The sequence below is a fragment of the Dipodomys spectabilis genome, unplaced genomic scaffold, assembly GCF_019054845.1.
Source record: "Dipodomys spectabilis isolate Male_0828 unplaced genomic scaffold, ASM1905484v1 ptg000328l, whole genome shotgun sequence".
NCBI classification, from domain to species: domain Eukaryota; kingdom Metazoa; phylum Chordata; class Mammalia; order Rodentia; family Heteromyidae; genus Dipodomys; species Dipodomys spectabilis.
In genome coordinates this window covers 1,375,956-1,448,044 of record NW_024871005.1, presented here as the reverse complement: position 1 = coordinate 1,448,044, position 72,089 = coordinate 1,375,956, and the positions used below count along the sequence as shown (strand labels likewise).

The 72,089-nt window shown below is 38.8% G+C and overlaps 1 protein-coding gene and 1 pseudogene across 1 annotated transcript; one reads left to right on the top strand and one right to left on the bottom strand.

Annotated features, from left to right (window-relative positions):
* The first annotated feature begins 17,994 nt into the window (after nt 1–17,994).
* LOC122128309 (checkpoint protein HUS1-like) lies at nt 17,995–38,225 on the top strand. Its single transcript, XM_042702546.1, has 8 exons — nt 17,995–18,046; nt 19,367–19,494; nt 27,672–27,848; nt 28,702–28,809; nt 30,292–30,366; nt 31,944–32,043; nt 37,284–37,397; nt 38,143–38,225. The coding sequence occupies exons 1-8, from the start codon at nt 17,995–17,997 to the stop codon at nt 38,223–38,225; spliced, it is 837 nt and encodes a 278-aa protein (XP_042558480.1).
* Nucleotides 38,226–41,605: 3,380 nt separating this feature from the next.
* On the bottom strand, nt 41,606–45,007 carry LOC122128307 (annotated as a pseudogene).
* Nucleotides 45,008–72,089: the final 27,082 nt, after the last annotated feature.

Below are 72,089 nucleotides of genomic sequence, written 5' to 3'. Positions count from 1 at the left end.
CAAATATTTGGCAATGAGCATATTTGAGAATGTAAGAATTATCAAAAATAGGTAGACAAAGGTAGATATTTTACAAAATGATACACAAATGGCAATAATAATAAATGGGTAACACGGCATTCAACATTATCAGTCATGTTGGAACTTCAAATTCAAATCATGCACCTATTAGAATGGAGGTGAGGGAAAATCTTTATAACACCAAGGCGTAGTGTACATAGAACAACTGGACTTATGGTATTATAGGCAGGAAAGCACACATGGCACAAGCCCTTTGGAGATAATTTTCTAGTTGTTTGTGAAGTTAGGCATACACTACCACAGAACCTTGGAAACTCACTTTCATGATATTTTCCCCAGTGAAATGAAAACCAGGTTAAAAAAAAACACTTTAAAATGTTTTAAGTGGATGTGTTTGGTTATTCCTTTTTTATTAGAAAGCTGCAATAATAAAGGAAATTGACAAAATGAATATAAAATAAAGGTTTTCTATTGTAAGTAGTACTTTAAGAATAAAGCTTTGCAAATGATTCTGTGGCAACTGACTTTTATATTTCTTAGGGTAGATATCCCATGGTGGCATGACTTCATTGTATGGAAATAATTCTGTATTTGATGAACTTACATACTGGTTTTCCAAAGTGGTTGTAATAGTTCAAATATTTACCAAGAGTTAAGAATGTTTCAATTTTCATGAGGGCCTAGGGATAATTTGTTATTACTTGTGCTGTTGGAAAACAGCCTATTTATTGTCACCAGTGTAACCTCAATGCTTGTTTGTGTTGATGGAGGACATTCTGAATAAAGGGAGATGCAATCCCCATTCCCTTTTGATCTGCCTTTTATTTTATAACTAGTAATATTTTTCCTTCATATACATATTGTCAATTCATATTTATTTTTTATTGTGAAAATACTACACAGAGGAGTTACAATTACATGGACAAGATAATGATTACATTTCTTTTTTTATTTTTATTTTATTTTTTTGTGAACATACTGTACAGAGGGGTTACAATTACATGGGCAGGATAATGCATACATTTCTTATCAAGCATTGCAGCTTCCTCCTTTGTTTACCCTTCACACCCCTCCCAGCCTCCCCCCCTACCTTCCCACCCAATCCTCCACCCCCACCCCCGCACCAACTTGTAAAGCTCATTTTCGACATGACCTTGTACTTCTCATTGTTGCAACAGGTCCACCTGTATCCTTAAACGACTTGTTTTTCCCCATCTCCTCCACAAGTTATACTGACATCAAATATACTGAAAGCAGGGGATTTACTGTGGGGGAGGGACATACAAAGCAACAAAGAGATAATCTTATAAATGCGTTAGAAACAAATGCATGAAATAAAAAAGCATTAAAATACATATCTAAGGGTTCATTTTCCTAACATCACATTATCTGACCTTTTCCGCTTGACTCATACATATACTAGATATTGCAAATAAGGGAAACCATGGGACCTATGTTTCTTTGCGCCTGGCTTACTTCACTTAATATAATTTTTTCCAAGCCTTTCCATTTCCTAACAAATGGGGCAATGTCATTCTTTCTGATGGAGGCATAGAATTCCATTGTGTATATATACCACATTTTCTTGATCCATTCATCTACTGAGGGGCATCTGGGTTGGTTCTATATCTTAGCTATGGTAAATAATGCTGCAATAAACATAGTTGTGCTGGTAGCTTTAGTGTGGTCTTGTTTGTAAACATTTGGGTAAATGCCCAAAAGTGGGATTGCTGGGTCATAGGGGAGCTCTATGTGAAGTCTTTTCAGGAACCTCCATACTGCTTTCCAAAGTGGTTGAACAAATTTACATTCCCACCAACAATGAAGTAAGTTTCCCTTCTCTCCACATCCCCTCCAGCATCTGTTGTTATTAGAGTTCTTGATTATAGCCATTCTAACTGGAGTGAGGTGGTATCTCAATATTGTTTTGATTTGCATTTCTTTTATGGCTAGGGAGGTTGAGCATTTCTTCATGTGTCTATTGGCCATCCTTCTTTCTTCTTCAGAGAAGTTTCTCTTTAAGTCTTTCGCCCACTTATTTATTGGGCAGTTGTTTCTTTGAGGATTTGTTGTTGGGGGATTTAATTTTTTGAGTTCCAAGTATATATTAGATATGAGACCCTTGTCTGTTGTATGGCTAGTGAAGATCTTCTCCCAATCCGTGGGCTTTCTATTTCTTGCTAGCTATGCCCTTTGACATGCAGAAGCTCTGCAACTTCATGCAATCCCATTTGTCCAACCTTTCTTTGATTTGTTGTGATTCCAGGTCTCTATTCAGAAAATTTCGGCCTGAGCCAAGGAGACCTAGGGTTTCTCCTATTCCATCCTGTAATGTTTTCAGAGTGTCTGCTTTGACTTCGAGGTCTTTGATCCATTTGGAGTTGGTTCTGGTGCAGGGTGATGATTACATTTCTTATCAAGCATTGTTGCCTTCTCCTTTGTTTCTCTTTCCTATCCCTTCCCATCTCCCCCCTCCCCCCCCCCCCCGTTTTCCTCCCACCACCAAAGTTGTAAAGTTCATTTTTCAACATAATGACTTGTACATCTTGTTGTACATCTCATTAAACAATTTGTTTTTTTCTTTCTCCTCCACAAATTATATCAACATCAAATACTGTGAAAGCAGGGGTTATATTGTGGGGGAGGGACATACAAAGCAACAAAAAAGATCTTATAAAAATGTTAGAAACAATCCCATGAAAGAAAAAACATTTGAATACTTATCTTGGGGTTCATTTCGCCTAACATCAACTTATCTGACCTTTTCTGCTTGTCTGAGACATATACTAGTTATTGCAAATAAGGGAAACCATGGGGCCTGTGTTTCTTTGGGCCTAGCTTACTTCACTTCATATAATTTTTTCCAAGTCATTCCATTTCCTAACAAATGGGGCAATGTCATTCTTTCTGATAGAGGCATAGAATTCCATTGTGTATATATACCACATTTTCTTGATCCATTCATCTACTGAGGGGCATCTGGGTTGGTTCCATATCTTAGCTATGGTAAATAATGCTGCAATAAAAATATTTCTGTTCTTTTGCCTGCTTATTGATTAGGTTTTGATTCCATAGTTTTTTTAATGCTATTTGTATATCCTGCTTACTAATCCCTTGTCAGATGGATTATTGGCAGAGATTTTCCCTCTTTGCTAGGCTGACAACTTAGTTTCTGTTCCCTTCCTGCTCAAAAGTTTTTAGTGTGGTTTAATCCCACTTATTGTCTCTGGGTCTTATTTGTTAAGCTATTGGAATTCTACTAAGAAGTTTTTGCTTGTGCTTATAAATCTGAATATTTTCCCATTTTTTCCTGTAGTAATTTTGAAGTTTCATAGCTTCCATAAAGATTTTTAATCCTCTGAGAATTGTTATAGGTCCAAGAGAAGACAGAAAAATCTCACTTTTCTCTCCCTAATATTTGGGGAAACACACAAATCACTGAGTTATTCTCGCCAGTGGTGGAGAACTGCGGCCTCCTGTGTACCACTTGCAGGATGCAGTTCTTTCAACCCCACCAGCAACTTGTCACTCCGTAGGATAGCTGAGAGTGGATGTGGAATTAGGTGAGCTGAGAAACCTGTGCATGGACCACGAATATGCACCTATTAGCAAAGTCAATAATAGCACCTGGATGGTGATTACTCTGCCAGCCAAGGCGTTGGTTCTGGTTTTGTTTTGATCCTCAGGCACTGGGACTTGCTAAATTCAGGGAGGATGGGGGTCTCCAAACTTCAAACCCTTTTCTGCCTGACCTTTTGGTGGTATTTGAATTTTCATTTTGCCTATTTCTAAGGCCCTCCATCTCCACACCCACTTCTCTCGTAGCCTTATAATTGTGCTTTAAATCCTGGGGTTATGGTTCAGTCCCTTGTCTTGCCTAACTGCAGGTAGCAGGAAAGAAGCTAACATAGACTGAGTAGGTGAGGGAGGAGAGGAACACATTTATGCCTGCTCTTCCAATTAGAATTTAAGCCCTCCTGTAATAACTCTTGGGGCCAGATAGGCAGATGATTGGTTTCTATTTTCTTATTGGTATTAGTTTTCATATCACAGTAGAGTCGATGTACTTCTATTTTAGAACGAGGAATACAAGCCTCACAATGGTAATAGTTGTTGCCAGCTATCTACACTGTAGCTGATAGTTTATTTACTCCCCAAAAGACCAATCCACTAGTGCTTCTCAGAGTGCCAACAATTGGTGATGTAAGGGGGCATGTGTGGACATAAAGTAGACACTGAACACAAAATGAACAATACACTGCTTTATAAAACAAAACTTAATTGACATAGTCTGTGTATCATACATGTTTTAAGATTTATAATTTACTGTAATTTGATATATTTACTGTGATTCAAAGCTATCATCCCTGTCTCATTTTAAATGTTTATATTCCTCCTCAGTGAAACCACATATCCATGAGCAGTTATTGCCCATATTTATCTTCTTCCCTGAGAACACTTGAGTTTTGGCTATATACATTTACATATTCTGGATATTATATATCAGAAGCATCGCCTGATTCACACCCCATGCTCACCTTTTACTGTCTTACTTATCTAATACAATTAACTTTAATTCATCTGGGTGGTTGTGGAAGAGGCAGGTTTGGACAAGTAAGAAGAATGGTAGTATGGGTGACTGATCAAAATGTACCATGAATTGATGTGTTACAATCTCATCATACAACTAGTTGAACTTCAAAAAGTAACAAAAACAACCAAAACAAGACTGTTATGTACCACAATCAACTAACAGGATGAGAAAACATAAATCCTGCCCTTTTCATTTTCCAAATGGTTTTCATCATTTACTTTCCAAGGAAATTTCTTAGATTCTCATTTCCAGTTTTCAATGTTTGTTACTCTGGCTTCACTCTCTCTCTTTATAAAGCTTACAAAAGACCTAAATAAGTTCCTTTTGTTGCTGAATTCCATTTTGTATCTCTCTCTCTTTATAAAGCTTACAAATGACCTATATAAGTTCCTTTTGTTGCTGAATTCCATTTTGTATAAGTTTTTGTAATGTTACTTATCATTTGTAGACACAGCTAACAATTCCTTTGTTCTGTTCTGTCAGTCCATAATACCCACAAATGTTGCCATGTCTCCAGGGGAAACCACTTCCTGGTCAGTGTGCAGATCTAATCACAGCTCACATCCTATCATCTGTCAAAGAAACCAAAGATAGCCATTGAAAATTTCTACCAAATTTCCTTCTACTCCATCTTAATAAAGCCATTCAACCCTTCCTACAATTGTGTCCATTGTTTCTGGCCCCCTTAGCTCTGGTAAAGTGAATAAAAATTTGCTTTCTTTCTTGCCATTCTAATACTTAGTGAATTCTTTCACATTCTGGAGAGTGGCTGAGCCTTCCACAACTAATACTCATTGCTTTGTGTCTGAGAATGCATACTTGTATCTAGTTGCTTGTCTTACTCATCTTAGATTCCTTTTTCAAACTGTTTCTATATATATTTTTGCCTGTGCACTTAATGTAATACACACTTTCTTGTCTGAAGATGATTCCTAAGCACCAAACTAATATAAACCATTTGCTACCATGTATTTTGCTATTTTCAAAAGCACCTGAAAGTTATGTCTTGTTTCAATATACTACTCTGATCCTCAAATATGTGCAGGTCACTGTGTTTAGGACTTCAGTTGAGTTATCACAAGAGAAAAGAAACATTCCAAGGGAATCAAGAAATTGCTTGTGAGAATGGCAAAATCAGACTGGATGATCAGGGGTAAGGCCTCAGCAGGTGAGTTGCTCTAGATATCAAGTCTTTATAAGGCAAAGCCAGGTGGAAAAGCAGCATTATTTGCAGCCAGTCCAGAAGGAAAAGGGAGACAGCTGAAGTATAAACATTTTCTCAGTGGCACACCTCCTGAGGTTTGGACATGGCCCAGAAAGAGGGTTATAGTAAGTGGGCCAAGTGACATAAAGTGGCTATAGAGAGTATGGTCAGAAGTGGCAGTGGTTGGTGGGCAGAGCCTGACATGGCTTAGTGTTCTTAGGGATAGACCTGGAGGTTTGGTCTGGTTAAGGAGGGCAAAGCCTGGTGGCTTAGCCTAGCTACAGTTGTAGGGATCTGGTTGTTGGGGACAGGGCCTGGAGGTTCCATATGGCTTTGCACGAAATAGTCTACATGTAGGCCTTGGTTATTGAGTAGACCCTTTTTGGCTGGGCAGAATAGCGCTTTTTTGTGTGTCTGCCTGTACCAGATAATGCCAATCTTGGATGCTGGACTATGTAGAGAAGCACAGGTTCATTGGGCCTACAAAGGGAGAACAGTACCTATCAGTGTACAGTGTAGCTTAGCAGGTTATTTTTCTAGTGCAGAAGTATAGTGCAGTAAAAAAGTAGGAAGAGTTGTGCATGCATAACAGCAAAGAACTAAGACTTTTGTTGTAGCCCAGGTTTTGCCATGAAGGACCTGCAACTTTGCAGGACATTGTTGAAAAACAAGTTAAGCACGGATTCACTGATATGCATTTTATGAACTTTCAGGGTCTTGTGGCTTCAGAAATCAGCACCTTGTAAAAAGCAATGTTATCTTAGATCACCCCCTTTATTTTTTCTTCTTTGTTATTGTCAAGGTGATGTACAGAGAGGTTTCAGTTACATAAGTAAGATGAGTACATTTCTTGTCAACTTTATTACCCCTTCCCTCAATTTTCTCCTCCTTTCCCTCCCCCAACTCCCAAGTTGTACAGATCATTTCTAAAATATTGTCTTGTGTATATCGCTGTTGCATTGAAGACACCAAGGCTGCTGAGATTAACGTCTTGCCTTGTATCTCAGCTATAATGGTAGGTTCCAGATAAAGATGTGCTGCTTCAGAAAAGTCAACCTTGCATAGCTGCCCATCTGTCAAAATAAATTCTTGTCTGTGTGTTACTGTCACAGTGTTGAGTGTGTATCTTGGCCTAGCCTGTGAGACTAGAGCTGGAATTGGATATATTACAATGCAGGGATAACTTGAAATTATTTATTTACCTTAGTAAGTTTTAGGATTTTTCAGTTGATTACCTACCTTTAATGCAAAAATGTCATCAGGAATATTATTACTAAATGTGTTTTATATATTAGCTATAATGTATGTGATAGAATGGCAAAGAAATTTTATGTATGATTGAAGTATAAGACCAAGATGTTTCTTTTTTACTAATAAGATACACGTGTTGAATCTATGTGATCAGGACATAGTTTGGTGACCTGGCCTGGGAGATCAGACCTAGAGCTGGATGTACTACAGTGCAGAATGGGCCTTGGACCAGTGGCCTACTTGCAGTGATCTTTATTTGCCCAGGTAGTATGGCTGTGGGTATTTGTACCTGCCATGTGGTACAAACTTAAAGATCAAGACCAGACCCAATGTACTCCTACTGAGTTCTAGGTTTGCATAGTGGCCAGTGTGGATGGCCTATGGATATCAGACCTCAGAGATCATGGGATAACCAGGAGTCATGTTGTGCAGAAAGGGGCCTAGTAGAACATTGCACAGAGTTGTAGCTTGTGAGAACAAGTACCTGTTGTTACAAGGTGAAAGTCAAGAGGGATAGTGGCCATATGGAAAAGAGACCTTAGGGTACCTGACTGTGATTATACTTAACAAAATCATGGTGCCTCCTAGCATGATAGCTCAGGGAAAATGATGACCAAGGCATATGTGAAAGAGGCGCAGGTGTCCCAGGAAAGAGAGGATGATGCTACCTTGGAGGATTCCCAGCAAGGTCACTGTAGAGCCACTTCCTACGAAGGTTGCTGTTGGTCTCTTGGTCTAAGCTTGGTATAATACTGTGGAATCAGTGCCCACAAGAACTGCCACACTAACAGCTGGCCCCTACCTCACGCTTCACATGTAGAACTATGTGAAGACTGTGGCTGCTTTGAGCACAATTAGAATGTAACTCCTCTCGCACATAGGCCAGGGAGGACAAAAATGTATCTTTGATGCTTAACAATGTGCTTTTCATCCAAAGTGAGTGATTCAACAGGGATTAAGGCAGACTCCTTCAGTTCTCCAAGTACCTTACTTCTCCAGGGTGACAAGGTGGCAATAATGACGGATTGGAATGGCCAAATCCCCACCTCTGATTGGTAAACTGGATATGATTTGATATTACCCATCTTTCTTTGCTCAAATTGTGCTTGTGTCCTCCTTCATATGATGTGTGCACACTCAGACTCCTGCCTTCCTCTTTTCTCTGGTGGTTACTAGAAGAGTCTCGTGGAGGATAATTATGGAAAATTCTTGGAATGTCAATGGTGGTGTCTAGTGTGCTCCACTCATCTAGTTTCTGTCCTCTGAGGACATAGAATTTCCCTAGCATTAACCCTGCTACTATCATATTTCCTCAGAAGAGTTTTAGGATAAGAGCATCTATATGAACAGCCTCAGGCAATACAAACTAGCTTTGTCAATGCACTATGGTGTTTTTGAGACTTAGACACTCAAGCCTTGCAACCTGGACACCAAAAGGGGCAAGGGCTTTGGAAAGGGGTAGGGATTGGGGATTTCTGGATCGCCCAGGCATGGTATATGCATGGAAGAAGGATAATTGAGGCTGACAGAGAATATGAGAGCTTTTAATTCAGGTGAGTTGAGGGCTTTTGGTGAGATCCAGGGAAAATATTGGCAGACCCATCATGCTTGTAAGATTAGTTTCATTAACTGAAGGACACTTCAAAAAACATGGCATGCACAATTGGTGGAGGGCTCAGATTGCAGAAGCTGTCAGGGAAATCAGCCTACGTTAGCTCCTTGCAAGTAGCATTCAGCCAAGTAAGCCTACTCACTCACTGAACCACAGTCAAGAACAGTCAGGAAACAGCCAGAGAACAGGCAATGGAGATAGAGAAGCTCAGATACAGACAAATTAACAATTCAAAACACCCAACAGGAGCTCAGTTGAGAATCCTACCTTCTTGGCCAAACCAAGTGCCAATACCTGAGTATCAAAAGAGAAAGACCAACAAAGCTGTGGCTGGCAGTGCTCAGCATCTCTGGGATGTCTGGTAGCCTCTACACATCAGATTCTGCTAGATTTTCATGCTTCATAGGTCAGTACTGAATCTAGATCACTTGAAGAGATAAATGACATCTCTCCACATGTGCAAAAGACATTCATCGAAAGCTTAATAATCAGTGGGGTTCAGAGATCCATGTTCAGACTGCATATTTATGATCAATATAGTATTGCAAAATTATAGATAAAGGAACAAATTTTGTTGACATGAATTTGAAAGTGATATATGGTACTGTGTTTCACAAACAGATGAATGTTGCAATGTGGAATAAAATTTACCTTCATTACAATAAAAATGATTGCAGATTGCTGACAGAGAAAAGTGAGTCTCCTCCAACAAACCAGAGGTACCTGGCTTTAGTGGGAAATCCATTTTAAGTGAAGACAAAGTATAAGCAAACAAACTATAAGCAGATAAAGTGTAAACATAGTAGAAGTACAGGCAAAGTATAAGCAGACAGAATCTAGTACAGATTGAGAAATATTGAATGTAAAATAGCTAAAAATGGAAAAGTGAAAAGTAAATAAAACTTTCCTCCAATGTATCCAGCCTATGCAGTAGTGACCCCTGAGGTTAGCAGTCAGTAACTTCTGTCTTGTATCATCTGCAGGGTTTTTGGTCCTGGGGAGACTTAAGTATCTACCTACTCATTAGATCAAACGAAACTGAAAGACTGGGTTTGGAGTTTCAAAGGTTTCAAAGTTTGATAGTTGGAAATATCCAGAGACAATGCAATGGCACAGAAAATAACAGCCATTTTCTGAGGGAGTCAAATTCTCAGTAAACAAAAGGACTCCATGTGGGCCATGCAAAAAGCACCTTTAGAGATTTCTTTATCCTGGGAGCACTGCCAGGACCTACAATGCATCCTGATGGATATATTTAGTGAGACACAGTGCTCCCTCTCCTACTACAGGCATTGCAATTCATTCAAGCCATATCACAGAGTGCAACCTGAGATTGGAAATACAGACCACTTGTAAGAGAGAAGCTAGTGGAAAACACACTATAACCTCACAAAAGACAGAATACTGACCATTTGGGGACACTTTTTTTCTTTATATATTTTTTTCTTTATATATTACTCTGTGTGTGGGGGGGTGCCTATGTGGGTGTTAATGTTTTGGCTTGGTTGCTTTTTAAGTTATTTTCATTTTATTTGGGGGTTGAAGGTTACTTTTTTTAATTATGTTTATTGGTCTGAGTTAATTGCTTGATTTTTGCCATTTTCCCTTTTCTGTCCTCTTCTCTTTCTTCTGCTTTTTCCTCAGAGTACTTTCTAGTAGCCTATTAGATCTCACCCATACTTTAGAAACCTCATCTTTTCTAATTGTGTCTAGTCCCTACATCACAACTCCTCTGATAACTTATAACTATACATGCACTAAGCTTATTCCATTCTGTTTCACCATTTCCTTACTCTATATCTCTTCCCTTATTCCCCCTACACAGAAGACCTTAGTTCTAACACCTATGTTAATATTCAAAAACCCTAGCTCCAGAACATATAACAATACTGGATGTGTAGAAGCCACCAATGGTATCCTACTCTATGTTATGAATTCACTCTATCTTGATTTGGAGAAGGTATGAAAGCTGAGATACATCACTGACACAAGTGGTGAAAAATAGCTTACTAAACCACTTAACACCTGGTCCACTGGGGAGCACAGAGAAGAGCTCATCAGAAAGACTTCAGGCATCTAAAAGCTGATACCAAAATGGGCATTTATATGAAAAAATCCCAACATAGAAATGCAAGAAATATGATGATCAGAGAGACAGTATCACCCAAAAGAGCAAAGGAACAGAATGATAGTAAAGTACAGGAAAGCTTACACACTGAATTCAACTATTGAATAAAATGTTTAGTGATATAAAACAAGACTTCTACAAGGAAATTTGTGAACACAATGAAGATGCTGAGTTAAATAAAGGAATTCAAAGGGAAAATTAATTAAAAGCTAATAGAAACCAACATGAATGCAAAGGAATTCAATGAAAATACAGCTAAAAGAGATCCAAGAAGATAAAGATAAACAAATTAATTACTTAAAGAAGTTAGTGCAGACTTGACTGAAAGTCTTAACAAAGCTGAAAATTCTGAAAAATTAATGATCAAACTGAAAACAAAATGATAAAAACAAAGTAGAAAACTTCACCAGCCTAATAGATGATGATACCAAAGGCAGAGTTTCTGGGCTTTGATGCAGAGCAAATATAATAGAGAAAGAAGAAGTAAACATGCAAAATATTACAAGAATTACAGGGCTGGGAAGGTAGCTCAGTGGTAGAGCGCTTGTTTTGCATGCCTGAGGCCCTGGGTTCGATTCCTCAGCACCACATAAGCAAAAAAAGAAAAAAGCCGGAAGTGGCGCTATGCTATGGCTCAAGTGGTAGAGTGCTAGCCTTGAGCTGAAGAGCTGAGGGACAGTGCCCAGGCCCAGAGTTCAGGCCCCACGACTGGACCCAAAAAAAAAAAAGAATTACAAAAAAGGGTTGTGAGAATTTCAGACTCAAAATACAATTTTTTGTCTCATGCTTTTGAGGAAGGAGAAGAGCTGATAGCTAATGGCATATAAAATAATATTTAATAGTGTAATAGCTGAAAACATCCTAAATCTCAAAGAAGATAACCTCATAAAGCTACCAGAAGCTTTTAGAACAGTAAAAAAGCAGATAAGAAAAGCACCCCTCTTAGTAAAAAGAAATTCAATGAAAAAAGGAAGAATTAATGAATAGAGTCATCACTACACATGTACAACTAGGCAACTTAAGGGATGAGTGTGGTTGGGAAAAATGGATAGGGGAATGATGGAAAGGGTGATACTGATCAAGATGTATTGTATTTATGATTTGACATGTTGAATTGAAACACCATTGCATAACTACTTAAAATAATATTTTAAAAAAGAAATTTACAGCTAAACTAGGTTATATGCTTTAATGTTTTGAAGCAATCTAAGAGGATGTAAGATTCTTTCTTTCTTTAAAATTATATTTAATTAATTGCACAAAGGTGGTACCAGTTAACAAAGCAGTTTGTGAACACAGTGCATCTTGATTGGTGTCATCTCCTTCAACATTCTTACCCTCTTCGGCCCACACCTCCCTTAATTTCCTGGTATTTATGGTGAATTCTTAATTGATTCTCCCCCATTTCCACCTTCATTCCTCTACCACTCTACTTGACCCCACCCCCTGTCTTGCAAGTATCCATTTCCTGCCACAGATTTTGTTGGGCATTGACCTAGTCTTTCTAGGCACATTCTATCTACTACAAATGAGGCAACCCATACAACTTTTGTCTCTCTGGGTCTAACTTACTTTATTTCATATAATTGTTTCCAAGTCTTTCCATTTCCTTCTGGATGTTACAATATTATTCTTTTCTTTTGTCAGTTGTGGGGCTTGAACTCAGGCCTGGGTGCTGTCCCTGTGCTCTTTTGCTCAAGGCTAGTGCTCTACCACTTTGAGCCACAGCTCCACTTTTGGTTTTTGAGTGTATAATTGGAGATAAGAATGTCATGGAGACTTTTCTACCTGGGCTGGCTTCAAACTGCAGTCTTCAGATCTCAGCCTCCTGAGTAGCTAGGATTACAGACACAAGCCATCAGCACCTGGCTCAATATCATTGAGGGGCATCTGGGCTAATTCCATATCTTGACTATGGTGACTAGAGCTGTGATGAGCATTGTTGTGCTAGTGGTTTTACTGTAATCTTTATTCATCCATTCTTGTTCTCTCCATTGAATTTCTTTTTACTAAGAGATAGAAGGTTCTTTTTCTACTGCTGGAAAACTTCATTTTCACCACTGGCTATACCAGCCACAATAATTCTTTGCTGTCTGTTAAACATACAAAGCATATCACTACATTGAATGTTTCTTTCTGATGATGACCTCTTCCAAGATTACAGATATTTTCCCAGATAGAGGCATGACTGACACCTCACTTCATTTAGATCTTTCAGTGTTAGGAACACCAGCAAACATATACTTTTCAAAATGACGTCCTTTGCTTCTTTATCCCTTTATCTGGCTTTATTTATATTCACAGTAGTTTTCATTATCTAACATACATACTTCTGACACACACATGTTTGTGTGCATATGTTATCAATTTGAGTTGCAATCCTGCTCCAACAGAATAAAAACAAAGTTTATAGGTTGTGTTGTTATTCTTGCTTTGTCCACCTTTTTCCAGTTATATAAACAGTGCTTTGTAAAACCAACAAAACAAAACAAAGAAAGGAAACTGTGAAAAAAAATGGAAACTCTGTGATACATTAATCACAAAAATATATTTAAAAATACTTAAGGTTGAAAATACAGATAACTTACAAGAGAAGCCTAGAAGAATAATAGCAGATATCACAACAACAACAAAAAACACAAAAACAACGTGGGTCTTGAATGATGTATTTCAAGAACTAAATGTAAAAAACAGCGAAGCCAGAATACAAAGGAAAAGGAAAGTCATTCCAAGATAAATAAAAACTAAAACAATTTATGTGCAATAAACTAGAACCACAGATGATGATACTCAGACATTATTCACTCACAAGATTGAAAGAACATGGGGCTGGGAAGGTGGCTCAGTGGTAGAGTGCTTGCCTTGCATGCATGAGGCCCTGGGTTCTATTCCTCAGCACCCCATAAGCAAAAAGAAAAAAGCTGGAAGTGGCGCTGTGGCTCAAGTGGAGTGCTAGCCTTGAGCTGAAGAGCTGAGAGACAGTGCCCAAGCCCAGAGTTCAGGCCCCACGACGGGACCAAAAAAAAAAAAAGATTGAAAGAACATGAAACAAGCAGAGAAAACAGATCCTGCCAGATGAGCAGATAAACATGAGGAAGAGAAAGAGAAAACTCAAATTGGGATAAAGATGACAAAACCTACTGCATAATTCTCAATTTTAATACTCAATACTAGTAGATTCAATTCTCTAATTCAAAGACATAGAATGGCAAGTTTTACCAAAAGACAAAGCTCAACTATTTATTGTCTACAGCGACATATCCAACTGAGAAAGCAAATACATCCTTAAAGTAAAAGACTGCAAAAAAAAAATGTTCAAGTAAACAGACCTTGCAAACAGGATGGAGAGTCAATAATCATATTCAATAAAGTAGATTTCAAAGAAAAATTTAAGAGAATAGATAAAAATAGGCCACTTTATATTAATAATGGTAACCATCAAGAAAACATAACAATCTTAATATACACCAAATAGTGGAGCACCAAACTATGTAGAAAAAACACTACTAGACTTAAAAACACACAGAGACTTACACAATAAGAATTGGATGTTTCAACACTCCACTTTTACCAATGGATAAATCATAGGTAAAAACTCAGAAAGAAACCTCAGATATAAATTACACTATTGACCAATAGGACTAACAGAAATCTATAGAATTTTTCATCCAGCAGCTGAACAAGCATCCTATGGAATATTCTCCAAAACAGATCATAGTGCAGGCCAAAAGTAAGTCTCAATAAATATAGAAAAATTGAAATAAGCTCTGCATCTTGTTGAATCAGAATAGATTATTAAAAAGACTAATATTATATGTTAAGTGAACTAATTAAAGCCCGAGCAACAAAAAGTTCATGTTTGATATCAGAGGTGGAAGGTAGATGTAATTTAAAACATATATAACATATACAGGGTAAATGCACATATACAAAAACATATTGACTGAATTATGCTATGTATAGGGGAGGATTGCAATTTTATGTGATTCCTTCAAAGAACAAACTCACAGTTTCACAAAATGATGCTGAAACATATGTTAACAAGAAGGGGGAAACAAGGAGCGAGAAAAATTGAAATAGGAAGAATGAGTAAATACAATCATAATATTCAATGTACACATGTAAAAATGGAACCAGGTAACTTGGGCTGATGGGACATGTTGGGAGAGATAGGGGAAACTGATGGATGGTTGACACTGACCAAGATACATTGTACTTATAAACTGACATGTTGAAATGAAACCCCTTCATATAACTACTTAAATATAAAAAATTATGTAAACATAATAAGGATTTTAAAAATTCAATATGACCCAGCAATCCCACTTTTGGGCATTTACCCAAATGATCACAAACAAGTCCATATTAAAGCTACCAGCACAACTATGTTTATTGTAGCATTATTTACCATAGCTAAGATATGGAACCAACCAAGATGCGCCTCAGTAGATGAATGGATCAAGAAAATGTGGTATATATACACAATGGAATTCTATGCCTCCATCAGAAAGAATGACATTGCCCCATTTGTTAGGAAATGGAAAAACTTGAAAAACATTATATTAAGTGAAGTAAGCCAGGCCCAAAGAAACATAGGTCCCATGGTTTCCCTTATTTGCAATAACCAGTATATCTCTGAGACAAGCAGAAAAGGTCAGATAAGTTGTTAGGTTAAATGAATCCCAAGATAAGTATTCAAATTTTTTTTCTTTCTTGCGATTATTTCTAACATATTTATAAGATGATTTCTTTGTTGCTTTGTATGTCCCTCCCCCACAGTATAACCCCCTGCTTGGTATAATTTGTGGAGGGTAAGGACAAAAACAAACCGTTTAAATAGGGATACAGGTGGACCCATTGAAACAATGATATGTACAAGTCATTATGTTGAAAAATGAACTTTACAACTTTGGCGGGGCGGGGTGGGGGGGATGGAGGTGATGGTGGGTAGATGGGAACGGATGGGAAGGAGAAACAAAGAAGGAGGCAACAATGCTTGATAAGAAATGTACTCATTACCTTGCCCATGTAATTGTAACCCCTCTGTATGGTTTTTTCACAATAAAAAAATTTTAAAAATTCAAAATCAAGTCACCTAATTTTTTTTAATTTGCCTTTATTTTGGAATCAAAGCAAAACTCTAAATTTTCTATTTTGCAGTGTACCAACAATCTTCATGATTGTATTATTACTATCTTCATTCTATGCTTCAAATTAAAGACAACATTCTAGGCTTTCATTTGATCTTTTTCTTTCTTTTATTTTATTTTATTCATTTATTTTTAATTGTGAAAATACTGTACAGAGGGTTTACACATACATGGGCAAGATAATGAGTAATTTCTTATCAAACATTGTAGCCTCCTCCTTTGTTTCCCCTTCCCATCCCTTCCCATCCTCCCCCCGCATCTCCCACCCAATCCTCCCCCCCACCAAAGTTGTAAAGTTCGTTTTTCCACATAACGACTTGTACATCTCATTGTTGCAATAGGTCCTTATTTAAACGACTTGTTTGTTCCCTTCCCCTCCACAAATTATACCAACCTCAAATACAGTGAAAGCAGGGGTTATACCATGGGGGAGGGACATACAAAGCAACAAAGAAATAATCTTATAAATGTGTTAGAAACAATCACCTGGAAGAAAAAAAAACATCTGAATACATATCTTAGGGTTCATTTCCCTAACATCAACTTATCTGACCTTTTCTGCTTGACTCAGATATATACTATTTATTGCAAATAAGGGAAACCATGGGACCTAAGTTTCTTTGGGCCTGGCTTACTTCACTTAATATAATAGAAGACTTTGAAACTAATTCTTGGGTGAGGATTTAAGCCCATGGTAGAGAACTTACCTACTAGGCAGACAGCCTGAGATTTTGTTAACCAACACTACAAACACACAAGAACAAATAAAAGAAAAAAGTAAGAAAGAAGAAAGAAAAGAAGAAAGAAAAATTGTCAAAATATACAGTCCTGTGTGTGTGTGTGTGAGCACGCGTGCGTGTGCACCAGTATTGTAGCATATGGAGTGAACTCAGGGCCCAGTGCTGTGCTTTAGCTTTTTCATTAAAGGCTGGGTGCTCTATACTAATTGAGCCACAGGGCCATTTCTAGCTTTCCAGTAGTTAATAGGAGATGAAATCCTCAAAGATTTCTTGATAGGATTTGCCACAGAATCATGATCCTCAGATTCTCAGATTCCTAGTGGGATTCTAGTGAGCCACAGACACTTGGCTAGAAATGCACAGTCTTTGAAGAACAAAATTGGATACGGCACTTCAACTGATTTCATTTTTTTCTTTATAAATTCTTTGTCTACTATATTTTTATGGGGGGGGGGGGGGAAATGTGCCAGTCGTAGAGTTTGAATTCAGGGCCTAAGTTTTATCCCTGGGATTTTCTGCTCAAGGCTAGTAATCTGGCGCATGTGCCAGTTACACCTTTTTTGGATAGAGCTAAGAAGCTCATGTAGGTTCCTGCCCTTTCTAACTATGATCTTCAGATCATAGCTTCCTGAGTAGCTCAGATTACAACCAAGGGTGCTCAGCACATTATTTATGCTAGTAAGAATTGTATTAGGTTTTTTAAAGCTCATATTGAATGATAGTTGCAGAATTATCATTTCATGCCAGTGTTTTGTATCATACTGCTTTGAACAACCAGTCAGTAATATGTTCCAAATATACCAATACCCACAATTTTTTAAACTAAACAATATGGTACACTATCTGGCTATCAATCTGGCTAGAGGGCATTTCAAAGTGCTCTACTTTAGATATATTTAAGAGATATTTGGATAATTTTTTATAAAGATCCATTGTATTTGGATGTTTTTGAGACTGTGAAATAGTTTGTAAAGCTGTTTCAGAATGTGACTTTCCAAAAACATTTCCCTAGCCCTGCCTGTGGAGTTGAAGACAAGCGTGTTTTTCAGTGCTCGAATACTGCAAAAACATAACAAACAAAACATACATAAACTGTGCGGAACAGGGGCGGAGCAGATTGGGAATAAGGACCCATTATCCCCTGGCTTAACTAGCACATGCGCTGCCTGACAACACATCTGGGCGGAAGTTGTCCTCTGTGAGTGGGAATGTTTCCGGGTGGGACGCTGAGGAACCGACACTCGGTCACCTGGGATTGAAGCCACAGCATAGTGGAGCTTGGGCAGGCGTGGCCATGAGGTTCCGGGCTGAGATTGTGGACCAGGATTCTCTGGATCACTTCTTGGGTGAACTGGGAAGGCTGTGGGAACCAGGGGGACCGGAAAGAGGCAGAAGCTGGGGTGGGGAGGATCGAAGGGAGGGCAAGAGCAGCACTTGGCGTGGGTGAGGCCTGGTAGGGCACTGGGGGCCTCAAGGCTCCATGGCCTATGGGATGTTTCTGGAACTTCATTCCTAGAGAAGAGCTGAAGGATGCAGTGAGTGGGTGGGGGCAGGTTTAGGGCTGGGCGAGGCCTGGACCTGCATTGCGGAGATGAAGCATATACCTGTGGAAATTTCTGGAAGTCTGTTTCTGGGGAAGATGTGAAGGAGGCCAAGGGTGGGCGGGAGCAACTCTGGGGCTGGGTGAGACCTGGTTCTGTATTGCGGAGATGAAGGCCACTGCCTGTGGAAGCTTCTGGAACTCGACTTCTGGGGAGGATGTGAAGGAGGCCAGGGGTGGACGGGGGCAACTCGAGGGGTGGGTGAGACCTGGCCCTGCGTTGCAGAGATGAAGGCCTCTGCCTGTCGAAGTTTCTGAGGCTTGGTTGCCATCACGTGATCTCTTTCTCACTACATCAGTGGACATGTTTATCTCTCCTAGCCTTCTGTTTGCAGTTAGTGTGGCAAACCTATCTTTCAGTGCTGTGCCGTACATCTAGCAATCCATAATGGGCATGAATTGTATAGTGTCAAAGTAATGGTTATTCCCCACACCTGATTTTCTATGAGTGAGTGATAGCAGGAGCTCCAAGCCTCAAAAGTTTGTCTTGAAAATGGAATTACAGGCAAGAGGGTTGGGTAAGACCTGCTCCTGCAATGTGGGGATGAAGGCTGCTGCTCATTGAAGTTTCTGGAACTCGATTCCTGGGGAGGTTGTGAAGGGAGCCAAGGGTGAGCTGGGCAACTTGGGGGTGGGTGAGTTCTGCATTGCAGAGATGAAGGCCATTGCATATTGAAGTTTCTGGGACTTGATTACGATTCCATGATTTATACTCTCACCACACCAGCAGACATCTTTACCTCTCTTAGACATCCCTTTGCAGTCAGTGATGAACCTATCTTTCAGTGCTGTGCAATGACTTTATCCAGCAATCTGTAATGGTCATGAATTGTATAGTTTCAATGTAATGGTTATTTCGTGCACCTAATTTTCTTTTTAGTGAGTGATAGCAGCAGCTGAGAGCCTCCAAAGTTTGCTTCGACAAAAGAATTATGGCAACATGAAGAAAGTAGTTAACATAATCCTAAATTGCATCTTGCTGCACTTTAAGTTTTGCCCAGGTATCAATACCTGTACAATAGGGAAGGGGTGAGAAAATAATTTGTTCTTTTACTCATTGTTATAGGAGTCATTAACATGTTAGCGGACCTCACCAAAATCTGCATCCTCCACATCTGCCCAGATAAACTGAGTTTCATTCTTTTTGGAAACCCAGAAAGTGGAACAGTGAGCTTGTGGTGTGAGAGCAGAAAGGTGAGTAGGAACCCCAAACACTCTACACACTGCCTTTCTTTTTATATGTATATATTTTTAATTGTAAAAATACTGTACAGAGGAGTTACAGTTACTTGAGTAAGGTAATGAGTACATTTCTTATCAAGCATTGTTACCCCTCCTGTGTTTTTTCCCTACTATCCCTTCCCTCTCCACCTAACTGACTCCTCCCTCCACCACCAGACATTGTAAAGTTTGTTTTCAACGTAGTGTCTTGTACATCTCATTGTTAGAATGGGTCAACCTGTATCCGAATTTCAGTATTTTTTAATTTCCCTTCCTCTTCCCAAATTAGAAAAAAATGTATATAGAAGTTGCAGCCACCAGGGAAGGTGGCTCAGTGGTAGAGCGCTTGCCTTGCATGCATGAGGCCATGCGTTCGATTCCTCAGCACCACATAAACAAAAAGAAAAAAGCCAGAAGTGGCGCTGTGGCTCATGTGGTAGAGCTCTAGCCTTGAGCTGAAGAGCTGAGGGACAGTGCCCAGGCCCAGAGTTCAGGCTCCACGACTGGACCAAAAAAAAAAAAAAAAGTTGCAGGGCACCAGAATCAAATACATTGAAAACAGGGGTTATACCATGGGGGAAGAACATACAAAAGAAACAAAAATAAAAACATGATACATTATAAATACATTTAAAAATAGGAAGTAAGAGAAAACCAATTGTGTCCCTATCTTGAGGTTCGTTTTGCTTAACATCATTATATATGGTCATATGTACATAGCTTTTAACCTTTTCTGCTTGTCCTAGACATATACTGGTTATTGCAAATAAGGGAAACCAAGGGAACTATGTTTATTTGGGCCTGGTTTACTTCACTTGTATAATTTTTCCAAGTCTTTCCATTTCCTAACAAATGGGGCAATGTCATTCTTTCTGACGGAGGCATATATATGTCACATTTTCCTTATCCATTCATCTACTGAGGGGCATCTGGGTTGATTCCATACCTTAGCTATGGTAAATAATGCTTCAATAAACATAGTTGTTCTGGTAAGTTTACTATAGCCTTGTTCTTGGTGATTTGGGTAAATGCCCAAAAGTGGGATTGCTGGGTCACAGGGGAGCTCTATGTTGAGTCTTCTGAGGAACCTCCATTCTCCTTTCCAAAGTGGTTGAACAAGTTTACACTCCCACCAACAATGTAGTAGGGTTCCCTTCTGTCCATATCCCCTCCAGTATCTGTTGTTATTAGAGTCCTTGATTATAGCCATTCTAACTGGGGTGAGGTGGAATCTCAATGTTGTTTTGATTTGCATTTCTTTTATGGCTAGAGAAGTTGAGCATTTCTTCATGTGTCTATTGTCCATTCTTATTTCCTCTTCAGAGAAGTTTCTCTTTAAGTCTTTAGCCCACTTATGTATTAGACTGTTGTTTCTTTGAAAATTTGTTGTTGAGGAATTTAATTCTTTCAGTTCTAAGTATATTTCAGATATAAGACCCTTGTCTGTTGTATGGCTAGTGAAGATCTTCTCCCAGTCCGTGGGCTTTCTACTGATCTTGTTAGCTATGTCCTTTGCCTTCCAGAAGCTCTGCAGTTTCATGCAATCCCATTTGTCCAACCTTTCTTTGATTTGTTGTGTTTCTGGGTCTTTATTAAGAAAAATTCGGCCTGTGCCAAGGAGCCCTAGAGTTTCTGCTGTTCCTTCCTATAATATTTTCCGGGTGTCTGCTTTGACCAATTTGGAGTTGATTCTGGTGCAGGGTGATATATAAGCATTTAGCTTTAGTTTTATATAGGTGTTTAACCAACTACCATTCTATTTTTTTAGCTCACTTATTAAAATTTAAGTGGCTATAGGTCTGTAGGTTCATTTCTGGGTCTTTATTTCTATTCCATTGGTCCTCAAGTCTGTTCTTGTGCCAGTACCAAGCTGTTTTGATTACTATTCTTTGTAGTAGAGTTTGAAATTTGGTATTGATATCCTCCAGCACTGTTCTTTCTGCTAAGGATTGATCTTGCTATTTGGGGTCTTTTATTGTTCTATATGAGTTTTTGGGTTGCTTCTTCTATTTCATTGATGAATAAGGGTGGAATGTTGGTAAGTATCACATTGAATTTATAGAGAGCCTTTGGCGATATTGCCATTTTCATGATGTTAATCTTCTCAATCCAAGAGCAGGGAAGGTTTTTCCACTTCTTTAGTTCTGCTTTAATTTCCTTTTTCTAATTTTTAAAGTTTTCATCGTACAAGTCCTTCTCTTCTTTAGTTAACTCCTAGGTATTTTTTGTGAGACTATTACAAAAGAAGTTGCTTTCCTGATTTCAGCCACACTCTTCTTGTTATTAGCATACAGAAAAACCGGTGATTTTTGAGGGTTAATTTTGTATCCCACTAATTTGCCAAAGTTTCAATTCCACTCATGTAACTTGGGAGTAGAGTCCATGGGTTTCTTTAAACAAAGATCATGTCATCTGCAAAGAGGGAGAGTTTTACATCATCTTTCCCTATTTGTATTCCCCTTATGTTCGCATCTTGTCTTATTGCTCTAGCTAGGCATTCTAATACTAAATTGAAGAGAAGTAGAGAGTGGACATCCTTGTCTCATTCCTGAGTTTAGAGGAAATGGCTTTAGCTTTTCGCCATTAAGTATAATGCTGGCTGTAGGTTTGTCTTACAAAGCCTTTATTATATTGAAGAATGTTCCACGGATTCCTAATCTCTCCAGAGCTTTCATCATAAAGGGATGTTAGATCTTTACAAATGCTTTTTTCTGTATCTATTGAGATAATCATGTGGTTCTTATCCCTGCTCTTGTTGATGTGATAAATTATATTAATTGATTTGCATATATTGAACCAGTTTTGCATCCCTGAAGTGATCCTGTTTGATCGTGGTGTATGATTGTTTTGATGAGTTGTTGAAGCCAATTGGCCAAAATTTTGTTGAGAAGTTTTGCATCCATGTTCATCAAAGAAATGGGTCTATAATTCTCTTTCTTTGATGAGTTTCTGCCTGGTATTGGGATGAGGATTACAATAGATTCATAGAAATAGTTTGTTAGTGAACTTTCACTTTCAGTTTCATTGAAAAGTTGGAGAAGTATTGGAGTGAGCTCTGCTTTGAAGGCCTTGTAGAATTCAGCTGTAAATCCATCTGGTCCTGGGCTTTTCTTGGGTGGGAGGTCTCTTATTGCTGTTTCTGTTTTGATGCTTGATATGGGTCTGTTAAGTTGGTTTAAATCATCTTGATTTAGTTTGTGCATGTCAATATTTGTTAGAAATTCGTGCATTTCTTCCAGATTCTCAAACTTATTAGTATAAAGGTTTGAGAAGTATCCCCTTATAATGTTCTGAATCTTGGTTGTTTCTGTGGTGTTGCCATTCTCATCTCTGAGATTGTTTCTTTGGGTGTGTTCTCTTCTTTTTCTGGTAAGATTTGCTAAGGGTCTGTCAATTTTGTTAATTTTTCGAAGGTCCAGCTCTTTGTTTTGTTGATTCTATGTTTTTCAGACTCTAATTCATTTGATTCTGATTTAATTTTAATTATTTCTTTCCATCTACTGGATTGGGGTTTAGCTTGATGCTCTTTTTCATGGAGCTTCAGGTGCCTTGTTAAATTGTTGGTTTCAGATGTCTCCAATTTGTTGATGTAGGAACTCAGAGCTGTAAACTTGCCTCTGAGTACTGCCTTTGCCGTGTCCCAGAGAAGCTGGTGATTTGTGTGTTTATTTTTGTTAAATATCATGAACATTTGAATTTCCTTTCTAATGTCTTCCATGACCCACTGGCAGTTCAATAGTGTGTTGTTCAGCTTCCATGTGTTACAGGATTTTCTGTGGTGGTTTTGGTTTGAGTTCTAATTTTATTCCCTTGTGGTTTATTTATTTATTTTTATTTATTTATTCCATTGAGAGAATGCAAGGCATAATTTCAATATTCCTGAATTTAGACAAATTTGCTTTGTGATCTAAAATGTGGTCTATTTTGGAGAATGTTCTGTGTGTTGCTGAGAAGAACATGTATTCTGATGCTGCTGGGTGCAATATTCGGTAGATGTCTGTACAGTCTAGTTGATCTATCAAATTGTTTAGATTCGAGGCTTCTCTGTTGAGTTTTTGCTGGGTTGATGTATCCAGTGGGGATAGTGGTGTGATAAAATCCCCAATAATTAATGTCTTTGGATCTATGTAAGATATTAGGGAAATAAGTGTTTCTTTGATTAATTTTGGTGCTCCATTATTTGGTGAATAGATATTTAGAATTTTAATGTCCTCCTGAAGGACAGATCCTTAATTAGTATGTAGTGAGATTCTTTATCTCTTCTCGCTAATTTTTATTTGAAGTCTATTTTATCTGATATTAAGATTGCAATTCCTGCCTGTTTGTGGGGGCCGTTTGCTTGGTAGACTTCATTCCAGCCTTTCAGTTTCAGAATATGTTTGTTTCTCTCTCTCTCTCTTTTTTATTGTGAAAATACCATACAGAGGAGTTACAATTACATGGGAAAGATAATGAGTACATTTCTTATCACGCATTGTTGCCTCCTCCTTTGTTTCCTCTTCCTATCCCTTCTCATCTACCCCACCCATCCCCCTATACGCACCCCCCCCCCACTAAAGTTGTAAAGTTTGTTTTTCGACATAATGCCTTGTACATCTCATTGTTGCAGTGGGTCCACCTGTATCCCTATTTAAACGATTTTTTTTCCCTTCCCCTCCACAAGTTATACCAACATTAAATACAGTAAAAGCAGGGGTTCTATCGTGGGGGAGGGACATACAAACCAACAAAGAAATCATCATGTTAGAAACAATCACATGAAAGAAAAAACATTTGAATACTTATCTTGGGGTTAATTTCACCTAACATCAACTTATCTGTTTGTTTTGTGGGCAAGTTGTGTCACTTGAAGGCAGCAGATAGAAAGATCTTGTTTCTTGATTCTGTCTCTTAATTGGAGAGTTAAGTCCATTAATATTGAGAGTTAGGATTGAGAGGTTTTTGGTAGTTCCTTCCATGTTATCCACTTTCTTGGGGGCTGTGCCAATTGGGTTCTTCTTTTGATTCTAGGATTCTCTGCTTTAGTGCTGTTTCTTCACCTTTATCTTGCTCAGGTTGGTTTTCTATGTGTAAGACATCTTTAAGTATCTTTTGTAGGGCTGGTTTGGTAGAGATATATTGTTTCAGTTTTTCTTTGCCGTGGAAGGTTTTTATTTGTCCTTCTGTTATGAAGGACATTTTAGCTGGGTACAGTATTCTTGGTTGATAGTTGTTTGTGTTTAAGACCTGGCATATATAATTCTAGGCTCTTCTTGTTTCATTGTCTCTGCTGAGAAATATGAAGTTATTCTGATTAGTTTGCCTTTATAGGTGATGTATCTTTTCTTCCTGACAACTTTAAGGATCCTTTCCTTGTTCTCATTTGATCCTGTGTGGATTAGAATGTGATGGTGTGATGTCCTGTTCTAGTCTGGCCTATTTGAGGTTCTAAAGGCTTCTTGTATCTGAATGGGCATCTCTTTTTGCAATTTTATGAAGTTCTCTACTAGGATCCTGTTAAATAAATTTCCTAGACCTTTAATTGTTTTCTCTAGGCCCTTATCTATACCCATTAGCCTTAAATTAGGCTTTCTGATGTTGATTTCTATCTGTTGGATGGATCTATCATATTTCTCAGCTTTGTCTTGAATACTTGTCTGTTCTTTCTCTATAATGTCTAGGCTGTCTTCAATCTTAGAGATTCGATCTTCTGCATGATATAATCTAATGTTAAGACTTGCTACTTTTTTTTATTTCCTTTCCTTCTATTTGTCAGATCTGATGGCCTCAAGTTCTTTGTTTGAGCTTTGTTTTAGATCTTGTATGGACTTCTTTATCTACTTAATTTGGTTTTCAGTGTTCATTCTCCAATCCCTTAGTTGATTGGTTATAGTTTCAATGGACTCCTTTTCCTTCTGTTGGACTTAATTCAGCATAGCCTTTGTGGCCTCCATGGATTCCTCCAGCTTTCTGTTTGTGGATTCCATGAATGTCTCTATTAATCTTTGTCTATTCTTATTCTGCTCAAGCAATTCCTGTATTAATCTTTGATTAGAGTACTCATGCTCAGGAAATTCCTGTATTAATCTTTGTTTAATCTCATCACACTCACACATTTTCCTATAATGCTCACACAAGATGTTTGCAGGCTTTCAGTCTTTTCATTCAGCATGTTTACTAATAGCATTTGTAGAGCATTTTGGGAACTCTCCTCTGGATTATACATTAACTGCTCTGTTGCCTGATTATCATGAGTGGGCATTAAGATAACTGGACTTGCCATTTTTCTTGTGTTTCTCCGGCTTGTTCTACCCATTAGGGTATGAAAGCAAAACCAATTCTGGGCTAGAACACTATTTTAAGGCAAGCATTAACCAGAACCCTAGAGTTGCAAAGATTGTTTGACACAGTTTAAATGAGTATAGATACAATCTAGTTCAACAGACACAATCTAGTTCAACAACAATGGATCAATGGGCTAGGAAAGTCAAAGGAGTCAGCAGATCAGAAATTAATAGGTTTAAGGAGACTTGTGAGGAGAAAATAAGATTAGAAAAATGTGGGAAGGGAAAAGGAGAGAGGGAATTTAACCTAGACCCAAATTCAGAGAGGGAAAGGATAGAAGGAAAGGAAGAGAGATATATAGAGGAAAAGTTAAAAATTAAAAAATAATAAATGAAACACTTAAAATTAGATAAGTATAAAGAAATAATACTCCAATTAAAGGAGTTAAGGCAGAGAGTTTTTGAATTGAGCAGTCTATATCTGAATTAAGTGTGCGCGCAATGAAGGATAAGGTCTAATAATTGAAGACGGATATATATCTGGGGATGAACAGAACAGCAATTAAGTAAAGCAAAAATAAAAACAACAACAAAAAGACCAAAAAGGAAAATGTAAAAAGAGAATTAAAAAAACTAAAATAAAAATGATGAAAAAAATAGAAAACAATTTTAAATTTTTAAAAAAAATTATGTAGAGAAAAGAGTTCTTAGATTTTGAGGGGAAGGGGAGACTCTTGTGTCTCCCCTGTGTCCATAACCAGTCTCTTGGTGGAGTCTTTGGTTTGCTTGTGTTGTTTAGTTATCCTGTGGCTTTATTTGTTTCTTAAATTAGTTTGTTTGAGCAAGCAGTAAGTAGCTCTGCCTTACCAGGGACTTTATGACCCTCTTCTCAGGCTAGTTCTGTTGAGGGTATATCTGCTTTGAGTATCACAAAAGAGGGAGATGGATGTTTCCTCTAGCTTGGAGTTGCTGTGATGGGGCTAGGTTGTGGGTAGGGTTGAGGCCTGTCAGCAATCAGTAGCTTTTCCCTGAGGGTCTACCTCCTTAGACACTCACATAGCCCATCCTGGAGCTATTCTTGGGCTTTATGTTTACTGAGTTTCAATTGTTTTTCTTTTACTCCTCCTGATGCTAGGTCTGCTGCCTATGCTGCAGTTGGGAGGGGCAGCCTCTGACTCTGTTTATCCAGTGAAGAAAGTCACTCTTCTGTGGGTGGAGATCCCTTTGCCTTGGAAGGGCAAATTTCCCCTGGCTGAGCCTGGCAGGTCAGGTTCAGATTTTTGTGACATGTTGAATGGCTCCTATTGTCTTCTTCCAAGGCTGGAGTTAAGTGCTAATTTCTCTTGCCCTGGTCTTTGTCAGTATCAAAGATGGAGTTCTTCTCTGTGGTTGGGGGAGTAGCTACCTTTCCACCACTGCTTCCTGAGAAGGAGTGAATATATCTTGTGGATACTCACGCCTTTCCCTTGGGTTCCGGGATGTCCACGTCTGTGACTGTCTGTGGTCAGCAGGATGAAGATTTTGCTCTTGTCAGTTCTTGCTGGTGATGAGTAGAATCTGCTTGCACACAGCCTCTGGTGTCTTTGTCCATGGCTCTCTCTGTTGATATGGTAGTCACAACAGGAGCCTCTGCCACTGCCACAGACACCAGCGAGTGCTCAAATCTGTCTCCTTAACCAGACTGCCTGAATTTTCCCTCTCTGGACAAACTCTCTATACTATGATGGCATACTTGGTGTGACTCTTGAGCCCTGGACTTTTCACTGGAACACTAAAACAGGTTTCTATTCGAGAGCTTGTTTAGCCCCCAGCTTCCCCTTTGCCATCTTCCTTCACTCCTACACACTGCCTCTTGAGACTTTACAGATGCCTCTTTTCTTCATATAGGAGAACTTTTTCAGCACATTTGAAATGGAGGGCCTCTCTGTAGAAAATCATGAGATAAGTTTACAATTAAGTTTGGAAAAAGTATCTTCAGCCTGGAAAAGTGCACACCATGCAGAAGCCATGAAAGTCAAGCTGTCTAATAAACACTCTGGGAGCCTCAAGGTCTGTGTAAAACTGGTGAGTAGAGGAAAGTTTTCTGAAATTTCCTAAAATGGTCTTTGTCTAGAAGAAATATAAGTAGTTTTAAGCCTGGGATTTATACTGATAGATATGTTTAAAATTAAATATATGGTACATGCAGTTTATTATAGTTGGTTCTTGCTCCATGTTATTTTAAAATCATACAATCATACAATATTCATATTTCATGTTGCCTTTACAAACAGTAAACATCACATTTCTTTTAATAGTAGAAAAAAATTTCTGTTTGCAGTTCTGAAGTTTCTTTCTCCATCCTCATCTGCCTTTAACTATCCAGTTAAAGTAACACATTTGCCTTCTGTATGCCCCTGATTTATCCTTTCTAGTACACAAACCTGGTCTGTGGGGTCATCAGCATAGTATATTTGCCTTTTCCATCTCACAGATATATACACCATTCTCCTCTCTGCTCAAAAAACTGTTCTCTCATTCCATCTTCTCATGACTAACTGGATCTGTAGTTTCTGTGTCCGCTTGTCACAGTGTTCTCCCTCGCTCTCACAGTATACCTGCCATTTTCTCATTCAGCCGGGTTCCTACTGTGATTTCCTCAAGATTCTAGTAGGTGATGCACGTAGTTTTGTCTCATTGCTAATTCTTTTGTCCCACTAGAACATTCTGGATCATTTTCCCTTATTTACCACACTTGCCTGCTCCTTAGGTCCCAAACTAAAACAAGAAGAATTTCTATATAGGTTGAGTGGATTCTGAGTGAACGAATTGAGAACATTCCACTTAGATTTGGTATTTAAAATTTTTTACTCTTAGGTGTTTGGTTTGATTTGTTACACTATTTAGTATATGAAATATTTTAATTCTTTTTTGGCAGCGATTTTTTTCTGGCAAGAGCCGCATAGTGGCAGAATACTTCCCCATACAGTTTATCCCTACAAACTTTTGGAATGAAATGCAAGAGCTCACAGTTCCATATTCAAATGTAAGTGAAGCCTACAGTCCTGTTTTTCAATACCATTGATAGGAAGATATGAATTGTCTACTTGTAGTCTTGAAGAATATTTTATTGAAAAGCTGGGTAATTTCTGAAAAGAAAATGGTATTCATCTTTAAAAACTACTCTAGGAAAAGAAATCTGGATACTCGTCTTTTGTTATTTATTTAAATCATCTTTAAACATTGATATATAATCTGGCCACATACAAGATGGAATACCTTTCTCAGTAAGCTGGTGTTTATTAGGACTTTTGGGCTTAGGCACCAATTTAGGATTCATAGGACTTGATGCTAGGATGTGTATAGAAAACCACTATGATGACCAAGTTTGGGTTAAATGTTTACTTAGAGAAATCCAGGTTACTGGACATAAAGATGATGCTAAAGGGTCCATTGACTCTTGTTCACAATTCACTTAAGAAGAAATTAAAAGTATACAGTGAATAAAACACTTATGTGATTTTCAGTAGGAGACGTTTATACTAACTTATAAATAGTCATCATTTTTTTTTGTGCTGATACTGGGGCTCTATTTGCTTAAGGCTGGCAAACTACCACTTGTTCTACAGGAGAGAAGTATTGGATTTTCCTGGGATGCCTTATACCTAGGATCTTCAGATTTCAACCTCATATCATACATGTATATATGTATATGTATATATTTATATATATATATATATATATATATATGATTAGCAGCATCGAAATCTAGCCTCTTATGAAAGTTTTACTAACATATTCCCCAAGTTAGTTGCAGTAACTGCTTGCTGCATTTTCTTGTTGAGTGTGAAAAATGGCCCTGAGTCCTGTATGTTAACCAACCTGAGAGGAAGGCTTTCTGCGGATTATTAGGATTTATTTCCTCTGTCCCTGTGTATAGCTCTCTTAGCTGAAATTCTGTAGGTCTTCCTGAATGAAAAGAATGTCTTTGGAGGTATGGTTGCCTAGGTAACCAAGGGCAAGCACTTGATTTTGTTTTTGTGTGCTGATCCTGGGGCTTGAACTGAGAGCTTGGGCGCTGTAGCAATTGCTTAAGTATAATTGAACATTTGTAAGTTAGTGAAATGACACAGTTACTTTTTATATGTTAAAAAATTTTATCTGATGCCTGTGGCTCAGGCCTATTATCCTACCCAGGAGGCGGATACCTGAGGATGTCCTTTCAAAGCTAGCTGGGGCAGGAGTGTATGAGGATTTTTATCACCAGTTAACCTCTAAAAGGCTAAACGTAGATGTGTAGCTCAAGTAGAAGAGTGTTAACCTTGAACAAAAAAGTTCAGGAACTGCACCCAGGAGCAAAACTAAAACAACAGCATGAACAAAACTCCAACCAACAAACTAAACAACCCAACAAAACCTTTATTATGAAAGTAGTAAACTAGAACTTCAGAATTCTTGGCCATTCATTGTCACTTCTAGAGTATATTGATATTTTTAATACTAGTGATTTCCCTTATTGCTATTATAGGTTAGCATTTATTTGCCAGCCTTGGAGATTATGAAGAAATTTGTGAAAAAATTGAAACCAGTCGGGGATCACCTTGTAAGTCACCACTTTATTTTTTTTGGTTGTGGGGCTTGAGCTCTGGGCTTGGGCGCTGTCCCTATGCTCTTCAGCTCAAGGCGAGCTCTCTACCACCAGAGCCATATGCCACTTCCGGTTTTCTGGTGGTTAATTGGAGATAAGAGTCTCACGGACTTTCCTGCCCATGATGGCTTTGAACCGTGATCCTCAGATCTCAGCCTCCTTAGAAGCTAGGTTTGTTTACAGGAGTGAGCCACTGGCACCTGGCTACCACTTATTTAGGAAAGAACATTAACTGAGGTCTAGCTTGCATGGTTGTTTGTCCTGAGAGACAGCTTTCCTGTGAGTAAAGATATTATACTCCATGCTCCATGGTAATGTTCACCTCCTCCCTGAATCCATCTTTGTGGGGTCCTGGACTGGTGTTCAGACCAAGCTGCTTTACGGTGGCTGGAAGAAACCTGTTTCAACCCTTATTCACTGGAAAAATCTTTTCTATTTGTACTTAATCCTTCTTTTTTGTACTAATAATAAATTCAGGATATGTTAAATAGTACTAATGTTTTTCCCTTATATTTTGGACAGAATATTACATTTTTTTCCTTTTTATTTTCTTTTTCTTTTTTTTCCATGTGTGTTTGCTGCTGGTGATTGAACCCTGTCTCTTGTACATGCTAAGACAATGATCCAGAGCCATAGTCCTAGCCTGAGAATATTACATATCTTATGTGTACTTATATTTTTCCTGAATTAATTATATGAATGGCCATGCATGTCCCTCCTACCATTGAGTGATCTATAGCTCCTTTTTTCATTTTTTTTTTTGCCAGGACTAGGGCTTGAACTCAGGGAATGGGCACTGTCCCTGAGCTTCTTTTGCTCAAGGCCACAGCACCACTTCCAGCAAATTTTTATTTATGTGGTACTGAGGAATTGAACCCAGGGCTTCATACATGCTAGGCAAGCATTCTACCACTAAGCCACATTCCCAGCCCTCCATTACTATTGTTTTCAGAGTAACTTTTTGTGTGATTCAGTCACAACTCTTTACTTACTGTTTTTCAGAACTTTTAGGAGGTGATTTCATTTTACATGGGGACTAACACCATGTTTTTATACTATGTAATCCCCAAATTTTAAGACATACGGACCCTTCTTGAGATTCAGTCTTTTTTCTATTCACCTCGTGTACTCTTCTATCCTTCCACTCCTACTCTCTGTGCCAACAACAGTACCTGTTGGATTACAGGAACCCTTATCTCTCTACCTATTCCCACAGAGCAGTCATCTGTCCCATAGCCTGAATGTAAAGAGCCTTCTACTTCCTAGCCTCTCATTTCTTACTGAGCTTCTTCACTGTGGACATGCTCTCTATCTTTGTTGTATATGGAATAATTCAGAGTTCTCATCTCTTAGGACTTATCTCCCCTATCTTGTTGAAATTAGAAACGCTTGGTACCCTCTATGGTCTTCAGACTTTTTTGTCAGAGGGTGCCACCTTCTTATCTGGACTTGTGGAAGGTTATGCTCAATGATTTTCTGTTTTGTTTTTTGCCTTCTACATTCTAATACTATTTTATAACACTTAATTGTAGATTATTGAAGCAAACCAAAATGGAGAATTGAACCTGAAAATAGAAAGTGAATCATTAAATGTCACCATTTATTTTAAGAATCTTGAAAATCCTCCATTAGGTAAGCTTTCTTGTGGTGTATGTTTTGCTTATGATGAATTAACTTTAAGGAACCAAATACATTGAGTACATTTAATGTAGAAAAATGAGATTTAGTTGTCTCATTTTGAAACATGGAAGGAACTGAGCTTTGACTACCTGTCTGTATAGCATAATAATACAGGTACCCCCTAGGCCAAGGACCTGAGACACTAGGTCATTGATGGATCTTAACAGGAATTCTTCCTCTCTTCTAGAATTCAGCTTGTGCTAAATGACCTTCCTGTCCTTCTGTTTCTATAGTTCTTATTCTGTTCTGGACAATTTCAGTTTCTCACAATGGATTCAGCATGGACATATTTCTTTCACTTTTTAAATTTTTTAAATTTTTAAATTTTTATTTTTTAAGTTTTTTTTAATTGTGAAAATACCATACAGAGGGGTTACAATTACAAAAGCAAGGTAATGAGTACATTTCTTATCAAGCATTGTTGCCTCTTCCTTTGTTTCCCCTTCCCATCCCTTCCCTTCTTCCCCTGCAAACCCCGCCCTGTGCCAAAGTTGTAAAGTTCGTTTTTCGACATAATGTCTTGTACATCTCATTGTTGCAATGGGCTCACATGTATCCCTATTTAAGCAATTTGTTTTTTCTCTTCCCCTTCACAAGTTATACCGACATCAAATACAGTGAAAACAGGGGTGATACCGTGGGGGAGGGACATACAAAGCAACAAAGAAATCATCTTATAAATGTGTTAGAAACAATAGCAAAAAAGATTAAGTACTGATCTTGGGGTTCATTTCGCCTAACATCAACTTATCTGATGGTTTCTGCTTGTCTCAGACATATACTAGGTATTGAAAATAAGGGAAACTATGGGCCTATATTTCTTTGGGCCTGGCTTACTTCACTTTATATGATTTTTTTAGTCATTTTAATATCTCCAAAGTTACACTCCCACCAACAATGCAGTAAGGTTCCCTTCTGTCCACATCCTCTCCAGCATCTGTTGTTAATAGAGTTCTTGATTTTAGCCATTCTAACTGGGGTGAGGTTTTGATTTGCATTTCTTTTATGGCTAGGGAGGTTGAGCATTTCTTCATGTGTATATTGGCCATACTTCTTTCCTCTTCAGAGAAGTTTCTCTTTAAGTCTTTAGCCAACTTATTTATCAGGCAGTTGTTTCTTTGAGGATTTGTTGTTGGGGGATTTAATTTTTTTTACAGTGAAAGCAGGGGTTATACTGTGGGGGAGGGACATACAAAGAAACAAAGAAATAATCTTATAAATGCATTAGAAACAATCCCATGAAAGAAAAAAAAACATCTGAATACATATCTTAGGGATCATTTCCCTAACATCAACTTATCTGACCTTTACTGCTTGACTCAGACATATACTAGATATTGCAAATAAGGGAAACCATGGGACCTATGTTTCTTTGGGCCTGGCTTACTTCACTTAATATAATTTTTCCAAGTCTTTCCATTTCCTAACAAATGAGGCAATGTCATTCTTTCTGATGGAGGCATAGAATTCCATTGTGTATATATACCACATTTTCTTGATCCATTCATCTACTAAGGGGCATCTGGGTTGGTTCCATATCTTAGCTATAGTAAATAATGCTGCAGTAAACATAGTTGTGCTGGTAGCTTTAGTGTGGTCTTATTTGTAAACATTTGGGTAAATGCCCAAAATTGGGATTGCTGGGTCATAGGGGAGCTCTATGTGGAGTCTGTTGAGGAACCTCCATACTGCTTTCCAAAGTGGTTGAACAAGTTTACATTCCCACCAACAATGAAGTAAGGTTCCCTTCTGTCTACATCCCCTCCAGCATCTGTTGTTATTAGAGTTCTTGATTTTTGCCATTCTAACTGGGGTGAGGTGGTATCTTAATGTTGTTTTGATTTGCATTTCTTTTATGGCTAGGGAGGTTGAGCATTTCTTCATGCATCTATTGGCCATCCTTCTTTCTTCTTCAGAAGAGTTTCTCTTTAAGTCTTTAGCCCACTTATTTATTGGGCAGCTGTTTCTTTGAGGATTTGTTGTTGGGGGATTTAATTTATTGAGTTCTAGGTATATTTTAGATATGAGACCCTTGTCTGTTGTATGGCTAGTGAAGATCTTCTCTCAATCCGTGGGCTTTCTATTGATCTTGCTAGCTATGTCCTTTGCCATGCAGAAGCTCTGCAACCTCATGCAATCCCATTTGTCCAACCTTTCTTTGATTTGTTGTGTTTCTGGGTGTCTATTAAGAAAATTTCAGCTTGCGCCAAGGAGACCTAAGGTTTCTCCTATTCCATCCTGTAATGTTTTCAGAGTGTCTGCTTTGACTCCGAGGTCTTTGATCCATTTGGAGTTGATTCTGGTGCACGGTGATATATAAGGATCTAGCTTTAGTTTTCTACAAGTTGTTAACCAATTTTGCCAGCACCATTTAACCACTTTGGAAAGTAGTATGGAGGTTCCTCAAAAGACTCCACATAAAGTTCCCCTATGACCCAGCAATCCCACTTTTGGGCATTTACCCAAATGCTTACAAACAAGACCACACTAAAGCTATCAGCACAACTATGTGTATTGCAGCACTATTTACTATAGCTAAGATATGGAACCAACCCAGATGCCCCTCAGTAGATAAATGGGTCAAGAAAATGTGGTATATATACACAATGGAATTCTATGCCTCCATCAGAAAGAATGACATTGCCCCATTTGTTAGGAAATGGAAAGGCTTGGAAAAATTTATATTAAGTGAAGTAAGCCAGGCGCAAAGAAACATAGGTCCCATGGTTTCCCTTATTTGCAATATCTAGTATATGTCTGAGTCAAGTGGAAAAGGACAGATAATGTGATGTTAGGGAAATGAACCCTAAGATATGTATTCAAATGTTTTTCCTTTCATGCGATTGTTTCTAACATATTTATAAGATTATTTCTTTGTTTCTTTGTATGTCCTTCCCCCACAGTATAACCCCTGCTTTCACTGTATTTGATGTCAGTATAATTTGTGGAGGGGAAGGGGAAAAACAAGTCGTTTAAATAGGGATACAGGTGGACCCATTGCAACAATGAGATGTACAAGTCGTTATGTTGAAAACGAACTTTACAACTTTGGTAGAGGGGTGGGGAGGATTGGATGGGGGGAGAGAGGGAGGATGGGAAGGAATGGGAAGGTGAAACAAAGGAGGAGGCTACAATGCTGATAAGAAATGTACTCATTATCTTGCCCATGATTGTAACCCCTCTGTACAGTATTTTCACAATAAAATAATAAATAAAAATTTAAAACATCTCCAAATTTAGATTAGTGTGTATAAATGAAGAAGTAGAGACACTTGCTCATATTTTTCCTCTCAAAGGTTATAAAGAACTCCAGGATATGGAAAAAAAGACTTATTTTTTCTTTTAGTTTTTGGTGATTCTGTCTTCTCTGCCATGTATATTCATGTGTATGTCTTCAGGAAGGTGGGAGGAAGAACACAGAACTCGAGGGAAAAGGGTAAAATGTTCATCAGTGGAGCAACTGGACACTGATGAAAGTGAACTGTACATCTTGTGGGTGGAAACAGGAGGGAGGGACTGGGAGAGAATGACGGAACATATGATACAGTATGAAAGGTAGTGTACTTATTACCTGACTCACGTAAATGTAACTCCTCTATACATCACCTCTATAATAACAATACAGTAAATTTAGAAAACATATGGTTTCAGTTCAGTCAGCAGGGAGAGAGAAGCAATCAGAACATTTGAAGTGTATTAATTTCAGATGGGCATAGAGTCACATGCTGAAGCATGGAAGCTGGCAGAGTCCATAATGGAAAGGCTTGGAAAAATTAGGTTAAATGGAGTAAGTCAGTTCCAGAAAGACAAAAGATCCATATTTCCCTTATAAGTGGAAGCTGGATTTAGCTTACAAACTCATAAGTAAATATGTTGTGTTTTATCCAAGTGTAAACAGATGTACAAACTGAGATATAAGATTCAAATGAGATCTCAAATAGTGTAAATCCTTAGAAGGTCACAATTGAAGTTCAGCAAAATAAAATACCAGGAAGAAGGTGCTGGAACGGAATGGGATGGGGTCAAGAGGAAAGGGTAGAGGAACGAAGAGAAGAAGGGGATAATGTGGACAAGAATCCAAGGTATATCCTACATAATTAAGAAGAGGGAGAGAAGGGGTCAGTAGGGGAGGGATGGGTGAGAATGTTGAAAGGAATGACATTGATCTAGATATATTCATAAACTAATACGCTAAATGAAAACCCTTTATAATAACAATTTTTTTGTCAGTCGTGGGGTTTGAACTCTGGGCTTGAGCACTGTCCCTCAGCTCCTCAGCTCAAGGCATGCGCTGTACCACTTAAGCCACAATGCCACTTCCGGTTTTCTGGTCGTTTATTGGAGATAAGAGTCTCATGGACTTTCCTGCCCAAGCTGTCTTTGAACTGCGATCCTCGGATCTCAGTCTCCTGAGTACCTAGGATTATAGGTGGGAGGCATCAGCACATGGCCTTTGTACAATTATTTAATGATAATTTTAAAAATTAAAAATATGCATCAGTATTGAGAAAACAATTTTGTGATATTTCTGTTTACCTTGATAAATTATATGGGTCAAATTCAGAGTGTGACTTCAAGTGTATTTTCATATGGACACAAATGGGAACATAACCTTTCAAGGGAGTTTTACTGGATAGTGAAGGGTCCTTGTGAATCTATTTGATTAAAGCTCTGATATGGATGAAGTCAGTAATTTTAGAGGCATTCAAAGTTACATAGTACTCATAAACTTCTTTGTTTAATGACAACTCATGTACAACTAGTGAAAGATAATAAAAATATTTTAAAAAGCACAAAGTGGGACTTTATTTTATTTCTTTTCCAGAAGTTGAAAGGCCAGTTTCTTTTTTGTCTCTTCTCCAGAGTAGTGAGAAGTCATGAATTAGCCATGTGCACGCTAGCTTTTAAAGCAACAAGGATTACCAAATTCATTTTTCTTTGACCTAGAGGAAAATCTGAGTCCCATTTCAACTCCCAGTAATGAATGATTCATTAAAAATTATCATGCCATTTTAATTACCTAGGATATAATAAATGTGTGTTTAGTGAGTGATGACATTTAGAAGCTGCAAATTTTCTGGGGCTGTTGAAAGTACAAGTAAGATCAATCATTGATTTAGGTAAATGTGTGTTGTTAATCTAGTGTTCCTGTTACATCCAAAGAGATGCTTAAAATCTTTTGTGTCATTTAGAAAATGACTCTGAAGACAAAGACCCAGAAGAGATGGCTATAGTGCATACAGATATCAAGCAGGTCCTTCACTTAATTACAGGAATTCGAGGGAATCCTACAAGGGCTGTAGTCCGTGAGTTTGTTTATGTTAATTCTTTTATTGCTATATCAGATACATTAGTTGTCATTAAGTTGAATGTTCCATTCAGTCTCATAAATGTGCAAACTAAGCTGTTAAATGTACTCCAGCTTTCTTGAGCTGCCAGGATTTTTAAGTTTTCTGTATTTAGAAGTGGCTAGACATAGTGGTAAGGAATCTTGAGGCACAGGATAAGGGAATGAGAGCCCATAGTTACTCCTGGTTGTGGGGTGAGCTGCTGCCTCCTCTTATTGTGATACAGGCTCTTCTGCAGAGATTCTGCATTCTTATTTCAAGCAGATAGTTTTGCTTAGGTCTGAGCTTCTACTCTTGTGCCTTTTTCCTTTCATTGTCCTCATGATTTGATCTCACTGCTTGAGTCTCTTACTTTGAGTTTGATTGTTAATGAGTGTATCTGGAGTCTATCATAGTCCTTATTCTGAGGGCAAGACCTGCCATGCATCTTCATCTACTGACTACCCTTGAGCTTCCCAAGGCTCTATTGTCTTTTCCCTGAAGGCCACATGACCTGCAGGAAACTGGCCTGGATTTGAATGTGCTACCTATGTGACTGGCTCTGCAGCTGACATCAGCGAGCATAGCTGAGAAGTATGGTCTGAAATGACCCATAAAATGGCACTTGTCAAAGAATGTATCCAGGCTGCTCAAAGTTGTTGGGATGGGTAAGGGTTCAAATATACATGTTGTAATAGTCTGTAATTAGTGATATTTTTTGCAGATATTGTGACCAACAGGATTGCTTATTTTGAATTTCTTCATGAAAATTTCTCGTTGAAGTACATCATCCCAGCCTTGCCCTAGCAGCACGTCAACAAGATTCTAGAGGGCAGCCATCTGTGAGATGGCAGGAAAGGCAGTGCCCTGATGTGTTCTTCATTCTTCACTAACCTCATAGTCCCAAGAGCTCTGCACATGCTTCCTTCTCCCTTAAAATGTTTTCATTGAAAATGAATTAAAGAAACAGTTGAATAAAAATTTATTCCAGGTTACTCAGTTCTTGGTTTTGTTTTGTGGTGTCCTCCTTCTATGGCATTGAGAAAAAAAAGCTAGCCTAGACCTTTACATACCTTACTTTCATTTGTGCTGGTTCTAGTGTGAATTGATATCACTTTGCTGGAGTCCAGTTTATTTATTCTATTCAGAAAGCCTTGAAAATGTGAGTACACTTTGACTTAAATCTTCTTGCAGAAAGATTATAATCAGAGATTGTCTCATACTCTGCTATGGAAAAAAATTGAGAGGTTCTAAGTATGAATTGGTTAGTTGATCTCTGTGGTTTTATATAATATTTCACACTATATAACATTGTTATATAACAAAAATGTACTGTTATAACAATATGAATGAATGAATGAATTAATATAAACTATTTAATTCAATTTGTATGCTGATATAGTGTAATCAAAGAAGATCAGGACAATATACACCAAACAGTTAACTTGGCTATTTCGGAATTTTTCTATCCATGTACACTTGTGTATTTTTAATCATTTTATCTGTTGCATAGTAAATAATATTTCATGTGACCATAAAATAAAAATTTATCATTTGAATGTTATTTGAATATTTATTACTAGAACATATGCAGCTTTCAATTTTAGTGAACATTAGATATTAAGTTTCATTTTTCCATCTCATGATTTTTTTCAATGAATCAATAATTAAACTTATATGTCATGTTGAAAATATTTCACATACAGTACTTCGACTGATAATGCAACAGCAATATGCTGTAGAATGTTTCTCTTACATGACTAGTGTGAATGTTAGTCACCTTCTGTTACTGTGAAAAAAAAACTTTTACTTTTGGACATTTGAGGAGGTCATACTTCCAGGTGGAATATTTTGGCAAACTGGGGATATTTTCGGCTATTACATTTTAAGTTTGATTCCTCTCGTTAGCTATTATATCCACCTTTTTATGTATATTAATTATTTTTTTCTTTCTTAAAATTTTTATTTTATTATAAAGATGCTGTATAGAGTTACAGTTACAGGAGTAAGGCAATGAGTACAATACTTGTCCATCATTGTTACCCCTTCCCTTGTTGTCCCATTATCCCTTCCCTCCCCTGCCTCCCACACTCCTCCCCACTACCCTCATTCCCCTACCCCCAATCTCCCTACTCCTAACCCTGCCCGAAATTATAAAGTTCATTTCCAATATACTCTCCTGTGGGTATCTTTGTTGTAACGAGTCATCCTGTGTTCTTGTTTCAGCATTTTTTTAATTGTGAAAATGCCATACAGAGGGGTTACAATTACATGGGCAAAGTAATGAGTACATTTCTTATCAAGCATTGTTTTTTTTAATAGAATGCTTATGTTCTTTTAAATTCCTTACTATATTTTGGATCTTTTTAATGTTACAAAAAAGCTTAGAAATACTTTAGTTATCCTTTATGTTTAAATTAGATTCATAAAAGTGCAAATGTAATTGCAATGCCCACTATACAAACATAAAATAAAGTCTTCGGAGCATTCTTGTATTGCAAGGAAATATTTATAGTTTGGCATGACTGGCTCACCTTCATTATTGCTTTGATATAGCCAATGAGGCTTGAAGATGGGACTACTTCTCTTCAGAAAAGGCCTCTCAGAGCCCAGTGATCATCCCTGCCATGTGGTTATTCCCACTTCTATAGATATCACAGCACTAGCTCTGACAATAAAGCTACACTCACTGAGCAGTGGAGAGACAAACTTCTTAAGAGGGTGTGTGAATATGTTATTGGCCAGTTGAGTTTGGTGTGGGAGAACCCTAAGTATTGTTTGTATTCCTATTTTCCCAGGAAGCAGTCATCACATCTCAGTCATGCAGACTCTTGATCCTGGGCACTGGCTGTTACTCAACTTGTCTCTTGCTGAAACCTCCCCTTTACTACTGCCTCTTCCTAGTGGGCAACATGGAAAGTGGTCATATTTCTACTATTTTCTCTTTTTCATGGAATTGAGTACATGTTTATAATAAGGAAAAAACTAAAAGGTTGATTGTTGTCTTTTAAAATTACACATTTCTGAATTGTACAGATGGTATGGTGAGGGTTAGAGGGGAAGGTTGATATACAGGGACTAGTGCATCCATCTGAGGTTAGGAGGTATGCAGGGCAGAAACTGCAACATAGGAATCCTGGAAATGTTTATTCATCTTACTTTTGTGTCATTATTGGGGCTTGAACTCAGGGAATGGGATTTTTGTCCTCAAGGCTAAAAAATCTATCTCTTGAACCATAGTTGTACTTCTGGCTTCTCCTCCTCCTCCTCCTCCTCCCCCTCCCCCTCCCCTCCCCCTCCCCCTCCCTCTTCCCCTCCTCCTCCTTCTCCTCCTCCTCCTCCTCTTCCTGTTTGGTTATTAAGTTTGCTCAGTGGTTTTTTGAATCAAGGCTCTAAGAGATGACTCTTCAAGACCTTCCAGCACAGCCCTTCCTTCTCACATGTAGACATTCAGAATCCAGAGGTCGTTTGGTCCTTGATTTAGGTGCTTCCGTGACATTGACTCTTGAATACTTCCAAATGCTAAATGTAAAGACTTTTGTCCACACAGACACACATACACATGTTCCTGCCACATCACCAAATCACCAAATCCTCACCAAATCACTTAAACTCAGATTGTGTTTGTGTGTACAAGGCACTGTGCATCTGTGGCCATCCATACATCTAGATGCCTATGACAGAATAATAGCAAGTTCTGACAGGTCAGAACAGGGTTCATAGCACTGGGAGCAAGGATCCTAGACCCCCAAAGATAGGAACATTGCTGGGGGAACAAAAGACAGGACCATGTGGGTAGTTGATGTTTGTCTCCCTAACCCCAGTTGTGAGGGGAGAAGAGGGTTATACAGCCAGTAAATGTGGCCTGAGACATATAACACTAGAACAGGGAAGAGTAAGTGCTTATGTTTATGTTGTAGGTGCTTTGCAGAAGGACAGGAGAGAGGAAAGGAGAATGAGGCAAGGCATGATGACACACATATCATGACTCCTGCAGAGACCATAGACAATCTACTGCCTCCCAGGCCACAGAAGGACTGTGACTATCCAAGACTCATCTGATACATAAGGCTTTTCTGGGCACACAAAAGACAGCTAACCCCAAAAAGAAAAATGCAAAACAAAGGCTCCTACTAAACACAAAATACTTCCTTCTGAGCTGGTACTGGCTCAACAGGTCTGGCTCTTCAGGTGACAAAGTACATACAATACACCAAGATATGGAAAATGATTGGAGTGAGACAAGGAGAGTTAGGGACAAGGGCAGATGGCCACACCCAGCCATCTTTCCCTGGGTAACACCTGAGGCCTCCTGTAGGCCCATGGGACCACTGGCTGCAGGAATCACAAGGCAAGGAAGGTGGCAGGAACAACACTGGCCCCTCATTGGTCCTGAGCCTGCTACATAGCTCACACTGGCTCCACTCCCTGGTCCAGCTCCATGTCTTGAGATGGAAGTTCCTCATCTCAGCTCTATAGTTCTCATGGCTTATGGGCTGGTAGTCCCAGGGCTCACAGAACTCTGGGTACTGTGGGTAGAACTCTCGGTAGCTACTCTCAGGGTATTACAGGGTAGTCACTGGCAGTACCGTCCCATTCCCTGAGGAATTGACATTTGTGAGGCCCCTGCTCAGATGAAAATTCACAGTGGAAAATGAAGATGATTCTCTAGTCTATGTTACAGAGGGCCATAGGGCTCTGTAACATGTGGGTCTCAATATCTCATTCCAAGGGCAAGTTCACAGCTGACTTGATGTGTCCATCTTCATTTCATAGGGGTATCTGTAGTCTACAACTATGAACTTTTCCACAATGTTACTGAACTTGCCCATCAACAGTACCACCATAGTTTCTGGGGTCAGATGTACTTGAGGCCTTGATGTTTTTCATCCACAGAAGGAAGGCCTTGGAGTAATCTCCATTCACTGTCTAGGATGCTCTCAATCTCATGACACAGGGACTTTGAGTAGAGGATATGGGCTTTAGGTTCTTTAGGCTGCTGCTATTCCTTTAGGAGGGTCAAACTCCTCCTCTGCTTGCTCTACACAGATGTGTCCTTGTCCTGGGGCCCATCCAGTCTCTTGAGGATGGGCCAAATTATAATATAGGGCATGGGTGGAGAGCAGAAAAACAACTGGCACTTGTTGAACATGATCTTACCTGTTTTCCTTCCAATGTTTTGACCAGTAGAGCACTAATGAGGCTCTCCATACCTGAAGGAACAGTGGCATCATTCTTTAAGTCATTCTCCAGGATGTCCATGATCCCATCATCATCCTCATTAGACCCTTCAGTGGGGATTTGTTCCCCTACCATCTTCTGCTCTGGAGTGAGACAAATCAGATTAGGGTCTGAGTTTGGTCTCTGGGCAAAGGCCTCCCTGCAGCTGGCCATGGCCACCGAAGCTTGGGCGGAGCTTGCCTGTGTGGGCCTCCATGGTATCTTGAAGACAAATCGATCATTTTCTTTGTCATTCTCTGAGTTGTTGGCAGCTGCATCACATGCCTCACTCTTCTTCCAGATGTCTGGGGTTTGGGAATTGGTTATGTTCTGTAGCATAGGGCTGTGGCCCAGCAGCCTCACCAGCAAGGACTGAAAGCATCTTATGGCAAGTTGCTCATTTCGAATGACTCTGCTGGCTACCTGGATAGTCTCTTCAAATGCTTGCTATGCTATCTTGGGCTGGGAGATCCATGCCAAAACCTGCATCTGAAGATTCTGAGGACTGGGATGACAGGGAAGATTCAGATGTGCTCCTGGACAGGAACAGCCAGCTACAGAAGTCAGGTTCCCTGCCATACACTTTGGGGTCTCACTGCCAAGGTCAGTGAGGTTGTGCATGGTCTTGGTGAGGGTGGACTGGTGAGACTGACACTGCTACTTGCTTCAGAGATAGTGCTGGGTGCTACCATGCACACCTACCAGACTGAGGAGAGCCAAGTCAGATACTGGCTCAGGCTGGGGCACCTCCATTGTGGTGGGGGCAACTGGGATCAGAGAGGGAGTGGACTGGGGTTGAGAGAATGAGGGAAGGAAGGTGGGGGGAGGAAGAGGGAAGACAATCCAAGGGATGAGGGAGACAAGGATGGAGAAGGACATGGGAAGGGAGGGCAGACAGAAAGGAGGGGGAACACAGGGCCTGGTGGCTGCCCCTCGGGAAGACTCTGGTTCCCTCCTCTTCTTCTTGTGAGGGATAGTTAGACAATGGCTAGCTCTGCCTTTCTGTCTCATCCTTGTTATTTATCCTCAGATGCCTGTCTTTGTCATCAGGGATAACCAATCACCCAACTACTGACTCTTCTTCATGGCCTAGTTCCAATTACCTCTGTTTTTCCCACAGGGTGTTCCTCACCTCCTCTTTTTTCTGCTCCAGGTGCCCCCATTAGTAAGACTGACCAGTGGGAAGACAAGATGCAGCAGATACTGTACACCCTGCCATGCAATTGGGCAGTGACAGCCTGCTTGGTGACTGCTTGGAGATCCAGGGCAAGGAGAGATTGCAGACTCTAAGGGAGTAATCCTTTCTTTAGTATAAGTTATTAGGCTGGTGGACAGAAGCCCTCAGTGCAGGGACCAAGGACAATGTTTGCCATTATTAGCCTTATTGATGACTAGTTATTATGGATTCAAGTGCAAGGAAGACAGTGGATGTTTATTCTTGACACCACACATAGGATATCCAATGGTTCTAGCTTTTAGTTCCCAAGGATTGTGCCACAATACTTTCATTCTGAATTAAGATATTGGATAGGAAGTGTCTCTGACCATATCTTGTACCATAGGAGAGATCCCCACTATAATGCTCACTTAGGTACATTTGGATTTTTTAAATCATGCTCTTCCTGTGTCATTGATCTTGGTTTTCCCTCTGAGTTTGATCTTTCTAGAAATCAAGCAATGAGTCAAGCACAGTAGAGGTTTTCTGAAGGGTCATGGGGGCTCACAGACTGCCTACTGAGACCATGAAATTCATAAATATTATTTATGATATCAAGCTTTCTCTTGGTCTATTAAAGAGATTGGACAATCTGCCCTTTATTCTACTTAAATAGCATTCATTGTCTCTCTTGAGGAAGCTTTTCTTATCCATTGCTTAGATGTGGATATGAAGCAAGAGAGAAGCCCTATCAGCTAGATCAAAGCAGGACGTGTCCTTAAGGTAAGAAGGTCCAAACTCCATAAGCATCTTCTTGAAGCAGTCCCATGAAGATTTGATGGGTCCCTAACATGACAGCTGCATGGAGGGGAATGAGGACCTCTGTCCACCAGGCAGCCACAGTAGTCAATCTTGTATTCTACCCCAAGCTTCCTTTTCCAGCCCTTAACAACCACTGTTGCACTTCACGTCTACAGATTTCTCTGATCTACAAATTCCATATCAATGGGATAGTGAAAGATGTGATCTTTAGTAAATATTTATCATTTAGCACAAAATGGTTTTGAATTCATGTTTGATTCTGTATGTATTTCTGAATAATTATTGTATAGATATATCACATGTTTTTCCATTCATCAATTGATGAAAATGTGGATTTTCTCTACTTTGTGTCTTGAATAGATGCTGCTGGTGTGAACAAACCTGTGCCCATTTTCGTGTGGGCATATATTTTCATTTCTCTTAGGCAAGGCATTGGGAGTGGAATCACTGGGTCATATGAACATTAGCATTTCATGGAACTACTTGGTAGTGACTGCAACATTGGAATTCCCACTACCAATGTATGAGGGCTCCAGTTTCTCTACAACCCTGCCAGCACTTCTCATTGTCTGCCTTTTTGGTTATGCAGCTGCTATAGTGGAGAGAAAACCATAGTTTCATAAGGGTTGGATTTGCATTTCCAAGCTGACTGATGATTTTGATCATGTTTTCCTGTGTTGTGTGTCATCTTCATAACTGACACTGTACAGTCACACATTTTACCCCTATTTTACATTGGGTTAATTGTCTTTTTATGGTTGAGTTGTATAAGTTCTTTACAAAATCCAAGATACAAGTTCCTTCAATGATATAGTTTGCAAGTATTGTCTCCTTGTCTGTTTTCTTTCAATTTCTGAATGAACCATTAATGAGTGCAGTTAGCAGGAAAAATTCTGTCTTTTTCCTGATCGCTTGTAATTTAGTGTCATGGTTAAGAAATGATTGTATAGATAAATATTACAAGGACTGATTTCTGTATTCTCCTCTAAGACTTTTATAGTTGAGCCTTTATACTTAAACCTGTGATCCACTGTGTGTTAATGTTTAAAATTTAGTTAGGTCTCATTCTTTTATTCATTACTCAAGTAAATATCCATTATTCAAGTGTTCAAGCACCATTTGTTGAAACGAATATTTTCCCATATTGAGCTATATTGTGTTCTGAGTCAAAATCAACCAACCCTAAATGTTGTTTTTATTCCCCTGAATTTTCTCTACCCCTCTGACCTAGATGTCTTTCTGTGCAAGAGTAGGGTGCTATCTTGATTGCATTTTGTAGTAAATTTTGATACTTAAAGCCTGAGTTCATTATCATCGTTCTCTGTTACAGGACTGACCATTCTAGATTGCTCAAAATCCATCATGAATCTAAGAACCAGTGTTATTTTCTGCAGAAATAAAACATGTTAGTGGCTAGTTCAGTCCTGGCCCCTTACCTTGTTCCAGTTTAGGTTACCCATCCCAGCATTGTGAGCTGCAACAAAATATACCTTCTGAAGGGGACATAAAAGTAAGTATAGCAAAGGACAGCTGAGATTTTCATGTTTTGGTTTTTACTCTGTGGATCATTTTCATAAACATGGCTATCATACAATTATAGAGTAACAAAGTATGATCCCCTATCTTTTCAGGGCTTTACTTCCTTTCATCATTTTTAATATCTGATTGTCTCCAATGGGTCAAATGTGTGCTTATTTTTTTACACTCGTTTCACCATTTTGATACTATTTTATATTAAAACTTTTTGAAAGTTATTTTTGGTTTTATTATTGCTGGCATATAGATGTATAATTCTTCCATATTGTGAGGTTGCATTCTACAATCTTGATCTTAGGTACTGGCATAAATAGTAATTTTGCCAGTATTGGGGCTTGAAGTCAGTGCCAGGGCATTGTCCCTGATCTGTTTTCCTGAAGGCCAATGCTTTACCACTTGAATCAGATCTCTACTTCTAGCATTTTATTGGTTAATTGGAGATAAAATTATCATGGACAATTCTGCCCAGGCTGGCTTTAAACAATGGTCCTCAGATCTCAGCCTCCTGAGCGAATGTTATAGGCATGATTTGCCCAGCTTTGTACTTATTTATTTCCGAATATTTTACAGTAGTAATTTTTAATGAACACTTTGGTACTTGCTCCATATAACTTTTTGTCACCTGCAAATAGAGGTAGTTTTGCTTCTTACTTTTCAGTCTTAGATGTCTTTTTTTCCTCACCTGGTTATTTCTAGCTAGATCATCCAGTTTAGTTATGAGTAAAAGGCACAAGGAAAGAAATTATGGCTTTGTTTACCACTTTAGGGAGAAGTATTCTTTCCTTCCCTAATAGGGTTTTAGCCACTTGCTTTTCATAGATGTTCATTTGAAGAATGAGAACATTACATTATTTCCTAGGTATTTTTTTAGTCTTTTTAATTATGAAAGGGTTTTTTATTATTTCAAATGCTTTATCTAGGACTACTGAAGTAATTATGTGGTTTCTGTCCTTTATTCTTCCACCAAGTTCTTAAAGTTTGATGGCTTGTCTTCCTCCAAAATTTCTGTTAAAATTATAGTACCAAAGGAACCACATAGGAAGAGAGGCTTTAGGAGAGGAGTCCCTGAGCTCATTACCTCATACGTGGGATTAGTCATATTATGAAAGGGCTGGAATGACCCAGCCACGATCTTACTACTCTTCCACATTTTGCCATTTTAGAACACAGGGTTTTCCACTCTGGGGGAGGACAAAGCCCTAAGGATATGGTGGAGGGGGAGTTGGTTTTAGTTGACCAGGCAAGTCTGGGGTATATTGTAGCAAATGCTAGAATTAACTTGAGAAAAAGCCAGCTGTGAGAAAGCAGGGTCAGTGTGGCTCTATGGCATGTGGGGACCAAGAGAGTGAGACCTGAGGAGGGCCAGCATGGCCTGTGATGCAATAGTGTTGCATATCATGTAAGGCTGGAACTAGATGGAGATTCTCAAGGAAGTCATAGGCAGATATTCCTCACATTCTATGTGTTTCTAGGAAGGGATGAATGGATGGTTGTGTTGAAAGAGCCAGTGTATAATACAAAGTCTGCAATACATGAGCAGAAGAGATCTGGGTCCCCCAAAATGCTTCTTGATATCTAGGATGCCAAGTGTACAGTCTCTTGGACTGAGTATGCAGCACAGATGCAGATGAGATTTCTTCCCACTAGATATAGCTCAAGTTGTTGCATTGTTCCTAGGGGCTCACTAGGTCCACTGGTCTGTCTGTCCTCCCTACTGGCCTCCAGCACCGAGTCAGTGGATGACAGAGAAGGAGGGTAATATTTGTCCCACTGGAATTGGAGGACAAGCACTCTGCCTGCAGTTAGAGGGACTGAGGTTGAGATTTCCTGGGCCTGGGAAGCTCCACATGAAGGACTGCAGTAGAACTGCACAAGATTGTACATGGATCTCCCACACCAGGATGCACAGACCCACTCCAAGTTACCCCAGCCCATAGGGCACCTTTTCTGTCCTGTCCTTTGACTCTCTTTGTACCTTCCTTTATGTGACTCTGTTTCTTACAACCATGTTGCAATCTTTGCAATCTCAATGTTAAAGACTCAGTTGGGCTGTGTCAGAAAGACTTCAGCTGTGGATCCCAAGAATAAGAAAAGGCCCAGGGAGAGCTTCTAAGGCATGATTGAGAGGGTGAGGGAGAAACTCAGTACTTGGTGGCACACATTTTCATTCAGGTAAAAGCAAGTCCCCACCTTAAAGAGTACCCCTTTTCCTTATAAAGCCATACCTTCCCAGTGGACTCTGTTCATTTCCTGCCAGATAGAGCTCACAGGTGATTCACATCCAGGGCTCTTTGTGGAACTGTGGGCTCCTAAAATGCAAAAAACTGTGTTTCTTATGCTCAGCCATACTCGTTTTAGTTTTTAGTTTGGACATTTAATTTTCTAGTTAACTATTATTGTCCTGGAGCATGGCCATAGCTCTAGACCTCCTCACAGTACTCCTCTGGGACTATGCAGTCCTAGAAGTAGGACATAAACAATGATTACTTCACCCTGAGAGTCTTGTTGGACGAATCTTTCCTTAAAATGTAACCAGGCCCTGTACAATTTCATCTGAACTACAGGTAAGGATTGCACCTCTAGATAGATAGTTGCTAAAGCAACTATGATTGCCACAGAACACAAGATTGGTTAGAAAATCAGTAGTGAAGCCGGATGCTGGTGTCTCACACGTGTAATCCTAGCTACTTAGGAGTCTGAGTTCTGAGCATTGTGGTTCAAAGCCAGCCCGGACAGAACCATCTATGTGGAAGGAATGTGTTGAATCTCTTGTTCTCATACCAAGTATTACTAAAGATTTTGTAATGTCACCTATATGGAAAGTCTATTCTTATTAGCATTGGTTATCAAGCCTATAATGGTAATGCTAGGCAAGTACGATTGGGAAGAAAGTTTGAATTAAAAAGTATCATTTCGGAGTTGATTCTGGTGCAGGGTAATATATAAGGATCTAGCTTTAGTTTTCTACAAGTAGTTAACCAATTTTGCCAGCACCATTTACTGAAGAGGCTGTCTTTCTTCCATTCTATTTTTTTAGCTCCCTTATCGAAGATTAGATGGCTATAGGTCTGTAGGTTCATTTGGCATTTACCCAAATGTTTACAAACAAGACCACACTAAAGCTACCAGCACAACTATGTTTATTGCAGCATTATTTACTATAGCTAAGATATGGAACCAACCCAGATGCCCCTCAGTAGATGAATGGATCAAGAAAATGTGGTATATATACACAATGGAATTCTATGCTTCCACCAGAAAGAATGACATTGCCCCATTTGTTAGGAAATGGAAAGACTTGGAAAAAATTATATTAAGTGAAGTAAGCCAAGCCCAAAGAAACATAAGTCTCATGGTTTCCCTTATTTGCAATATCTAGTATATGTCTGAGTCAAGCAGAAAAGGTCAGATAAGATGATGTTAGGGAAATTAACCCTAAGATATGTATTCAAATGTTTTTTCTTTCATGCGATTGTTTCTAACATATTTATAAGATTATTTCTTTGTTTCTTTGTATGTCCTTCCCCCACAGTATAACCCCTGCTTTCACTGTATTTGATGTCGGTATAATTTGTGGAGGGGAAGGGGAAAAACAAGTCGTTTAAATAAGGATACAGGTGGACCCGTTACAACAAGAAGTACAAGTCGTTATGTCGAAAACGAACTTTACAACTTTGGTGGGGCGGGGCGGGGAGAATTGGGTGGGGGGACAGGGGGAGGATGGGAAGGGATGGGAAGGGGAAACAAAGGAGGAGGCTACAATGCTTGATAAGAAATGTACTCATTATCTTGCCCATGTAATTGTAACCACTCTGTACAGTATTTTCACAATAAAAAATAAATAAAAATGTAAAAAAAAAAGCTTTATTTTGAAAACTGAGAACATTTTTGTCTTTTTGTGGTAGAGTACTGGGAGTTTGAACTTAGAGCTATTTGCTTGCTAGGCTCACATTCTACAGTTTGAGCCATTCCTCCAAGCCCTTTTTGCTCTGTTTTTCCCTTAGGGGAGTGTGTGTGTGTGTGTGTGTGTGTGTGTGTGTGTGTGTGTGTGTGTGTTATGTTCTTGTTTTTTTGCCTAGGCAGAATTGGATTGTGTTCCTCTTATTTATGGCTTAAGTGTAGTTGGAATGACAAGCAAGTGCCACTATGCCTAGCTTTTTCTGTGGAGATAAAAGCTCTTAAACTTTGCTCTGGCTGCCCTGGTGTCTTGAACCTCTCAAAAGGATAAACTGGAACAATGAGACCAGCCTATCTTCTATATCCTACATGTTTTAATATGTTACATTTTTTTTCTTTTCATTCAGTTGCAATTACTATTCCATTTGTATTGAATCTTCCATTTTGACTCATTGGTTCTTGGTAAATACAAAATTTTCAAAGAAAACATTTGAAGATATTTTCATGTATCCTTTTTTTATTGGTCATGGGGCTTGAACTCTGGGCCTGAGCGCTGTCCTTCAGCTCTTCAGATCAAGGCTGTACTCTACCACTTGAGCCACTGTGCCACTTCTTCCATGTATCTTTCTGTTTCTTTTCCTTTGCTTTTTGTCTTTGTGCTGGTACGGGGTACAATTCCTTGCCTTTTTCTGCTAGTAGCTGGCGCTCTACCACTTGAGCCATATATCCACTTACAGCTTTTTGCCTGTTAACAGCATTGAAGAATCTCATGGACTTTTTTAAAGGCTTAATTCAAACCATGTTCCTCAGATCTCAATCTCCTGAGTAGGTAGGAGTATAGGCTTGACCATTGGCACTTGGATCTTTCTGCTTTAATTGTATTATGGTTAAAAACATAGCTTGAGTTATTTCTATGCCATAACCCAGGTTCTACCCTTTCGCTGATTGATTGGAGATAAGGCTCATGTAGAATTTCTCGTCCCAGGCTTGTTTTCAACTGAAACATTCAGCTCTCGGCCTCCTGTACAGCTAGAATTATAGTTGTGTGCCAGGGGTTCCTAGCTTCCTCTCTCTTTTTTTTTTTTTAGACATGGTCTACGTAACCCAAGGGGTCATTGAATTCTCTATGCAATCCTTGTTAGGCTTACACTTATGATGCAGCCCAATTAATCTTGAGCACAAGATCCCACTGCCTTAGCTTCCAAAGTGCTCATATTAATAGTGTATATAACAATTCTGGTTTTAAGAATTCATTGGGATTGTTTGTGTTATTTCTTTTCCATCCTCTATTTTTGACTTATTTAAACACATATTTAAAGTGATTTTTTTGTAAATATTTGAGTGCTTTTTTTATTTAAGTTGATATTAACTTTTAAAGATAGTATGACCACTTGCATATATTATAAACTTAGATAGCATGTATTTAGTGCTATTATTTTATAAAGGCTCCAGGTTATTGTTGTCTTCTCCTTCACTTTTGTTTCTCTATTAAATCTTTTGGCATTTTTTTCTGTTTTGTGTGCTTGAGATTTGAACTCAGGCCTGGGAACTATTTACTGAGCTTTTCTGGTTAATAAACAGCTAGCACTCCATTTCCACCTTTTTATGTTTAATTGTAGATAAGAGCCATGTTCTTTCTTGCATGGGCTGACTTTGAACCATGATGCTCAGATTTCAGCCTCATGTTTAGCTAGGATTTCAGGCATAAGCCACTGGTGTCCAGCTTTGTCTTTTCTTCTTTCAAAGTATTTGGCTATTTTTACTTTAGTATTTCATTTACCTGGTTGCTCTTATCTTTCTTGTGTCTTAAAATTTGATTGGTTTTCTAAATACTGAAAAATACATGCATGCATATATAGATAACTATTTAAACACATTTTTACATACAGTCATTCAACCATATCTTTACCTCTTTTATCAATTGAACATTACCAAAGGCTTACTCAACAATTACTCCCATGAAATAAAAGATCTCCTCCTACAAAGAAATAGTTTCATACTGGAGAGAAGAGTAGAATTGTTAGTAGACTAGGATTGCTACACTGGTCAAACATACCTAGAGTTGATGGTGACTGTCTCAATAAAGAAATGTACTTTTAAGCCGGGCAACCGTGCCTCACACCTGTAATACTAGCTACTCAGTAGGCTGAGATCTGAGAATCACGGTTCAAAGCTAACCCGGGCAGGAAAGTCTGTGAGAGTCTTATCTCCAATAAAAACCACTAGAAAATTGGAAATGGCATTGTAGCTCAAGCGGTAGAGTGATCGCCTTGAGCTGAAGAGCTAAGGGACAGCACCCAGGCCCAGAGTTCAAGCCCAATGACCAACAAAAAAAAAAAAAAGAAATGTACTTTTAGGACAAAGGACTTGAGGTTTAAAGGAAAGATAATGTTAGGGAAACAGGATGTTTATTTTAGTCCTGGGTATGAGCTAAAGAAGGGTTATAGCAGCTGCTTTCCTGTTTGTGGTAGAGAGTTGACTTCTGGGTCAGAGTCACATGGTATATGAAGAAAAAAGATGAAGACTAAAGATGTTCTGTAGGCCACTTATGACCCTAATCTCTGAGCTCATAATTACCTATTCAATTATGGGTACTTTCAGTAAAAATAAATTATATTGATGGAAATTCCTCAAAAGATTTGCTGCCCAAACCACATGGTTATCTCAATAGATGCAGAAAAAGCATTCGACAAGATCCAACACCCCTTTATGATGAAGGTTTTGGAAAAATTAGGAATCCATGGAACATTCCTCAATACAATAAAGGCTGTATATGACAAACCTACAGCCAGCATTATACTTAATGGTGAAAAACTAAAGCCATTTCCTCTTAACTCAGGAACAAGACAAGGATGTCCACTCTCTCCACTTCTCTTCAATCTAGTATTAGAATGCCTAGCTACAGCAATAAGACAAGATGCAGACATAAAGGGGATCCAAATAGGGAAAGAAGAAATAAAACTCTCCCTCTTTGCAGATGACATGATCTTGTATTTAAAGAATCCCATAGACTCCACTCCCAAATTACTCAAGCTGATTCAAAACTTTGGCAAAGTAGCAGGTTATAAAATTAACCCCCCAAAATCAATGGCTTTTCTGTATGCCAACAATGAGAAAAGTGTGGCTGAAATTAGGAAAGCAACTCCATTTGTAATAGCCCCACAAAAAATAAAATACCTAGGAATTAACTTAACCAAAGAAGTGAAGGACCTCTATGATGAAAACTTTAAAATCCTGAAAAAGGAAATCAAAACAGAACTTAGAAAATGGCAAAACCTCCCATGCTCCTGGATTGGAAAGATTAACATCGTGAAAATGACAATATTTCCCAAGGCTATCTACAAATTCAACGCGATACCTATCAAAATTCCAAACTCATTCTTCAAGGAAATAGAAGAGGCAATCCAAAAATTCATATGGAATAATAAAATACCACAAATAGCAAAAACGCTCCTCAACGGAAAGAACACTGCTGGAGGAATATCAATACCAAATTTCAAACTCTACTATAAAACCATAGTAATCAAAACAGCTTGGTACTGGCAAAAGAACAGACCTCAGCTTGAGTAATTTGGGAGTGGAGTCTATGGGATTCTTTAAATACAAGATCATGTCATCTGCAAAGAGGGAGAGTTTTATTTCTTCTTTCCCTATTTGGATCCCCTTTATGTCTGCATCTTGTCTTATTGCTGTAGCTAGGCATTCTAATACTAGATTGAAGAGAAGTGGAGGGAACCTTACTTCATTGTTGGTGGGAGTGTAAACTTGTTCAACCACTTTGGAAAGCAGTATGGAGGTTCCTCAAAAGACTTCACGGGGCTGGGAAGGTGGCTCAGTGGTAGAGAGCTTGCCTTGCATGCCTGAGGCCCTGGGTTCGATTCCTCAGCACCACATAAGCAAAAAAGAATAAAGCCGGAAGTGGTGCTGTGGCTCAAGTGGTAGGGCGCTAGCCTTGAGCTGAAGAGCTGAGGGAGCGCCCAGGCCCAGAGTTCAGTCCCCACAACCTGACCCCCCCCCCAAAAAAAAGACTTCACATAGAGCTCCCCTACGACCCAGCAATCCCATTTTTGGGCATTTACCCAAATGTTTACAAACAAGACCACACTAAAGCTACCAGCACAACTATGTTTATTGCAGCATTATTTACCATAGCTAAGATATGGAACCAACCCAGATGCCCCTCAGTAGATGAATGGATCAAGAAAATGTGGTGTATATACACAATGGAATTCTATGCCCCCACCAGGAAGAATGACATTGCCCCATTTGTTAGGAAATGGAAAGGCTTGGAAAAATTATATTAAGTGAAGTAAGCCAAGCCGAAAGAAACATAGGTCCCATGGTTTCCCTTATTTGCAATATCTAGTATATGTATGAGTCAAGCAGAAAAGATCAGATAATGTGATGTTAGGAAAATGAACCCTTAGATATGTATTTTAATGTTTTTTTTCTTTCATGCATTTGTTTGTAACACATTTTTAAAATTATTTCTTTGTTTCTTTGTATGTCCCTCCCCCACAGTAAATCCCCTGCTTTCACTATATTTGATGTCGGTATAATTTGTGGAGGAGATGTGGAAAAACAAGTCGTTTAAGGATACAGGTGGACCTGTTGCAACAATGAGAAGTACAATTTGTCATGTCGAAAATGAACTTTACAACTTTGGTGCGGGGGGGCGGGGGGGTGATTGGGGGGAGGGGGAGGAGGCTGGGAAGGGATGTGAAGGATAAACAAAGGATGAGGCTACAATGCTTGATAAGAAATGTACTCATTATCTTGCTCATTTAATTGTAACCCCTCTGTACAGTATGTTCACAAAAAATAAAAATTATAATTAAAAAAAAAAAAGATTTGCTTCCCAAAGATTTCATTGCATGTTCTGTTATCAGCGCTGTTGAAGTTGTTTCCATTTTTTTCTGTATTGTGGTAATATTATGGAATGATACAACTGTATTCACTTGTTCTCAGATGTATACTCAGTGACTTCACAGTTACCTTAAGATTGGCCACGGTCAGGGAATTTATACCAAACAATGGATATCATAAAATAAGCACTTGTAATGGTTACAGTGGTTGTCTTAAAGAAAGAGATAAAGACTATTAATCCTACAGATTAGCCTTAAATGAATTTTTGTGTATAGGTTTAACCTTCTGAGTAGAAAAGCATACAAAATGTTGGCATAATATATTTACTTATGAGACAGGAGAACTACTTGAGCTCACGTCTTGCAGGAAGACAAGGGAAGGTTAACAAAAGCAGGTTGCCTGTTCAGGCTATGATAAGGTGAGGGTGTCTCTGTTATGCATACTATGGAAATGCAGATGGCTTAGAAATAGATTCTCTTCACTGTTTTACACTATCATGGGGAAAAGTTTGGGGCAATAAGGAGTCATGAATTAAGCATACGCATAAGGGAGAAGAGATGCTTGTGTTCTCTATCTGGTCTGGTTCCTCCATTATCAGTTTGAAGAAATGGGAAACAGAGATATCTGGGATAGCAGAGAAGAAAGCACAGATTCTGTGAGTGTATCAGGAGGAAGAGCATGCAGCATCCTATGAACTCCTAGATTTTTTTCTCCATATGTTGTTAAATTTTTTTGCTCTGGTTATACGTATCCACGAATGGTACATGATGGAATGTACATGAACCTGTCTAACTTCTAGCATTGAGTAACATCATGATCTCTACCTCCCTTTTGTGGTGCACTGATCTTCTACAGTAATATGCTCCACAAACACTTACTCAGCCTTGTTGCCCCTCAACTTTAATTCTGGACCTGGTGAGTGTTTGGGAGGTGACAATTTCTCTTGTTACTTTCCAAAACTGGGCTTCAGATTTCCAAGATAAGGCAGAAGCAACTCGGTGCTAGGCAGAACCTTTCTGTGGCCTCTGTGCTAGCCTGCCTCCTACAGGGCAGTCACAGAGTGGGGGACAATCCTAAAGCTCACATTAAAGGAAGCCACTTCCACTCCAGGAAAGGAAGCATCCACCCCCTTCTTGGTCTTAATCCAGCTGTTTAGAGCCTGGGGACACCAGTCCAGGATGGCTGATGTTTGACAGGGTCACTTCTATATAAGCTCAAGCCTTCTTTGAAGCCTTAGGACCCTGCCTATGGGATGGGCAAGTTGGCAGTCAATATCTTTCTGTGCCTTCAAGATGAATTACTGCCTTGAGGAAACAGAGATCTGAGGCACCATGTGACTCATCTAGTTAAAATGACTCAATTGTATATTTCATTTACAACAGGGAATATTACTGAGTGCCTGCTGATTGCCAAATACAGCTGCTCTGTGTTTTCTATTTACTAAAGCATTGTGAATTGAGGAAAACCCACACAGATTGCAGGTTTGAAAAACAGAAAACACTTCCATGAGGAAATGTCATCATTTTCAACACAGGGACAATTGGCATGAGACCTACCCTGTACTACAGTCGTTCAGTGCGCAGGATCTCCAGAACATGGTCATCTTGCATGTGAAACTGTTCCTTTTGGTGAACAAACTCCCATATCCTTCTCCCCCAAGCTCCAGGTGCTTCCACTCTACTCTTTCTCAGAAACTTCTAGTCAAGATCCTGACCATAACTAGAATCAGTGTTTGTCATTCTATGAAAAGCTTAATTTTCCTGTGGTTTTCACAAAGCCATGATGTAGAAAGACTCTTAATGTCCATACATGGATGGAATGATTAATGAAAACATAACATACCTGCATTATTATTCTTTCTTAATAAAAGAAACACTAAAATATAGTACCATGTGGATGATTACGCTGATGATTAAGCTGTATGCCAGAAAGTAGCAGGATACAAAATAAACCCACAAAAATCAGTTGCCTTTCTGTACACTGACAATGTACAAGAAGAGAGGGAAATAAAGGGAGCAACCCCATTCACAAAAACCTCCTAAAAAATAAAATATTTAGGAATTAGCCTAACCAAAGATGTAAAAGAACTATTTAATGAAAACTATAAAAAGTTAAAGAAAGAAATTGCAGAAGACACTAGGAATGGAAAGACCTCCCATGCTCTTGGATAGGCAGACAATATAGTGAAAATGGTAATACTGCCAAAATTAATATACAAATTCAATGCAATTCCTATTAAAATCCCAATGACGTACATCACTGAAATACAGAAAACAGTCCAAAAATTCATATGGAACAACAAAAGACCTAGAATAGCCAAAACAATTCTAGGGAATAAAGACAACATGGGAAGGATATCCATGCCGAACTTTAAACTCTACTACAGAACTATAATAACAAAGACAGCATGGTACTGGCACAGAAACAGACCTGAAGACCAATGGAACAGAAGATCCAGAAATAAATCCACAGGTCTACAGCCAGCTGATATTTGACAAAGGAGCCAAAGACATACAATGGAAGAAACACAGTCTCTTCAACCACTAGTGCTGGGAAAACTGGGCAGCCACATGCAGAAAACTAAAAGTGGACCCCAGCCTATCACCATGCACCAACATCAACTCAAAATGGATTAAGGACTTTAACATTAAACCTGAATCTCTGAAACTACTGCAGGACAGAGTAGGAGAGACACTTGAACTAATAGGCACAGGAAGGAACTTCCTGAACAGAGTCCCAGGGTCACAACAAATTGGAGAGAGATTGGACAAATGGGACTACCTTAAAATAAAAAGCTTCTGCACAGCTAAATCTATTGCAACCAAACTAGAAAGACAACCAACTAATTGGGAAAAAATATTTACCAGCAATATATCAGACAAGGGGTTAACATCCAGTATATACAGGGAACTCAAGAAACTAATCCCTCCCAAACCTAACAAACCAATTACTAAATGGGCAAGGGAACTAAAGAGGGACTTCTCAGATGAAGAAATAAAAATGGCAAAGAAACACATGAGGAAATGTTCATCATCCCTGGTGGTGAAGAAAATGCAAATAAAGACAACCCTGAGATACCACCTTACCCCAGTCAGAATGTCCCACATCCACAAATCAGCCAAGGACAAATGCTGGAGGGGATGTGGAGAAAAAGGAATCCTATTACACTGCTGGTGGGAATGTATACTTATACAACCACTTTGGAAAGCAGTCTGGAGGGTCCTTAGAAAGCTAAAGATTGACCTCCCTTATGACCCAGTCATACCACTTCTAGGCATCTACCCTGAACAACAGGAACCAATATACAAGGACACCTCCCTGTTTATTGCCGCACAGTTCACAATAGCTAGGATATGGAAACAACCCAGATGCCCCACTACAGATGAATGGATCCAAAACTTGGATGGAATATTATGCAGCCATTAGAAATGACAAAATAATGGCATTTGCAAGGAAATGGATGGAGCTAGAAGGAATCATGTTGAGCGAGGTAAGCCAAGAGCAAAGAGACAAACGGTACATGGTCTCCCTGATAAGTGGATGCTAAATCCAAAATTTTAGGTGATATGACAAAATTAACAGGACTTAAGAAACAAAGAACTCCCGCTCATCTGGTTGAACCACTACTAAATATCCCCATGCTGCTGATCACATATATGGTATATAACATGTGAACACCGTTATATGTTACAGACTGTGATAGACAATTTGCTCCAGGAAAGTTAGAATGAGCTTGTGACTTTAAATGAGCATCATTATTCCACAATACTGTGAAATTTGGGAAATTATGTAATCACTTAATCACAATTTAAAAAAAAAAGAACCTTGGGGAAGGTAGGGAGGGAAGGGATGGTAGGGGAAAAACAATGGAGGGGGGTAACAATGCTCAATAGTAAGTGTACTCATTACCTTGCTCATGTAACTGTAACCCTCTGTATAGTATCTCTACAATAAAAAATTAAAAAAAAAGATGTATGCCAGGCAAGACAGGGCATTTATTGTGTGCATCCACTTGGAGAACATATATTAATAGGCAAATACAGAGACAGAAAGTAGAACAGTTAGAGAGGAATGAGTAGGAAGTTATTGTGCAATGGACACAAAGTTATATCTTGGGGCTGGTTTCACTTAGCATCATCAATATGACGATATTCATCACAGCATTATTTACTATATTCAAGATATGGAACCAACCCAAAAGCCCCTCAGTTGGTGAATGGATCAAGAAAATGTGATACTTTACACAATGGAATTCTATCTTCCACCAGAAAGACTAACATTGTTCCATTCATAAGGAAATGGAAAGACTTGGAAGAAATTATATTAAGTGAAGTAACCCTGACACAAAGAAAAGCAGGTCACATGATCTCCCTCATCTGTAACAGCTAGAATATGTAGAAGACATTCTTAACAGGGGATCTCAAGATCCCAAACAGTGCAAAGGACTATATATAATGAAACATATTGACAGGAAATCCAACTTTTGAAAAAAAAGCGGTTCTCATTAGACCCTGTATATAGTTTCTTTTTCTCTGTTGTTGTTTTTTCCCAAGGTTTCCCTCATTTGCAATAATAAGTGTAAGTCTAGGGTTTCAATCATTCTAACCTTTCTGAACAGTAGGTGAACAAGTAATAGAAGATGCTCCTTTCTGTGGGGCCCAACTTCAGTCTTTCTGGGTACCAGGTGAAAGATCCATGCAAGATTCCTTTTTATTGAGCCCTATTTGGACCTGACAGTAGGCAGAAAAATGGTGGGCAATTATTTTACTTTTTAAAATAATTTCTGAAAACATGCTTTATTTTATTTAAACAAGGGTTTAAATACATTATATAACATTAAGACTGGAGGAAAACAAAATAAAAGCCAGTCTGTTACTTCAAATGATATCAGGCAACCATTACTATTAAGTTGTAAACTCTACAGTTAGTTACAGGATGGATGAGTCTAGTCTGATGCTTGTTCCTTTATCAAGTTTATCTGATATTACACTGATCTCATAACCTTTTTTTGACATTCCCTACCTAGTTTATGTCTGGTCAAGCCAAGGCAACAGCTGTTATTACTTGCCTTCCCTACCCTGTTCTCTCTGGATTACCGTGGGTAATTCAAACAGTGACATTTTTTTAGGGCAGGGGACTTTGTAGAGGGAGCTTCTAACTGGACATAGCTTGCCTGTGATACCAAGACTCTGACCTTTACTGAAACATCACATTATTGCTTTGTTTCAGTCTGGACACTGCCAGGCACTTAGTGCTTGACCTCAGTTTAAATGAGGGAATTGAACACTAGAAAGTATACCTCTTCTCAGCTTATTGCTTGAAGAAGTTAACACTAGTTCAAGTTAAAAGTAAGCCCCAAATGGTTACATTATACAAACTGTGAGGTTTTTAAAGTTCTGACAAGGGACAGAAGGGAACTTATACTCATTTCGAGGAAATCCTCACTTAAAATTCAGTGAACCACAGCATTTAAAATACACAAATCTTCAGCTGACTGTCCTCAACCAGTACAATCGCTACCAGGAACTGCCCTATGTTCATATGCTGGTCACCCTATAGCTGAATTATTTCTCAATATTAAAGATGCTCAACTATAGTACCATAGCAGGACAGTAGTTAAAAATCTTCGTAACAATTCTCTGCTGAATTCTTATATGGATATAATCCTCAGTGCCGCAGGAAGCAAGCCATCACCCTTACTTGAGCCAGCAAAATGGTTGAAGGAGAGAGGGTCTGGAAAGTGGACATACAATTCCTTTGCTTCAGTGGAAATGGCCCGAGACAGGCAGCTATGGGAGAAAACAGGGGGGAGGAGAAAGCAGCTGGGGTGGAGGGAGCGTAGGGAAGCCAGGGGGCTCAAGGGGGAGGCAGCTGAGTCCTTGGCTCAGTAACTGGAGTTCTTGTCTTTATTTTTAATTCTTGTGTTCAAATCAGGGCCATCTGCTTGCTAATGTGGGCATTCTACCACTGAGCTATTCGTCCAGTCAAGGAACTATTAGGAAGTAATGAAAAAGCTAAAATATATCATATACTTGCCTGAGGCAAAAGATTTCAGTGGAAACATACAAAAGACAATCTGAAGCCTAAGGGACACAGGGAGAAGACAAATTCTTTGGCCAATTAGAGGATTCACAATCACCCATGTCTGTTGGGGTTTACAAAGCTATGTGCATGCCAGATAAGATGCATGGTCAGAAATGATTTAGATAAACCCTAAGTGCTCACTTATGAGTAACCTCTGGATGCAATGCAAGCACAAAGTTAAAGCTAAGGCAGATTTTTCAAAGCCTTGAAAGGTACATACAGGGTGCATCAACACAGAGCCAAGCCACAAGGTCTGAATTTTGTTGTTTCGTGAGATTTTAAGGAAACTCCTGTTAAACCATAAGTTTGATGCAAACTAAAGCAACAGAGATAATAGTGTCCAAGTACCCAAAAGAGTACACGTTCTATCAAAATATTGTAAGAAAGTCTCCGAACACGAATGACTACAACTTTCAGAAATTAAGGTAAGGTAGACAATCTGATTTAAGACGATATGTGCAGTAATGAGTACATTTCTTATCAAGCATTGTTCCCTTACCATCTCTTCCCTCCCACCTCCACAACTATACTCCCCCCATCCCTGCCTAAATTATAAAGTTCATTTTTCTACCTAGAGTCTTGTACATCTCATTGTTACAATGGGTCAACCTGTATCCCTACTTAAACATTTTGTTTTTTCCCTCTCCCTCCCCAAATTATACCGACATCAAATACAGTGAAAACCGGGGTTATACCGTGGGGGAGGAACATACAAAGCAACCCCCCCTGTACAGTAGTTTCACTATAAAAAACTTATCAAAAAAAGGAATGTAGCTGACATTGGGAAAGGGATTTTTTTCTTGCTTGCTATTGTTTCAATGTGTTTATTTATTTTTATTTTTTTATTGTGAAAATACTGTACAGAAGGGTTACAATTACATGGGCAAGATAATGAGTACATTTCTTTTTTTTTTTTTTTTTTTTTAATTTTATTTTATTTTATTTGAGAACATACTGTACAGAGGGGTTACAATTACATGGGCAGGATAGTGCATACATTTCTTACCAAGCATTGCAGCCTCCTCCTTTGTTTACCCTTCACCTCCCTTCCCAGCCTCCCCCCTCCCTCCCACCCAATCATGCCCCCCCCACCGACATTGTAAAGCTGGTTTTGACATGACATTTTGTACTTCTCATTGTTGCAACAGGTCCACCTGAATCCTTAAACGACTTGTTTGTCCCCATCTCCTCCACATGTTATACTGACATCAAATATAGTGAAAGCGGGGGTTACACTGTGGGGGAAGGACATACAAAGCAACAAAGAAATAATCTTATAAATGCGTTAGAAATACATGCATGAAAGAAACAAAAACATTAAAATACATATTTGAGGGTTCGTTTTCCTAACATCACATTATCTGACTTTTTCCGCTTGACTCATACCTATACTAGATATTGCAAATAAGGGAAACCATGGGACCTATGTTTCTTTGGGCCTGGCTTACTTCACTTAATATAATTTTTTCCAAGCCTTTCCATTTCCTAACAAATGGGGAAATGTCATTCTTTCTGATGGAGGCATAGAATTCCATTGTGTATATATGCCACATCTTCTTGATCCATTCATCTACTGAGGGGCATCTGGGTTGGTTCCATGTCTTAGCTATGGTAAATAATGCTGCAATAAACATAGTTGTGCTGGTAGCTTTAGTGTGGCCTTGTTTGTGATCATTTGGGTAAATGCCCAAAAGTGGGATTGCTGGGTCATTGGGGAGCTCTATGTGGAGTCTTTTGAGGAACCTCCATACTGCTTTCCAAAGTGGTTGAACAAGTTTACATTCCCACCAACAATGAAGTAAGGTTCCTTTCTGTCCACATCCCCTCCAGCATCTGTTGTTGTTAGAGTTCTTGATTTTTGCTGTTCTAACTGGAGTGAGGTGATATCTCAATGTTGTTTTGATTTGCATTTCTTTTATGGCTAGGGATGTTGAACATTTCTTCATGTGTCTATTGGCCATCCTTCTTTCTTCTTCAGAGAAGCTTCTCTTTAAGTCTTTCGCCCACTTACTTATTGGGCAGTTGTTTCTTTGAGGATTTGTTGTTGGGTGGTTTAATTTTTTGAGTTCCAAGTATATTTTAGATATGAGACCCTTGTCTGTTGTATGGCTAGTAAAGATCTTCTCCCAGTCCGTGGGCTTTCTATTGATCTTGCTAGCTATGTCATTTGCCCTGCAGAAGCTCTGCAACCTTATACAATCCCATTTGTCCAGCCTTTCTTTGATTTGTTGTGTTTCCGGGTCTCTATTCAGAAAATTTCGGCCTGAGCCAAGGAGACCCAGGGTTTCTCCTATTCCATCCTGTAATGTTTTCAGAGTGTCTGCTTTGAGTTCAAGGTCTTTGATCCATTTGGAGTTGATTCTGGTGCAGGGTGATATATAAGGATCTAGCTTTAGTTTTCTACATGTAGTTAACCAGTTTTGCCAGCACCATTTACTGAAGAGGCTGTCTGTCTTCCATTCTATTGTTTTAGCTCCCTTATCGAAGATTAGATGGCTATAGGTCTGTAGGTTCATTTCTGGGTTTTCAATTCTATTCCATTGGTCCTGAGGTCTGTTCTTATGCCAATACCAAGCTGTTTTGATTACTATGGCTTTATAGTAGAGTTTGAAATTTGGTATTGATATTCCTCCAGCCGTGTTCTTTCCGTTGAGGAGCGTTTTTGCTATTCGGGGTCTTTTATTGTTCCATATGAATTTTTGGATTGCCTCTTCTATTTCCTTGAAGAATGAGGGTGGAATTTTGATAGGTATTGCGTTGAATTTGTAGATAGCCTTGGGAAGTATTGCCATTTTCACGATGTTAATCTTTCCAATCCAGGAGCATGGGAGGTTTTGCCATTTTTTAAGTTCTGTGTTGATTTCCTTTTTCAAGATTTTAAAGTTTTCATCATAGAGGTCCTTCACTTCTTTAGTTAAGTTAATTCCTAGGTATTTTATTTTTTGTGGGGCTATTACAAATGGAGTTGCTTTCCTAACTTCAGCCACACTTTTCTCATTGTTGGCATACAGAAAAGCCATTGATTTTTGGGGGTTAATTTTATAACCTGCTACTTTGCCAAAGTTTTGAATCAGCTTGAGTAATTTGGGAGTGGAGTCTATGGGATTCTTTAAATACAAGATCATGTCATCTGCAAAGAGGGAGAGTTTTATTTCTTCTTTCCCTATTTGGATCCCCTTTATGTCTGCATCTTGTCTTATTGCTGTAGCTAGGCATTCTAATACTAGATTGAAGAGAAGTGGAGAGAGTGGGCATCCTTGTCTTGTCCCTGAGTTAAGAGGAAATGGCTTTAGTTTTTCACCATTGAGTATAGTGCTGGCTGTAGGTTTGTCATATACAGCCTTTATTGTATTGAGGAATGTTCCATGGATTCCTAATTTTTCCAAAACCTTCATCATAAAGGGGTGTTGGATCTTGTCGAATGCTTTTTCTGCGTCTATTATGAGTACATTTCTTATCAAGCATTGTAGCCTCCTCCTTTGTTTCCCCTTCCCATCCCTTCTCATCCTGTCCCTCCCACCCACCCAATCCTCCCCCCCACCAAAGTTGTAAAGTCCATTTTCGACATAACGACTTGTACATCTCATTGTTGCAATGGGTCCACCTGTATCCCTAGTTAAATGATTTGTTTTTCCCCTTCCCCTCCACAAATTATACCGACATCAAACACAGTGAAAGCAGGGGTTATACTGTGGGGGAGCGACATACAAAGCCACAAAGAAATAATCTTATAAATGTGTTAGAAACAATCGCATGAAAGAAAAAAACATTTGAATACATATCTTAGGGTTCATTTCCCTAACATCACCTTATCTGTCCTTTTCTGCTTGACTCAGACATATACTAGATATTGCAAATAAGGGAAACCATGGGACCTATGTTTCTTTGGGCCTGGCTTACTTCACTTAATATAATTTGGGAAAGAGTTTTTTTTTTTTTTTTTTTAAAAAAAGGAGTTAAGAGAGACTATGAGTATGATTTGCTGATTTCCTTCTAAAAGGAAGGCTTGGGCTTGAAGTTACCAAATTTAAAAATAAAAGCTTAAGTACAATAAGTAAAAAAAAAAAAGATGATATGTGCAGGTCTGGGAAGGTGTCTCAGTAGTAGAGTGCTTGCCTTGTATGCATAAGGCCCTGAGTTCCATTCCACACAAGCAGAAAAAGCCAGAAGTGGCACTGTGGCTCAAGTGGTACAGCGCTAGCCTTGAGCTGAAGAGCTGACGGACAGTGCCCAGGCCCAGAGTTCAGGCCCCACGACCAACAAAAAAAAGATGATATGTGCATGTATGAAAGAATTAACTAAGAGTCAGAGTGGCAAGCAAGAAAGTACAGATTTATTTGCTTTACAGAAGTTGAAAGAGGCTGGAAACCCTGGAGACCATAAGCCCAATAGTATAATTAGAATAATGTTTGAAAGGATTTTTATGTCAGGGTGGTAGGACATTGTGTAATACTAAAACAGACTGCAGTTGGTACCTCTGAAAGATGACAGAGGGTGTGTCTGGAGAAGACTAGCACACTGGCAAGTCCCAAGTCTCTGCCTATTGTGCTCTCTTAGGGTTAGTAGCTGGGTCTGAAATAGGGAAGTAAGGTTAATCAGAAATCTAGACCCAATTGTAATCCAAGTACAAAATGAAGTTGCTTAGCTTACTCTGTTGGCTTTACAAAGGGAGGGTGATGGTAGGGAAAGCTGAGGACAGAGAAGAGCTGGGAGAAGAGTTCCCTTGGGAGAGGACATACTTGTTACCCTATTGATACCTGCATCAGTAAGGGCAGCTCAGGACCCTTAGGGGTGAAGTCAGGTTGAAGTAAGTTAAAGTATGACAAAGAGAACTAGTAAATTCAAGTGTGAAAAAGTAAACCAGAGCACAGTAGGAAAGAACTACTCCATGATATATTACAGTAAACACTTCAGTCAAATAACTTAAATCACATTTCCCAAAGGCTCTACATGAGAAAAGATAGGCCATTTATAGGGAAACCTATCAGAATAACACATGATTTCTCAAAAGAAACCATAAAAGCTAAAAAGGCCTGGAATGATGTATTTTAATCAGTGAAAGTTAACAAGAGCTTATACAGAATACCCTATATAGCCAAGTTTTTATTCACAACTAAGGAAAAATAAAATCATTCTATAACAAAGTAAAGTAAATAAATTTATCTCCAGTAAATTACCAGCACTACAGAAGTCACTTATAGACTTTTATTCATACCAAAGAGCAACATGAACATATAAAATGTAGAGAAAAGCCAGGTGCTGGTGGCTCATGCCTGTAATCCTAGCCACTCAGGAGGTTGAGATCTGAGGATCTTAGTTCAAAGACAGACAGGCCAGGAAAGTCTGTGAGACTCTTATCTACAATTAACCATTAGTAAACCAGATGTGGAGCGGTGGCTCAAAGTGGTAGAGCAATCGCCTTGAGCAAAAGAACTCAGGGACAGTACTCGGCCCTGAGTTCAAGCCCCATGACTGACAAAAAAATGTGGGCAAAATCATTATGCTAGATAAGTAGACAAACAAAGGAAAAACAAAACCAAAACTGGGTAAGAGGACAGCAACTATTGCATGATTCTCTATTTTAACAGTCAACACTGATGGACTCAATTTTCCAATCTGAAGATATTGAAAGCAAGTTGGATCAAAAACCAAGGCCATGGAAGTGGAGCTGTGCCTCATAGTGGAAGAGTGCTAGCCTTAAGTGTAAAATCCCAGGGAAAGTGCACAGGCCCTGAGTTTGAGCCCCACGACCAACAAACACAAACAAAAAGTAAACCTAGCAAAAACTAAGGCCAGAATATACTTGTATACAAGAGACACATAGAACAGCTGCTTTTCTAACAAATTGTTGACCAGCACAAATAAAAGGGCTACAGAAACAATCATTTTTGTGCTGTTCCTTTTTGGGCTTCTTTGAAAGACAATTCTATGTAAATGTACAGTTGACTCTGATTTGGAAATCTGAAAATCAGTTCATCCTTGTTAAATTTTTTTACAACTATAATTATATTGATGTTCATATTGTATAAAATAACTCATTTAATAAAGTACTACTTTGATTTTACAACATCAGGATAAATGGTCCTAGAATGATACCCACAAGACAGTATATTGGAAATGAACTTTACAACTTTAGTGGAGGAGGAGTGAAGGAAGTGGGGGAGGAAAGGGATGGTGGGAGAACAACAAGGGAGGGGGTAACAATGCACAGCAAGAAATGCACTCATTGCCTTACTCATGCAACTGTAAACCCTCTGTACAGAATCTTTACAATAAAATAAAATTTTTAAAAATTCTGTTCTAACTTTCCTCATTTGTCTTTTTAAGAATCTAATAATGCCTTAGCTAGAATTGCAAGTACAAGTCTTATCTCCCTTTCTCATTAATTCATTAAAGATTTATTTGTTAAGGTTGTGAATATGATTTTAATGGCAGCTGATTATGTAGGTTGAAGAATGACTTACTTGCTGCCTTAGTATATTGCAATTATGTGCCATTGCCTACCTCTGATCATTTCCTGTGTTTGAAGTTGGAATATTTAAACTTGCTATATAAATTAGTTTTAGCTGACACACAGGTTGCCCTGTAAACAGATAATAAATTCATGAAGTTGACTGGATTGTCAGTGAACCCTTCTGAGAGATTAGTTTCTGAATTGTTTTTTTTTTAATTTAATTTTATTTTATTTGAGAACATACTGTACAGAGGGGTTACAATTACATGGGCTGGATAATGCATAGAGTTCTTACCAAGCATTGCAGCCTCCTCCTTTGTTTACCCTTCACCTCCCTTCCCAGCCTCCCCCCTCCCCCCCACCCAATCATACCCCCCCCCCACACACCGACATTGTAAAGTTGGTTTTGACATGACATTTTGTACTTCTCATAGTTGCAACAGGTCCACCTGAATCCTTAAACGACTTGTTTGTCCCCGTCTCCTCCACATGTTATACTGACATCAAATATAGTGAAAGCGGGCGTTACACTGTGGGGGAGGGACATACAAAGCAACAAAGAAATAATCTTATAAATGCGTTAGAAACACATGCATGAAAGAAACAAAAACATTAAAATACATATTTGAGGGTTCGTTTTCCTAACATCACATTATCTGACTTTTTCCGCTTGACTCATACCTATACTAGATATTGCAAATAAGGGAAACCATGGGACCTATGTTTCTTTGGGCCTGGCTTACTTCACTTAATATAATTTTTTCCAAGCCTTTCCATTTCGTAACAAATGGGGAAATGTCATTCTTTCTGATGGAGGCATAGAATTCCATTGTGTATATATGCCACATCTTCTTGATCCATTCATCTACTGAGGGGCATCTGGGTTGGTTCCATATCTTAGCTATGGTAAATAATGCTGCAATAAACATAGTTGTGCTGGTAGCTTTAGTGTGGTCTTTTTGTAAACATTAGGGTAAATGCCCAAAAGTGGGATTGCTGGGTCATAGGGGAGTTCTATGTGAAGTCTTTTGAGGAACCTCCATACTGCTTTCCAAAGTGGTTGAACAAGTTTACATTCCCACCAACAATGAAGTAAGGTTCCTTTCTGTCCACATCCCCTCCAGCATCTGTTGTTGTTAGAGTTCTTGATTTTTGCCGTTCTAACTGGAGTGAGGTGATATCTCAATGTTGTTTTGATTTGCATTTCTTTTATGGCTAGGGACGTTGACATTTCTTCATGTGTCTATTGGCCATCCTTCTTTCTTCTTCAGAGAAGCTTCTCTTTAAGTCTTTCGCCCACTTACTTATTGGGCAGTTGTTTCTTTGAGGATTTGTTGTTGGGTGGTTTAATTTTTTCAGTTCCAAGTATATTTTAGATATGAGACCCTTGTCCGTTGTATGGCTAGTAAAGATCTTCTCCCAATCCGTGGGCTTTCTATTGATCTTGCTAGCTATGTCATTTGCCCTGCAGAAGCTCTGCAACTTCATGCAAACCCATTTGTCCAACCTTTCTTTGATTTGTTGTGTTTCCGGGTCTCTATTAAGAAAATTTTGGCCTGAGCCAAGGAGACCCAGGGTTTCTCCTATTCCATCCTGTAATGTTTTCAGAGTGTCTGCTTTGAGTCCAAGGTCTTTGATCCATTTGGAGTTGATTCTGGTGCAGGGTGATATATAAGGATCTAGCTTTAGTTTTCTACATGTAGTTAACCAGTTTTGCCAGCACCATTTACTGAAGAGGCTGTCTGTCTTCCATTCTATTGTTTTAGCTCCCTTATCAAAGATTAGATGGCTATAGGTCTGTAGGTTCATTTCTGGGTTTTCAATTCTATTCCATTGGTCCTGAGGTCTGTTCTTATGCCAATACCAAGCTGTATTGATTACTATGGCTTTATAGTAGAGTTTGAAATTTGGTATTGATACTCCTCCAGCAGTGTTCTTTCCGTTGAGGAGCGTTTTTGCTATTCGGGGTCTTTTATTGTTCCATATGAATTTTTGGATTGCCTCTTCTATTTCCTTGAAGAATGAGGGTGGAATTTTGATAGGTATTGCGTTGAATTTGTAGATAGCCTTGGGAAGTATTGCCATTTTCACGATGTTAATCTTTCCAATCCAGGAGCATGGGAGGTTTTGCCATTTTTTAAGTTTTGTGTTGATTTCCTTTTTCAAGATTTTAAAGTTTTCATCATAGAGGTCCTTCACTTCTTTAGTTAAGTTAATTCCTAGGTATTTTATTTTTGTGGGGCTATTAAGAATGGAGTTGCTTTCCTAATTTCAGCCACACTTTTCTCATTGTTGGCATACAGAAAAGCCATTGATTTTTGGGGGTTAATTTTATAACCTGCTACTTTGCCAAAGTTTTGAATCAGCTTGAGTAATTTGGGAGTGGAGTCTATGGGATTCTTTAAATACAAGATCATGTCATCTGCAAAGAGGGAGAGTTTTATTTCTTCTTTCCCTATTTGGATCCCCTTTATGTCTGCATCTTGTCTTATTGCTGTAGCTAGGCATTCTAATACTAGATTGAAGAGAAGTGGAGAGAGTGGGCATCCTTGTCTTGTTCCTGAGTTAAGAGGAAATGGCTTTAGTTTTTCACCATTGAGTATAATGCTGGCTATAAGTTTGTCATATACAGCCTTTATTGTATTGAGGAATGTTCCATGGATTCCTGATTTTTCCAAAACCTTCATCATAAAGGGGTGTTGGAACTTGTCGAATGCTTTTTCTGCGTCTATTGAGATAACCATGTGGTTCTTATTCTTGCTCCTGTTGATGTGATGAATAATATTAATTGATTTGCGTATATTGAACCAGCTTTGCATCCCTGAAATGAATCCTGTTTGATCGTGGTGTATGATTTTTTTGGATGAATTGTTGAAGTCAGTTGGCCAAAATTTTGTTGAGAAGTTTTGCATCAATGTTCATCAAAGAAATGGGTCTATAGTTCTCTTTCTTTGATGAGTCCCTGCCTGGTTTGGGGATGAGGGTTATGATGGCTTCATAGAATGTGTTCGGTAGTGAGCTTTCTCTTTCAATTTCATTGAAGAGTTGGAGGAGTATTGGTGTGAGCTGTGCTTTGAAAGCCTTGTAAAATTCCGCTGTAAAACCATCTGGTCCTGGACTTTTCTTAGCTGGGAGGTCTCTTATTGCTGTTTCTATTTCAATGCTTATTATGGGCCTGTTAAGATAGTTTAACTCATCTTGGTTTAGTTTTGGCATGTCAATATTTGCTAGGAAGAGGTCCATTTCTGTCAAGTTCTCAAACTTATTAGTATAAAGTTTTGAGAAGTATTCCCTTATAATGTTCTGAATCTTGGTTGTCTCCGTGGTAATGTTTCCATTCTCATCTCTGAGTTTATTAATTTGGGTGTGTTCTCTTCTTTTTCTGATAAGATTTGCTAAGGGTCTGTCAATTTTGTTAAGTTTTTCGAAGAACCAACTCTTCGTTTTGTTGATTCTTTCTATGGTTTTTTTGGATTCTAATTCATTTAATTCTGATTTAATTTTGATTATTTCTTTCCATCTACTGGATTGGGGTTTATCTTGCTGCTCTTTTTCAAGGAGGTTTAGATGTGTCATTAAATTGTTAGTTTCAGATCTCTCCAATTTGTTGGTGTAGGAGCTCAGAGCTATAAACTTGCCTCTGAGTACTGCCTTTGCTGTGTCCCAGAGGAGCTGGTAATTTGTGTGTTCATTTTTGTTGAATAGCATGAACATTTGAATTTCCTTTCTAATCTCTTCCATGACCCACTCATGATTCAGCAGTGTGTTGTTCAGCCTCCATGTGATACCGGACTTTCTTTGGTGGCTTTTGGTGTTGAGTTCTAATTTTATTCCCTTGTGGTCAGAGAGAATGCAAGGTATAACTTCAACGTTTCTGAATTTAGACAAGTTTGCTTTGTGGCCTAAAATGTGGTCTATTTTAGAAAACGTTCCATGTGCTGCTAAGAAAAAAGTGTATTCTGATGCTGCTGGGTGAAATGTTCGGTAGATGTCTCTTAAGTCTAGTTGATCTATGCAGCTGTTTAGATCTGCGGTTTCTCTGTTGAGTTTTTGCCTAGTTGATCTATCTAGTGGGGAGAGTGGTGTGTTAAAATCCCCAACAATTAATGTCTTTGGATCTATATGGGATTTGAGGGAAAGTAGTGTTTCTTTGATAAATTTGGGTGCTCCATTGTTTGGCGAATAGATATTTAGAATTGTAATATCCTCCTAAAGGAGAGATCCTTTAATTAGTATGTAGCGACCTTCTTTATCTCTTCTCACGAATTTTAATTTGAAGTCTATTTTATCTGATATTAGGATTGCACCTCCCGCCTGTTTATGGGGGCCGTTTGCTTGGTAGATTTTGTTCCAGCCTTTAACATTGAAAATGTGTTTGTTTTTATGGGCAAGATGTGACTCCTGCAGGCAGCAGATAGAAGGGTTTTGTTTTTTAATCCAACTAGACAGTCTATGTCGCTTAATTGGAGAGTTCAGTCCGTTAACGTTAAGAGATAGGACTGAGAGGTATTTGGGAGTTCCTGCCATGTTATCCACCTTCTTGGGGGCTGCGAAAACTGGGTTCTTCCTATGGTTCTTGGATTCTCAGTTTGGGTGCAGTTTCTGGGCCTTTGTTGCGGTCTTGTTGGTTTTCTAT

Bases quoted from the DNA above. Each gene is read 5' to 3' on its own strand.
- LOC122128309 (XM_042702546.1), top strand. From the start codon at position 17,995: ATGAGGTTCCGGGCTGAGATTGTGGACCAGGATTCTCTGGATCACTTC. The intron at 27,849-28,701 runs GTGAGTAGAGGA...CTTTTTTGGCAG, and splicing joins TCAAGGTCTGTGTAAAACTG to CGATTTTTTTCTGGCAAGAG. The intron at 28,810-30,291 runs GTAAGTGAAGCC...TTGCTATTATAG, and splicing joins TCACAGTTCCATATTCAAAT to GTTAGCATTTATTTGCCAGC.